Source organism: Candoia aspera, chromosome 7, assembly GCF_035149785.1.
Source record: "Candoia aspera isolate rCanAsp1 chromosome 7, rCanAsp1.hap2, whole genome shotgun sequence".
NCBI classification, from domain to species: domain Eukaryota; kingdom Metazoa; phylum Chordata; class Lepidosauria; order Squamata; family Boidae; genus Candoia; species Candoia aspera.
The window spans coordinates 5,876,959-5,948,444 of NC_086159.1; the positions used below are offsets into that span (position 1 = coordinate 5,876,959).

The 71,486-nt window shown below is 43.0% G+C and overlaps 3 protein-coding genes across 3 annotated transcripts; 1 reads left to right on the forward strand and 2 right to left on the reverse strand.

The window, feature by feature from the left end:
• Positions 1-10,852: 10,852 nt before the first annotated feature.
• On the forward strand, positions 10,853-23,093 carry LOC134500728 (TRPM8 channel-associated factor homolog). Its single transcript, XM_063308095.1, has 9 exons — positions 10,853-10,915; positions 11,613-11,665; positions 12,859-13,496; positions 14,414-15,429; positions 15,885-15,979; positions 18,284-18,497; positions 19,505-19,744; positions 21,449-21,786; positions 22,186-23,093. Exons 3-9 carry the CDS (start codon positions 12,880-12,882, stop codon positions 22,435-22,437), a joined length of 2,772 nt encoding a protein of 923 aa, XP_063164165.1. The 5' UTR covers positions 10,853-10,915; positions 11,613-11,665; positions 12,859-12,879; the 3' UTR covers positions 22,438-23,093.
• A 9,847-nt stretch (positions 23,094-32,940) lies between these two features.
• Positions 32,941-52,578, reverse strand: LOC134501190 (uncharacterized). Its single transcript, XM_063308798.1, has 5 exons — positions 52,494-52,578; positions 40,671-40,859; positions 36,040-36,111; positions 34,683-34,750; positions 32,941-33,276 (listed from the first exon to the last, which is right to left on the reverse strand). The coding sequence occupies exons 1-5, from the start codon at positions 52,576-52,578 to the stop codon at positions 32,941-32,943; spliced, it is 750 nt and encodes a 249-aa protein (XP_063164868.1).
• A 4,918-nt stretch (positions 52,579-57,496) lies between these two features.
• Positions 57,497-58,686, reverse strand: LOC134501191 (endonuclease domain-containing 1 protein-like). Its single transcript, XM_063308799.1, has 2 exons — positions 58,356-58,686; positions 57,497-58,084 (listed from the first exon to the last, which is right to left on the reverse strand). The coding sequence occupies exons 1-2, from the start codon at positions 58,635-58,637 to the stop codon at positions 57,497-57,499; spliced, it is 870 nt and encodes a 289-aa protein (XP_063164869.1). The 5' UTR covers positions 58,638-58,686.
• Between the last annotated feature and the right edge of the window lie 12,800 nt (positions 58,687-71,486).

The window sequence follows — 71,486 nt, forward strand, 5'->3', positions numbered from 1 at the left end:
TGCCAACTGAAGATAAAAACAAACTCTTTACACAACTTTTGAATGAATTGTCATCTTTTCCATATCAAAGCTGGTGTCTAATGGGGGACTGGAAAGGAGTTATTTCCCCATTGATTGACAGAACATCTGAGAAACAAATTTAAATTAAACAAGGGAAATTACCAAAATCCTTTTTCGATCTGATGGACAATTTGGCATTGGTGGACTCTTGGAGATCCAAAAATGGACTGTCAAAGGATTATAATTTTTATTTTGAGAGACATAAATCTTTTTCAAGAATTGATATGATATGGATTTCAAGGAACTAGGCAGATAAAGTATCTAAAGTGGATATTTTACCAAAGACTTTCTCTGATCATAATCCTGTAAGTATGACAATTGAAAAAAAAACATTTAGGGTATATAGATGGAGACTGAACAAATTAATTTTACAAAAAGAAAAGGTTGTGGAGGATCGTAAGAGAAAATTAAATGATTTTTAAAATATTAACTTGGATATTGAAATAGATCTAAAAACTGTTTGGGATACTAGTAAAGCAGTTATGAGGGGGCATTTTATCTATCATAACCGCAGTTTTAAGAAGAAATCTCAACAAAAGTTACAAACGGTTTTGTATCAGATGAAGCTGAAAGAAACTGAGCTACAGAAAAAAAGAGAGGTAACCATATTGTGTCCCAACTTTAGTTACTACATCAGCAGTTGTCAATGTTGACTGTGAAAGAAATAGAAAGAAAGTTGAAATATGCTAAACAAAGACATTTTGAATTCGCTAATAAACCAGGAAGATGGCTAGTATATAAACTGAGGAAAGAAAGAGAGAAGAAAATGATATTAAAGATTCAAGAAGGAAATGTGGAATTATTGGACCATGAGAAGATTAAAAAAGCATTTTATATTTTTTCTCTAACTTGTATAAAAAAACAAGAAGTCTCTGTTGGCAGATTGCTAGGAAAGCCTTTGGCCCAGGAGAGATCAGAAAAGTCACACACCAGGCATTTCTATAAAAATAATTTTATTTACAGAAAGCAAAACATATTTAAAAGCTTCTCCATTCTTGCAGGCTCTCAGTGAGAGCTGCTAAAAACTCTCTACATGCCTACACAGAAGGGAAACAGAAACTAAAAACAAGTCCAGGCAAGTTTTTTCCCCCAGGTGCAAAAATTAACATTCGAAAAGGGGACAGTTGAATTCAACCTCTTCACCCGGCCAAAATGATTAGTTACCATAATAACTTTAATCTGTAGTAGAAAACATTAACAGTCTCCTTGGAGAAGATAGACAAATAGTTGCAGAAACAATAAACTTTCACAGTCACAGAAAGCAATATTGAATAATCCTATAGCTACTTTTGAAATAGTTGAAGCCATAAAAAGAACTAAATCGGGAAAAGCACCAGGTCCCGATGGTTTACCTGCATTATATCAGAGAGCCAGTTTGGTCCAGTGGTGAAGGTGCTGGGCTAGAAACCAGGAGTCTGTGAGTTCTAGTCCCGCCTGAGGCACGAAAGCCGGCTGGGTGACCTTGGGCCAGTCCCTCCCTCTCAGCCCAACTCGGTGCAATGTAGACCAGCCTCCTCGTGGTGCACCCCGGGCAACGTGGCTTGTCAGGGCTAAATAGTCTACACATCTGGCTGCTGGACCTCACAAGGATTTCCCAGCAAGAAAAAGCAGCATGAACACCGAACTGCTTTGCCATACGACAAACAAACAAACAAACAAACCTGCGTTATATTATAGATGTTTTGAAGAACAGGCAACTATTGCAACTTGAAGGATATGAATTGAGATTTGGGTGGCACTCCTATTTGTGGTATGATAAAACTAAAGTTAATAAAGATTTTAAAAACCATTTTGTTAGGAGCGCCATACTGAGGGTTTGGAACAAATATAAAGCAAGACTGTCTCCTAATGTACCTTTGTGGTTGTCACCTCATGAAGCATTTGTTACAAGAGAAAATGTGGGGGGAGTAAGTTGGTTAAATTATAAAGATTTGTTAAACTTTGAAGAGGGTGAACCGAAGTTTAAAACAAGGGAACTGTTAGAGTTGGAAGGTTTTACGTGTCTTTGGATTACATATCTACAACTGTCAGAATGTTTTAAAGTGGATAAAAAGAATTTCAGATTTGTTAATGAAACAACTCAATTTGAAATGGAACTCTGTATAAATGATGAACATGTTATTCCAAAGATGAATTTAGAAGATGAACAAGTTAAAGAATGTATGATTAAATGGGCTAAGAATTTTGGATACAAGATTATGTTGGAGCAATGGGAGAACATGTGGAACAAAGGGTTGAAATTTACTTTGAATTATAACTTATCACTATAATTATAAAGAGAATTTTTATAAAATGATGTATCATTGGTGTTTAACTCCTGATAAGTTGTCAAAAACGTATAATGGAGTAATGAATGTTTGTTGGGAATGTTCTCCTGGTGAAGGAACTTTTTATCATGTTTGGTGGACTTGTGAAAAGGCCAGAAAATTTTGGGACCAAATATGTGCTAATACTCAAAAGATCCTTGAAGTGGACTTACAAAAAAAACCCAGAACTGTTTCTCTTGGGCCTGATGGAGAAGCAGCTTGAGAACAACATGGGAATTTGCTTTTATATAGCAGCAAGACTTTTAGATGCACAGAGATGGAAAGATCCACAAATACCTACAGTGGAGGACTGGATTATCAAACTGATGGAGCTGGCCAAATGGCTGATAAGAGAAAATACTGTGTCTGGATTTGTTTCTACTTGGCAACCACTTCTAGGCTACTTGCTTGTGTCAGAAAAAAATGAAGTTCTGATTTTGGGTTTTAATGATTAAATGGTTTGATTTGATAGAAATAATGTTACTAAGGTTTAACTAATAGTAAGAGATTATATTTGTAAATGTATTCATATCTGCACTGGAGAAGGTCGGAAGTCACTTTCTGTTTCTGTTCTCTGTTCCGCACTTTTATTGTTTTTCTTTTTTCTTTAGTTCTGTAGTCTATCTGTTCTATATTCTATATTTAGTATTTTACTTATACTCTGCCCCAATCGTGACACACTCTGGATGGCTTCAAATGAACATAAACATAGAATATAGAAAACCAATAACGCAATGGTAGCTAACAAGGGTCCACGGACTGGTGAAAACTGCAGGGCCAGAAGCAAACCCAAACCAAAAATCAGAGAGACTTCAAAGTATATTTCATCATAGTATTAGGTGTAACATAAGCAGGGGCAATCGTGTTGGGTGGGAGGTCAAAAAAATCAAGATGGTGGCTGTGCCTGCAGCACACAAAACGCAGTACTTTGAATTCACAGCCATGGCTGTAATCCTGATTGCAGATGCCCCTGATTGTAAGTTACAGAAGAACCGAGGGACCATCAATGTTTGTGTGGTTTAGAGTCCTCCAAGGTCCAGTTTTGAACCTGCAGCGATAAACCACTATGCCTAAGGTTCCTGCGCCACAGGGTTGTCTGTGGGCCTCAGCTGCATAAGGCATAGATGCTCAGGGCTCCCTTGATGGACTTCACTTATTATCTTGCCATCAGCAGTAGCAACATGTGCTGATGGCAGTCATCTCTGTGGACCACAGAATCAGATTGCTTGTGAGACTCCTTATCAAAATGACTGATCATCACAAAGGAGAAGCAGTTGTTCAGTTTGAAAATTACCTACCCTTTCTGGGTTTTGGGGGGTGGGGGGAATGGGAAGAAAGATGAGATGGGAGAATAAAATAAAACTTTCCTTTCAGAGTTTGAGGGATTAAAGGGCTTCCTTGGAGGTATGGCAGACCATGTGAGGATGATTCCTGACTCCTTGGCCATTTTTGTTATTTTAAAAATATTATTACTGTTTTTATCCTCTTTTCTCAAGGAATTCAAGCCTATGGAAGACTCCTTTCCTTTTATACCCTCATGATGATTCTGTGAGATAATTTGGGCTGAGAATGATAAATCGGCTTCTTGGTCGTTGAAGTGAACCAATGGTTGAGTTCCTGCTTGGGCTAAACTATAACCAAGTTTGATTAATTTTGCTTAGTCTGTTGTGTGAACTCCTCCACTGTGGCTGGTAAACCTCAATCTGTTGGGCAGATCCTACCAACTGGACCTGTGCAACAAAGTGAGGTTAAGCGGTCCTTGGCTTTCCACAAACTGTGGTTCACACATGAAGGTTAGTGCAGTGGGAGAACCACTCAGGTCATCATTCCATGGGGCGAAAAACTTCAGGTCCAACTGAGGATCATACACAAAATATGTCTTGCTGTGGATACAGTGCCTGAAATGTACAGAACAAATCCTAGGACTGATGGGTGGAAGTCGTTCTTGCCAAATATGTACAAATTGAAGCTGCAGAACTACACACAGCATCCTCTTCCTCTTCCTCCTCTTCCTCTTTTAGTGTTGGTGACCATTATCCCTATACTGACTTGAGAAATTATTTATTTATCTATTTATCTAATTTATCCCCGCCCATCTCCTCCCTTCGGAGGCCTCTGGGCGATTTACAACAAGTGGTTAAAACCATCAGAATAATACAAAAAATAAAATACAGTAAAAATACTATAAATAGAAATAAAAAATAAAGAATAAAAAATCCAAGCGATGCAACATCTAAAACAGTCCAAGTGTGGGGGGAGTCCTGAATATTGCTGATTGCACAGGAAGTCTTGGCATCAAACATTCCTTTCTCTACACATGATTACAGCAGCAAGACTTTTATATGCACAGAGATGGAAAGATCCACAAATACCCACAGTGGAGGACTGGATTATCAAACTGATGGAGCTGGCCAAATGGCTGATAAGAGAAAATACTGTGTCTGGATTTGTTTCTACTTGGCAACCACTTCTAGGCTACTTGCTTGTGTCAGAAAAAAATGAAGTTCTGATTTTGAGTTTTAATGATTAAATGGTTTGATTTGATAGAAATAATGTTACTAATAATGTTCTGTTCTCTGTTCCGCACTTTTATTGTTTTTCTTTTTTCTTTAGTTCTGTAGTCTATCTGTTCTATATTCTATATTTTGTATTTTACTTATACTCTGAAAACTAATAAAATTCTTTAAAAAAAAAAGAGGAAGACCTTGTTCCAGGAATAGTTGCTTTTGCTGGTATTTGCTCAATTCACTGATGGATGCCAGAAAGTGATACAAAACAGGAAGTTAACAAGGACACAACAGGCCATGAACTCACAGCAGCTATGACTGTTTTATTGTTGGCCTTACGGGGTAAAGCAGACAAGAAACATGACCAGATGAGCTAATTCTACTTTATTGTAAAGCTACATTGACAGAATCTTGCAAGTCTGAAAGTACAATCCTCCTGCCAGCCCGAGAAACAGGAGGGTCCCTTCTGAGCCTCTTGCCCTGCCCATCTGCAGGCTATGCTGTCTCTTATCTGACTGTTCCCTTGGCAGCGTCTCTCGGCCCAGTCTCCCAAGGTCTTTCCCACACTCCAATCCACTTATCTAGGGTTCCTGCCTGTTAGAGATGATGACTCTTATTTAACCAGAAGAGGGTTCAAGGCGGGGAAAGTGTGTGCAAACATGAAGTAGTCTATTGTTTGGTTTCCAGCTAATGTCCTGAGTTGCCCTCTTATCTCATTAATGAAAGGCTGATCACATGTTGTACCCAGGTTGCTTTTACCATCATCACAAAGTCCTTGCTCCCTTATTTACTGTTCCTCCATCTTCTTTCTTCTGCTGCTGAGGATCATTCATAGTGCCTTCTGATTATTATCCACCAGGAGAACGATCTCCACCCTATGCCAGCACACAGGGTCCCACAGGCTCTTAGACACTTGGGATTTGAGCCACCCACCTGCATCCTTGAGGGCAGCTTCAGACAACCTGAGAAATAGCCACAATAGCATGTATCTGCCTGGACTGCTTTGGGGAAGGGCAGGCTTTCTCCCTGCATCTTTCTCCCTCAAAGGATGCTTACTTCCATGGAGCCTTGAGGTGGGTTGGGCCCTCTCTTCCTCCGTGTCCTGTTTCTGACCTTACTGCATACCCATTGATGTAGCTCAAAAGAAGCTCTGACAAAATTCCAGACTTGGAATACTATATCCAGTTCAGGTCACCACAATACAAAAAAGATGCTGAGGCCCTAGAAAGAGTGCAGAGAAGAGCCACAAAGCTGATAAGGGGCCTGGAGGCCAAATCCTATGAAGAACGGCTAAAGGAACTGGGTATGTTTAGCTTAACGAAGAGAAGACGGAGGGGAGACATGATAGCAGTCTTCCAATACTTGAAGGGTTGCCATGGGGAAGAGAGCGTCAATCTATTTTCCATGGGACAAGAAGCAGTGGGTGGAAGCTCATCAGAGGGAGATCCAACCTGGAAACCAGGAGGAATTTCCTGACAGTGAGAACTAGTAAGCAGTGGAATGGCTTGCCTCCTGGAGTTGTGGGTGCTCCATCACTGGAGGTTTTCAGGAAAAAGATTGGACAACCATTTGTCTGAGATGGTATGAGGACTCCTGCCCTGGGCAGGGGTTGGACTAGAAGACCTCCAAGGTCCCTTCCAACCCTAGGATTCTAGGAAACTCCATAAGAGGGCAAGGCTGTTGGCTCCTTTTTTCTAGCAACTCCAGAGGATGGAATTTGAATGAAAGGCAGGGAGTGAGAAACATAGTGGAAATACTTCAGGGGCACTAAGTGTCAAGTCTCCTTTGGGTTGAGCTTGATCCCTTCAGGGAGACGTCCATGTCATTTCCTCGGTCTTGGCATGGTGGTTATTCTGGGATGTTTTTCGACTTTCAGTCTAGCCTAGGGTCTGGGGATTTTCTGATGGCCTTCCATGCTAGTACTGTGCAGTAATAACCCGCTCCAGCCTTGCTTAGCTTTTTTGGATCACCCAAAGTGCTGCTACCTGCTGTATCAGCAGGTCAGGGGTAGGGCAGGTAAAAATTCTGGCTCAAAGCTCCAAGAGGTTGAAAACCACAGCCAGCAGTAACTTCTAGCGAGAGGTCAAAGAGGAGACTGTGACCACTCTCTAGTAATTCCTCAGGGAGTATAGTGACTGGTCTATAACTGCAGATTCAGCAACAGAGGTATCTGAGCAATTTCATCTACCAAATCTGCTGCACTGAAAGAAATACTGAGGAGATTAAGGATAAAGGCTGCTTGAACACACGGGTTACCTGAGCATCGTCTTGCATTATTCTGTCTCTGAGATGGACGCTCAGATGTCAAATACTGGAAGGCAACATCCGTGAGGAATTTCTTGGAGGCCTTCATGAAATTACGTCATTATGGCAGCAGTTTCTGGAAGGTCACTGTCAAATGTGGACTACACGCTTTGCACACACATACAAGGGGCAGAGGTAGCTTTGGGCAAATGCACTCTCACGCTTACCTGCAAAGGAACCTCATTTTGGGATAAATTTGAATCTCAGTTAGGAATGCCAACCAATTGGAAAAAATTAAATCTCTGTAATAACAGAATAACAGAAGAGCTTATTTTTTCCTGTTAGTTTTCAGGGAATCAGAAAAATTATATGGTATAGTATATATGTTTTGTAGCTCTATTCATGCAATTGTGGAATTTGTTCCGTATTCTTCATGTTTACTTTGGCTGTTCCTTCATTTCCTGCTTTTGATAGAGTCTGGCTGCCTGTTAAAGGCTCTGTGTTTTCTTCTGATCCTCCAAACATAACATTGGTGACAAGCAGCACCGCAACTGGGGGGGGGGCGGGTCAAGCGGGGCATGTAACCAGGGCGCCGCACTGCGGAGAGCGCCAAAATGAGGGGGGGGGGCACCAAAATGGGTGTGGAATCCATGTTTGCCCTGGGTGACACAGACCCTAGTTGCGGCCCTGGTGACAAGGATGGGCTTGAAGAGAGACTGGTAAACCTTAAAGGGTACTAACAAGAGAAACGAGACTCGGCAACCCTGTGAATGATATCTGGAGTTATAGGTGAGTATGCTGGAAAAGTGGAAGCTCTTAGTGGTGCTGTGGAAATGTCCTTCATATGCACAGAAAAGCTGAGTTGCTTATAGCAGAAAAATCCTATTTCAGAAGAGAAATGAATTGTTTCTTGCTTGGTGGCTGAATTAAAAATGTCAGCAGAACACTAGGACTTTAAGACCCAGACCAGTTTGTGAATTACACTGAGACAGCAAACAAACAAGACAGATAACTTAGAACAACATTACTTAAGAAGCAGTAAAATCAGATTGCTGGGAGGGATTGTTCTATTGCAGCACCAGCACTACCCATTCCTTCTTAAGGGATGTCCACTTTGCCTCTTAGCTGGGCTATGAATCTTCTCCCTTGGTGTGAAAACTTGTCCTGTTCAAGGCTGGCCTTAGTGAATCTTGTCTGCCTGCCTGACCTTTGGAGGATTGGACCACTAATACTTCGTCTAAATAAGGGCTACCAGTGGATTGTTGAGGGTAACTGCTTTATTGTGTCATGTATAAGATAGTTTATCTACGTAAGATAATTGTTTTCAACTTTCCAAAAAGAAAACTAAGCTATGAATATATTATGGGGCTACCTTTGAAGAGTATGCGGAAGCTTCAGTTGGTCCAAACTGCGGCCGCGCGAACAGTGATGAGTGCTCCAAGATCAGCACGTGTAACACTGTTGCTGCGCGAGCTGCATTGGGTTCCAGTTTGCTTCCGGGTCTAATTCAAGGTGTTGGTTATCACCTTTAAAGCCCTACATGGCATGGTGCCAGGTTACCTGAGGGACTGTCTCATCCCCATAACATCGACCCACCCCACCCGATCATGCAGAGAGGGCATGCTATGGACCTGTCGGCAAGGGAATTCCACCTGGCGGGGTCCAGGAGGCGGGCCTTCTCTGCAGTGGCGCCCGCCCTCTGGAACACTCTGCCCCTGGAGGTGAGGCAGGCCCCTTCGCTCCCGACATTCCGGAAGGGTTTGAAGACCTGGTTCTGCCGCCTCGCCTGGAATGGGAAGGGCAACAGCTCTTCCTGGGGGTGGCTGGTGACGTAGAGTTCTCCCTACTGAATGGAAATTTCCCGCTTGGATTCCATATTTATATTTATTATTTTAGTATTGTAGGTGTTGATTTGGTGATTTTATGATGTTGAGTTTTAAGGAGAATTTTATTGTAAACCGCCCAGAGTCCCCCTTTTGGGGGGAGATGGGTGGTAATAGAAATGTGAATAATAAATAAATTAAATAAATAAATTAAATAAATTCCACACAAATTTATACTAGATATTCCATCCAAGATATCTGAATCCCATAGGCTTTTGGTGGCCATCCACCACCCTAGGAGTGATTTGATAAATAGGGGAAGGTGGAGAGAAATGGTGGGTGAAATAGAGCTATCTCAAATTTAATTTCTTTTCCTGCTTTGCTGCACCCTTCGTGTATCTTGTATGCCGCCCAGAGTCGCCTCTGGTGAGATGGGCAGTTATATAAACGGGATTAATAAATAAATAAATCTAAGCACTTTGTCTAAATAATAAAAAGCCACACATTTTATACTCCAGTTCTTCGGAAATTTGCATTCTTCTTTCTGTGTTGGGATTGCAAAACTGTTCTGTGGAAGTCTGAATTGTTGGCTCTTCCTTTGCACTTTGACTCACTCTTGTGGATTTGTGCCATTTAACAAGAGGAGCAATGCGTCACCCACCCACAATTTTCATTCCAATGGTATACAGCTATATAAAGAGTTTTCCCAAGAGTGCTTAGCCTCATTTTATAGGCAGACACTTTGAGGACCCTCATCTAATAAGAGCAAATTAAAAGGTAATTAAATTAAATTAAAAGGTAAGCCAAGTCAGTCATGTTTAACTGGAAATTTACTGTCTTAGACCAGATAGATTAAATCCTTTGGTAGAAGAAAATGATTATTATATAGAAAAAGTGAGAACTTTACTAAGCATTGTCAATCCTAACCGGGCACAGCTCTCCAGTATTTCGGAGGGGCTTTCAAAGCCCCAATTTAGAAATACCAGGGATTGAATGCAAAGCCTCAATTTAGGAATACTAGGGATTGAATGCATGAGAATATATAATTCAGCCTAGGTAAAGGTAAAGGTTTCCCTTGACATTAAGTCCAGTCATGTCCGACTCTAGGGGGCGGTGCTCATCTCTGTTTCAAAAGCCGAAGAGCCGGCGTTTGTCCGTAGACAGTTCCGTGGTCATATGGCCGGCATGACTACACGGAACGCCGTTACCTGCCCGCCGAAGCGGTACCTATTAATCTACTCACATTGGCATGTTTTCAAACTGCTAGTTTGGCAGGAGCTAGGACTAGCAACGGGAGCTCACCCGTCACACGGATTCAAACTGCCGACCTTCCGATCGGCAAGCTCAGCAGCTCAGCGGTTTAACCCGCAGTGCCACCACGTCCCTATAGTTCAGCCCTACTTGGGCCAATTATTATTAGTAGGTCGGATAGTTGCAATGGTTTTACTTTATGCTTCATTGAACATACTGAAGATTAAATTATGTTTTGGGTTTTGTCTGGACTACTATAGTAGATAGACAACTCTGGCTCCAAATATGGCAGCTCCATCATCTGGAGACGTTCCTCACGAACTTTAAATCTTAGGCCGACTTGCTTTTTCAGAAATGCAAGCTAGCTAGAAACAACCTGGAAAACAACCAGATTCCAATCTTTTTAGGAAGTAATTTTAAGAGTTAATACAGTTGTCTCTCAATGTTATAAGGAGTCACGTTTTGAGATGTGACTTGAAAATATCATGCAGGGGAAATGTCAGTCAAACAACTGAAATTTCTTATGAATGCAGTAATATGGTATCCAGCATACTCTTATTTGGAACTCCTTGGAAATATTTATGCAGTTCAATCTGTAGCTTGGTTTTAATGCACAGTTCGTTAAGTGTGGAGGGGGTTCAAGGAAAAAGAGATTGTTCTTCTGTTTTTTTACTCACCTTTCAATGAAGATTGGAATGCCCTTCAGCCTTACTCCAAGACAAAGGTGACAATTTTCTGCAGACTAATGGATGAGGAAGCAGCCCCCATTATCCAGAGTAATGGATGGAGACAGGAGGGAAATTACCTGAAAGAAAAGTAAAAGAAGCAAAGTTATGGGAAATAATTTCTGAGTGGGTTATGCTATCATGCGCAATGTTGAAATTTGCAGCAGCAGCAGAGAAGTGGGAAGCCAGCAGAGAGGCTAGCTTGGCAGCAAGGAAAAACAGGAATTCCCTTTTTTGAAAATGGAAATTTTCAAAGGGTAATATTGCTCTACCACAAGTAAAGGATGCAAATCCGTCAAGAGCTCAAGGGGAGGCTGAGCATTAAATGTCTGCATCCTGGAAAGAATTATGTCTGTTCTATCCTACACTGATTTCCTTTGGTCATATGCTGTGCTCATCCCCACAGCTGAGTTAATGACATCCACTCACCTTTGAGCTGGCAAAAAATATATACATGAGGAAAAGATTTACTGTCCCCTGTGCTCATCTCTCTTCTATCACAACCACACCGTTATCAAGTTCTACCATCCTTATTTACCTTTGCTGATGCAGCCTAAGATTGCATTTGCCTTTTTTGAAGCTGCATGAAAATGTTGGCTCACATTGTGATCTACCATGACATCCAGATCCTTTTCTTATGTGTTTTTTCCCCATTTTATACTCATACTTTGTAAGACTTTTCATTGGTCCCTGCAGAAATTAATCTGGCTGTTTTCTGTCCATTATTCCAGTTTGTCAAGATATTCTAGGTACTTGGTACTTTCTTCCAAGTGTTTCATATTTCTCCAAGATTGTGTCATCTGCAAATTTAATAATCGTATTTTCTAATCCGAATCATTTTTGAATACACTGAACACCACAGAGCCTAGCATATACTGTATGTAATTCAGGGTTGGAATCCTTGGTGCTCTCTAAGCTTGGTTGGTTGTTTGCAGACGTTCCATGACCCAACCAGGTAGTATCACCAGTGCGAGGGAGGGTGGGGCTTGCTGTTTGCTTATATACAGTAGCTGCCCCTGCCAGTGTTGCTGGGGTGTGGTTTCCTCCTTGGTAGTGCCTTGACTGGGGCATTGTTTTCTGCCTGATGGTTTGTCTGGTCTTCACCCCTGTTTATCTCAGGGCTGGTTGCTGGAGGGGGTGTGTTCTCGTCTTCCTTGTTTCCCTATTTTTTTTTAATTGTCTCTTTTGAATGGAATGTAAATGTGGTTTATCTCTGTATGCCTATTGATGGCTGAATTGTCTGAATGCCAAGCTTCCAGGAATTCCCTGGCATTTTTGGATTTGGCTTGATCTAAAATGCTAGCTGGGTAATGACACATCTGCAAACAAACAACCAAATTCACAGAGCACCAAGAACTCCATAAAAGACTTCATTTAGTACTTAAGTGAGGACAAAGTACCGAGTACCTCCGCTCCTGCGGTCGCTAAGAATGGTCGCTCCGTCAAAAAATGGTCATGTTGGCTTGGCCTGGCTTGTGTTTGGATAAACCATACTAACTCCTGCAGAGCACTGCATTCTTTTCTAAATGCTCACAAACCATCTCTTAATAATCTGTTCCAGAGTTTTTCCTGGTATCAATGACAATCAGACTAATCTATAATTACCTGGGTCTTCACCCTTCTGTTTTTTTCAAGATAGAAACAACATTTGCCTCCTCCAAACACTGATCCTCCCTGATTTCTCAAAAACCATTCTAAGGGGCTCCAAGGTAACATCCATCCATTTGAACAAAATTCTCTGTTGGAAACTGAACCCAGCCAATATTATAGAAAATGATAAAGCGATACAATAACGTCCAGCAATATAATGAGAAGAAATCATACCCCATCACCTGACACCAGATAGATATCTGACTGGTTTTATGCATGTTTCCATCTACTATATGTCTTGCAGGATTATATGCAACATAAAATACAGAGAAATTTACACTTTTTTTTGCAGATCCATCAGCACAACATTCTAATGGATTCCCAAGATTCTTATGATTCCTTGGTAAGAGGCATTCAGTCCATCAATGTCACAGGAAGTTTCAATCCTTGTGAGCTTTTGCTCACAGGAGACCAAGCCTTCCCAGTGCTTGTGAGTTCGAATGGGCAAGTTCTCATTGCCTCAGCCCAGTATGGGAAAGGCCGGATGGTGGTTGCTGCGCATGAAGCAATGCTACAGCTTCCCCAGTTCTTGCCATTCATTAAAAATGCTCTGGAGTGGCTCAAGCCTTCCCCAACGGCACCCATCGGGGTCCACAGAAGCCTGGGTGCTCTCTCCAAATTGCTCCTTGATGGTGGTGTTAAAGTTTCTCCAGATGCAACGGTTGGGGACTCCCCAGGGGTCTTCTGCAGAGATGCCTATGACGACGTGCAGGCTGATGAGCTTGTGCAGTTTGTAAAGAGAGGCGGCGGGCTGCTCATTGGTGGCCAGGCCTGGTACTGGTCATCTCAACATAAGAAGGAGGTAGTCCTGGTTCAATTTCCTGGAAACCTGGTGACCAGTGTGGCTGGAGTATATTTCACTGCCAGTGTGGGAGAAAATGGGGTCTTCTCTGTCCATGAAAAAGTTCCCAGGATTCCCCTCATCACTCAGTAAGTATTACTCCACCCTTTTTTCTATGGTTATTAATCCTATATGTAACAGTTGGCTTTTTGTGACCCTTGCCCCAAAGTTTTATGGTAGTGCAAAATGGGTAGCCCCAGGTTAAACAAATGCCTCATTCCAAAGATCATTTTTGTGCATGTTGGATTGTACGCCACGTGCTTGTGCAAACGTGGTGGCTGCTAACTTGTACACGCGCAACCTCCACTTTTGTGGATGCAGAATGGCGGCTGCCATTATTGTACTTCTTTCTGCAATCTTGGATGTGGTAAATCAGGGCTCACATAATCAGGGAAAGCTTGTAGAACGAAGCTGAGCCCATGGAAGAGGCTGTGTAACTGCAGTAATTAATGGCCATAATCCTCCAGCTAAGACTGGGAGAGTAGGAAGGAACTGTTGTATATATAATTTAATAACAATTAACAAGGGGATTAAGGATGACATTTTAATTCTTGTATTTTCTCCTTGTCCTTTAGAAGCAAGGATAGTGGACTTTACGATAAAATCAGTATCTCTCAAATCATAAAGACTCTGTCAGTATCACATATGAGGACTGCATTTATTCTGGAATCATTTGTACAGATTCTTTAAATTCTACCTGAATAAAACATATTCAAAGTTAAAGCAAAATTTATATTTCTTCCCTGTCAGAAATGACAAACTCACTCTACAAATGAGATAGAAATTGCGTTAATAAAACAACAGCAGGTAGCTTGTTAAGAGGGCAGATTATTCTGGTTTTATGGAAGATCCATAAGTCTTCCACCCAATTCCGCCGAGGAAATTCTGTTGGTCCAATATAGGGATCCCAGTCCATCATCTGAAGACTAGCTTACCCATTATAAATTATAAATTCATAAATAATTATAAATATTATAAATGAACTCTGTTGTGTTTTTTTTAAAAGACATGGATTAGACATTGAAAGGGATATACTGACTCTTCTGAAAGGAGTGGAGAAATTCAATATAAAGGGTGATCACCCCCAGGAGACAATGGTTCCATCTCCATTGCTAATCCATGGAACATTGGCATTTCCAGTCGGCATAAGCGGTACCTATGACTCCTTCTTGGCAGCTGCATACTACGGTAGAGGACGCATTATGGTTGCCTCTCATGAAGGCTTCTTTAATGTGCCGTCAATGAAAAGTTTCCTCCTCAATGCCATCAGTTGGCTTTCTGCTGGAAAGGAAAGAAAGGTGGGTATCGGAGACAACTTACAGGAACTTTACTCCACGTTAAATCAAGCAATGATCCCCTGTGAGCTAACCGACTTAAAGGAAGACCTAGGCGTATACTGTTGTACGGCCTACAATGCCAAAGAGATGGCAAGCATCCATGAGTTTGTCTCCGAAGGAGGAGGACTCCTGATTGGGGGTCAAGCTTGGTATTGGAGTTATGAGAATCCTAACTCCAGTGCTATTGCAGAATATCCAGGAAATAAGATCCTGAAGAAGTTTGGAATTGGGATTGCTGGAAAGTCTATTGAAATCCCTGAGAACAGCTGTCCTGTGGGAGAGGCCAGCGAAGTGGCTTCCACTTATCACTTCCGGAAAGCACTCTTTCAGTTCATGGAACACGTTCGGAACAAGCAGATTCTACAACCACCATATTCCTTGTGGCTCCGAAAGCTGCTACAAGATGCTACAATATTCCTTGAGATCCCAGCTATGAACTCCCGTCCTTTCTCTTCAGTTCGTGATGACATTCTAGAGTTGATTCAAATTAAAGGGATTCCTGAGGTCAGTGCACACAACCCAATCCAAGCCAATTCAGACCAAGCCATCTTACTTCAAATAGCTTCTGTGCTCTACAATGTTCTACCAGAGTTTCAAGCCGTAGTACCCAGCCTGAGCCCACATAATTCAAACCCTTATCCTACAGCACCTCCTCAAACCATTCAAGTAAATGGAAGCAACCCAGGTAAGAAATGTTGTTCTTCATTCTGAATCGAGTGGTCGTTATTTCAGAGTAATGACCTATGTGTGCAGGACTTTCCTTGTCATTAAGCAGAGTTGCTTAAGATGGGTGGCCATATAAATCTTTTAAATAAATAAATGTACAGTTTCAAATCTTCCAACACTAGGCTATGTTCATGTGGACTACAAGCATCTAAGTTAACTGAGAAAAGTCGTTCACTTGAAGGATAAAACGTAGGCTAAATCTACAAGAAGATCCAAACGACCAACTTAGAGATGCCATTTTGCAGGTATAGTTGATTGAGGAGATGAAGGCATTCTTTAATCCTGATGACAGAAAGAGTGTTGAGTGTGTCCTTGACACAACTGCTAGCATCAAATCCCAAGAATCCAGACATTTTCAATAATCTTATGTATATGAACATGACCCTCTGAAAGATTTAATACTTTTGTTTTTAGGAGATGAAGCTTGGAGAAGCACTGGCATGTATGCTCCCCCCGCAAAAACGGTCACTTTATTATTCCCACCCTCCACCCTCAGTGCAAAATTGCAGGTAATGTTAGTACATCTTACATTACACTCCATGATCTGCCTGCTGCCCTGGGCAAAAGGAGCCTCCCCAGGAGCACCAGCTCAGTCCGTGCCATGGCAGCACCAGGTGATCCTCTCTGCTGTAGTTAAGCCAAGGCCTACTGAGTTGGCAAGCTTGTGTAGGACTCCTTGCAAGCCTGGAGTCTGGTGACATCTAAATGTGTTATTACTATTTTGGGAGAAGTCAATTTTATGTACACTCGACTTTTTACCACGTGCGCAGTTTTGGTGAGTAATGTGAGTACCCACACAGGCACACCACAGAGAGAACAGTTTGCAAGTTATAGTGTAAGCTTAACATACAGGTAGTCCTCACTTAACAACCGTTTGTTCAGTGATGGTTTCGACTTATGACAGTGCTGAAAAACTGACTTACGACTGGTCCTCACACTTATGACCATTGCAGCAGCCCCATGGTCACGTGATCACAATTTGGGTGCTTGGCAACTGGTTCACATTTATGACCGTTGCAGCATCCCATGGTCACACGATCACCATTTTCAACCTTCCCGGCCAGCTTCTGGCAAACAAAATCAATGGGGAACTGTGTGATTTGTTTAATGACTCCATTGTTTGCTTAATGCCTGTGGTGATTCACTTAACAACTGCCACAAGAAAGGTTGTAAAATTGGGTTGGATTCACTTAATGACTGCTTCTCTTAGCAGCTGAAATTCTGGTCCCAAGTGTGGTCGTTAAGCGAGGACTACCTGTATATGTATACCACTCTCTTGCTAAATCCTCTACCTGTTTTGTACTTAGAGATAACTAGGGGGCTAAAAGTGCAAGCTGGCACTGACTCTCTCTGCGACTGCTAGAACCTGGCCTTCCTGTGTCTTTTCAGCCTTCCCCAGGGGCCTTCTGTGAAGGGTAGAAAAGGTCCTCTTTGTGGTCTTCAGATCACACTTGAACCTGCAGCTCCTCTCTGGAGATGCCATGGACCACACTCAAGTTAGTAGATCTTCAGCAACGCAGCACTTCCCAGTTCATCTCAGGTTCGCCTGACAGCGTTGATCTTTACTAAAACCAACAACAAATTTTCAACGACCAATGCTGTCTAATTTTCTATGTTATTAAAAATCAATTTCCAATGCTGATTTTCTATTTTAACTATTTTCTACAGGCTCTTTATCGCCACTACATCTTTAAAGTCCAATTTCACTATGTTTTCATGTATTTCTCTTCGTTATCTCCAATATATTTGTTTATTGCTGACTTCTCTGTTTCTGTTGTCTTAATCCCTCGAGTGTCACTCTCTGTAGAGCTATGCTCCCTTTTGGACAGAGTTCGATCTGTCCAAAAAGATTTCATCATTTTTTAGTTTCTGCTTCCTACTTTGTTCAAATTTTGGCTTTTGCTTCACCGTTGCTTGGCGGGGCTTCGGATTCTTTGCCTCCTCCCAATCTTGGCTCCACCTGAGGGAAATTCTTCCCTCACGCAGCTCTGAGGGAAGGAAAAATGCCTCTCTCTCCCCAGTGTCCTCAGCTGCTGCTGCCTCCCTTCCCACTGCCTCCTCTCATCAGGGCTGCCTGTCTTAGTTTGCCTCTTTATTTGACTCCCGGGCTGTGGCTCGGTTTATTCAGCCTCTTCCTCACGAGGCCTGTGGCAGCAGAGCTCCAGGCAGCCATCTTGTTTTGCCTCTGCCTCCTGCCAATGCTGCTGTTTGATTGGCCACTGCTGTTTGATTGGCAGCTGGGTCGTCCTGACGACGGGGGCGGGCCAAGGAGGAGCACAGGTGCTTCTCACCTGCTCAGGCAGGTGGTCCTTCCACAGGCCTTAAATAATAAGCTCCATCCTAAAAGCATTTAAACTCTTTCCTAACGTTTTTCGTTTCAGAGATGTAGCTGGAGGTCCCCAAATACTGATGTGCACACAAAATGCAAGAAAAAAAGGAGACTATTATTTATTCATTAGATTTATACCATGCAAACACACCTTATACATAATTTATAATTTATATTATATATAGTTTTAGTATTAATGTAATATAGTATAGTAGTACAGTATTGGTATTGATATAGTGTATATAATATAGTAATGTAGTATTTAGAATTACTATAATAGTATTGAATTATGACCATTATTTATAGAGCATAACTATATAATTTATATATAGTTTATAATTTATATACTACTTCTAAACAGAGTCAGAGTGAGATTTCCATGCGTGTCAGAAGCTTGAAACACACTCCACATCATTTAATGTTACCATTAAGCCATTTCTCTTTATTGTAATTTGTTGGTTTTAACAGAGGTTGTGTTTCACAGGTACAGATGGGCTGCCACACAGATAATTTAATGGCTCTTGGAAAATGGGAACGTCCTCCAGTAGCAACAAGGCGGTTTCAGGTGCAGAGTGAGAAGATGGAGATCTCCAGTTTGTGGGGTGGCCTCCTGTATGTCATTGTGCCAAAAAAGTCCTCACTGGGCTACATCTCAGTCACCATAGAAGGGGCCACCAGGGCGCCTTATTTCAAGCACGGTAACACAACCTTCCTCAATTTATGAAGTTTGAAACTTTTCTTCTTTGCTGGTTTTCTCTGAATGTATTTGACTCCAGAAGCACTGGAGCTAGCAAACTGTCAGGAGTCCACCTCTATTTAGAAACCTAGCAGAAAAAATAGGATACTCTTCAGTATTTCAGAGGAATATTATGAACTAAGTATTTACAAGAAATAAGCTGCAGCACTGCAGGTCTTCTGTGTAAATATCATCCTGAAATGATGGTGGCGTCAAGAAAGGCTCATACTTAAATCAGGAGACTACAGAATATATTATGCAAGGCCTTAGAGCAGGGTTTTTCAACCTTTTCACCCTGGAGGAACCCGTGAAATCGTTTTCAGGCCTCAGGGAACCCCTGCACATTCAGGCTCAAATATAGGTCAGAAGTCACAAAATTTTTATATTTGTTTTATGAGTAGGCCTGTATATATACATGAACAGTATTCTTAAACTAAAAATAAAGAGTGAAACATAACTCTTTAATGTGAAGTTGCCCAACTCTGAAATAATTTTTTTAATAAATCATGATCTCCCAGGGAACCTCTAGTGACCTCTCGTGGGTCCCATGGAACCCTGGTTGGGAAACCCTGCCTTAGAGGCTTAATTATTATTATTTTATTTCCTTATGCACTCTGTGTTTTAAGAAAATTCAGTGCTGTGAAATGAAGGATTTGGAATAGTGAAATAAATTCATCTGGATGTCTTGGAAAGCTTATTTATGTGGTTCCTCACAATCCTAAACTATTGCTTTCTCCATGCCAAAAATAAAGAGCTTTTCCCAGAAGGATAAATATAGCAGAGATTTGCTAAATAAAGCCAATGCAGAGTGAGGGTTAAGTTTCTGTACCTCTTTGCCTTTTCTTAGAATGTACCATTGGGCCCACCACTTAACATGTGTTGAATAGGAAAGCATTTTAATTCCTCCCACCAATCTTTGGTTTAAGAAAATACTATACCCAGGTGTTCTCTTTTTAAATGTTTCTTTAGGTGAAACCAGCAAGCAGGATTGGCGTGAGACCGTCAGCCTCTATCCTGCTCCCTGGGCGGAACTTGAAACTGAGAATATCATCCTTACCCTGCCCTCAGATGCTGTGCGGAAAAATGACAAGATTGAGTTCCTGCTCAAGACCTGGGACCAGATGATGAGGGCCATTGCCAAGTTAGCATCCATCCCTTTCCCTTTCCCCAGACCAGAGAGAATTGTGACAGATGTTCAGATATCAGCAGGCAAGTATAAACTAGTTCACATCATACTCTGTAGAGGAAATCAATAAAATATTATTGGTTTGCAAGCTAAAATGTGTTTTAACAATTGTACTAATGCTGCAATTTACACATTTCCCCAGGGCACCGCAGCCAACTCACAGGGGCACGATGGGATATTTTACTACTTAATAAATGGCACCATTAGGACCATTTATTAAAATTTAGTAAAATACCTTGCAGTCCCCCTGTGGGTTGCCACAGCACACGATTTGGGAACCACTGAGGACACCGTGAAAAAATTACTGAGATACTAAGGACATTGGGAACCTCTGTACTAAGGCATATGTTTGGATTGCATACTTACATTACCTTTGGACTGTTTCCCCATCATGTTCTTGTCAAAGAGTCCAGGAGGGAATTGTGGTTTCATGAATGTTTCCAGCTCCAGATCTCTACAGTCTATGACTCACACAGGTTCCTGCCATGGAAGAGTGCCCCAAATATTAATGCCATTTAACCAGGACTGATTTGAGGAAGAATTTCACTCCAGGGCTGAAACAATATTGTCTAGTCCAGTTCCATGGGCTCTTGTTCACCTTTCAAACCTAATACAGTTCAGGACACGGCAAACAAAGGATTTCATTTTCTCCCCAAGATACATTCACCCATCATTAAGATCATTTATTTATTCTTGGATTTATTTAGAAGAATTTTGTAGCTGCCCAACTTGGGTCATCTTGACTCTGGGCAGTGTACATCAAATCAAAACTAAACAAATGAAAAAAAAAAGATTATAGGAAGAAAACCCATACAATATCAAAAGAAATTAAACCTCTAGCCAACGTATCAATGTATGGATGGGGTCAGGCAGACACGTGCTACATCTTGTGTTCTTGGCAACAGTACCAAAGTGGTTTGCTGTGGCTTTCTTCCAAAATATTTACCTAACTTTTCAGGCTAACCTACGACCCAGGATTTCCCATTAGCCTCTCATCGAAGTAGCTACTGAGCCTGACCTAGCATTGCTGTGGTGTGACCATTTTTCCTGTTTAGAAAGGGCTGGCTTTAGTAAAATCTTGCCAGGCTTACTCCCTTTTGCAGGAGTTTGGTGTTAATACCTTGTATAAATACAGTCTATCTGTTGAGTGTTGGGAGTGTTTATTTTATTATGCGGTATATGTGTGATTTTGCATGCGTGAGACTTGTCTTGGGTTTTTCTGAAGGCAAGGTGAACTACGAATAGATTAAATAAATTACAGAAAAATCTAGATTATATGTTCCAAGTAAGTTGCTTTGGCAGCCTCTTTTTGCCAAGGGACATATTCCCCAGAAGTAATTTATCGGCAGGGGTGGAGTAGGGGGATATTTGGTAAGATAGCAGCAAGCCAAAAGTTCTATCACTTTTTCTTTCTTCCTCTCTTTCTTCTCTTTCTGAGATTGTCTTAAAGAGAAACTGTGTATGTACAGAAAGAGGAGCTTATGGCATGATGGCACAACGCTCATCATTTTGTTGAAGGACTCAGATTATGTGGATGTCTATGACGGCCGGGAACGGATAGATAACCACTTTCAGAACTTTGAAGTGATTTCTGGCAGAGGATTTTTGAAATTAGACCGAAGGCCATATCAATTAGTTCTGGGGCTAGAGTTTGCCCATCCAATCTCTAAGTTTTCATCTATGATGAGGGATCTACCTAACTGTATCCATCCCAACTCTTTCCTTAGGTTGGATGCACTCTGGGTACCCAGTCATGAGTAATGTGGGGGCATTGCCTGAGATTATAGATGTGCAGGCTTTCTATGCCAAAGGAACCTGGGGCCCAATCCACGAATTGGGTCACAACCAGCAGAAAAGTGGGTGGAATTTCCCACCCCATACCACGGACGCCACCTGCAACCTCTGGTCTGTTTATGTCAATGAGACCGTGCTGAGCATCTCTAGAGAAATAGCCCATCCAGAGCTTCTGCCGAATGCAAGAAAGGGAAAGATTGAGAAGTACATTAAAAATGGAGCTAAGCTGAAGGACTTCGAAATGTTCACTGCATTGGAACCATATTTGCAGGTAAGAGAGTAAGATGTTAATGGGAGGTCACTGTTACTACACCATACTACACCATACTACACTGTCACTACACTGTTACTACACTGTCACCACACTATACTACACTGTTACTATACTATACTATACTATACTATACTATACTATACTATACTATACTATACTACACTGTTACTAGAGCAGGGGTAGGGGAGGGGAATCTTCTTCAAAAAGGGGGAAAAATCCTATGAGTTGAGGTCAATTCCTGCAGTTGGTTGAAGTTGTAAAAAGGATGTGCTTGTGATGTTTCTGGTTTTGTACTTGTGGCCTGTGATCTAGACATTATAAGGTTACATAATGTAAAATAATGTAATACCTGAGATATATATCATATACCTGTACACTTACTGTTTTTTCCTTCAGCTGCAGGAAGCCTTTGGGTGGGAGCCTTACATCCGCATTTTAGCCAAATATCAAACCATGAGCAACATCCCAAGTGTCAACAAATCCAAGATGAACCTGTGGGCAGAAACTTTCTCTCAGGAAGTCAAGAGAAATCTGGGCCCTTTCTTCAAAACCTGGGGGTGGCCCATTGAGGACAAGGTCTCCGAGAAGCTGGCCAGATCCTTCCCTGCATGGGCTGAGGATCCAATGGTGCAGCATCGGTCTCCCTGAAGGACCAGAAGCCAAGATCAGCCCCACCAGAGAACACTGGAATCGGGGAGACGTGTTGCTCAAAACTGAGACTGGTAAAATGAACTGCAGCATAAAATCCTGTTTAGTTGCTGCCCATGGAGGATTTGAGCTCCACTATTTGGAAAATACCTCTTTCCGTGTTGCCAAATAACTGAGGACCTTAATCTGGGAATCCTTATTCTTGCAATCTTTAGAGCTGAATATTTTAAGCCTAGATGAAAAAAACTAAACAACCTCATCTTAAACACTGATCCAATACGGGGGAAATGGGACCTGTCAATGGTCTGCTAGCAATATAAGGCCACAGGTAAAGAGGAAATAATCTTTCCATTACACCCTCTAATGTTCTATTATCTTTAGCTCCCAAATTGGCATATATTTTTCATAAAGAACTCTTTTTGATGATGCCACACATTTGAAATGATGGTTGTTAAGCTCTTTGCAGTTTTGAATCATAGCATTTTATCTTAAAAATATATCTGCTTGATGTTTCTCAGTGGCTTGTGCCCTCTGATGTATTTGATCTTTCCTGAATTGAGTGTATTCTGTATTCTATCAGGTTACAGTACATCTTTTTTCCAGTTTCTGCTGTCACTTTATGACTGTATAACGAATAAAATTTCAAATGCTTTCTTCTTTCTGTGTGTCTTTAGGAAACTTTGACACACTATTTTATAAAAGGTATAATTCCAAAATGCCTCAGTGAGTGGCGGCCTTGAATGAACTTGTCTGGGGTCAGAAACTAAGCAAAGGTCAGGCCCAATTAGTACATGGATGGGAGGCCACCAGCCAACCCCAGGTCTGTGTAAATCTAGCCTATCAAATGGCCAACTGGAGCATCTTCTTACAATACCTAACTATCGAATTTTCCCTTGTCTATTTCATTTTCTCTCACATTAGAATGATAAATCCAGTTATTATTCTTTATTTATTAAATGTATGCATACTCTCCAACTGATTGGACCCTAGATCATTTGATTGATTGATTGATTGATTGATTGATTGATTATGTGCCATCAAGTCAGTGTTGACTTTTAGCAACATAGAGAGTCCTTCTTTAGGATGATCTGTCCCCAACGTGGTCCTTCATGTCTTCCAACAGTTCAGACAGTTTACCCATTGTTGCTATAACTGAGTCCATCCACCTTTCTGCTGGTCATCCTCTTTTTCTCTTTCCTGTAGGCCATTAACATCATATATAATAGTGCATCAGTAATAGTACAATAGTACAGTAATATAGGTAAAAATACAGGAGAAGTCACAAAAGCTGCTGCTCAAACTCTCATTCTGTGCAAGAGCAAAGATCTCAGGGATGACAAGGAGACTTAATGCAGATGTACAATATGAATCTTATCTGGGGTTGGGAGCTAAGCAGAATTGTTGGGGCCTGTAAAGTCCTTCCTTCAATGGGAGACCTTGGTAAGGCCAGGCTGCTTTAGTCCAGGCCAGGAAGGGGGAATTAGGAGAGAGATTGCAGCAAGACTCGAGGGTCAACCAGCAGATGGTTGGGTCCATGAAGTCACCAGCAGTGGGGCTCAACTCAAGGAGGTCTTTGATTTTTAGACACAAACACACAATTGGAGAACAAGAGGGACAACGCTTCTTGCTTAGATCAGTTAGAAAGAAGAAATGACACTTGAATGATCATTGGTTTCAACAGCTTCTAGTCAGAGATCAGGACATTCCAAGATCTTTGATCTGATAGGCTCGCCCGTGCGTAGGATCAATACCATGGGAGCAAAGTGCATCACTGTATTGAATTTTAAATCTTACTTTTATTGCAAACCACCCAGAGTCCCTCCTTGGGGGAGGGATGGGCGGTGGTAAAATTTGACAAATAACTAAATGACATCATTGATGTATAAATGGAGAAGAAGCCTTCAAGTTAGAGAACTTCCAATCTCAAAGACGTTTGCAAGCATTCCTGACAATATGTGGATCTGCTTCCTTCACCTTCACCACCAGCTCCATGGGGAAGAGAATGGCAAACCATCATCCAATGCCAGCCACAGCCCAAACTGGCTGCAATACGTAAAGCATTTCGTTCTCTCTTCAGAGGTGCAGATTAGAGACACGAGGTTCCTTGGCACAAGGCAGCTTGAAAGCATTCCTGTTTATTCACAATTCATCCCTCAAAAGATTGACGGAAAACGCTTACGTCCAGGTTGATGACCATCGACCCACTGAGATTTCTAGCACTGTCCTGCTCTGGGCAGGGGGTTGGTCTGGATGATCTCCGAGGTGCCTTCCCACCATTGTATTTATGATTTTAAGGTGTAAATGCCTACAACAATATTACCAGCTTCATCCTCGTCAAAACAGCTGCAACATCTGGAGGATCAGGAAATAGGAACACTCTCTGTAAGGGTGCTCTGACACTCTCTGCAGACACCAAAGGTTTTTATTGTCTGCAAAAAGGAACCGCTTGGGGCTCCCTGCCCTATGCTAGCCATTTAGCTTTCATTTATATAATGTTTACATGTTAACTAACAAATGAACGTTGGGTTACCGTAATATGTCAGTCAAGACCCTGAGATACTACTGGTGTTCTGCCATCTCTTTTTACTTAGAAAAGCCCTAACAAATGAGGGCATAACCTAGAAAGAGAAAGAAGTTCGTATTTTTGTTGACCAGATACCATGAGCCTTTTTCCTTCACTTTCAAAGTTGCTGAATAGGCTATAAATAAGTTTTTTTTTCTCCCCATTAAAAGCCATCTCTCTCTCTCTCTCTCTCTCCAAGCCACTCCACGCTTTCATTTTCTCTTTGCTCCAGCTTCATGTGATTTTTGGTAAATGAATAAAGCATAAGTCCAATTCCAGCTTTCCAGCTGCATAAAACCAGAGCTGTGCACTTAGTACCAAATGTAAAGACAGGGACTCTGAGGAATCACCATCACTTTGCAAGAACTTCTGAATGCAGTAAGCCAATTTATTCATAGTAAATGAAGTTATTCCCTGGGGCCTTTCACTGTCTCAGATGTTTTCTTCCCCTGGCTTCCTTGTAATTCCAGGGGACTGGGCAGGAAAATATACCGTCAAAAGAACGACTTTGATTTCTTGTTTGCCAGTAAAAACTCTTTCCTTCCTTTTGCTCTATTTTCATAAAAACTCTTATCAGTTTGATGCGAGGTCAGGAGTGAGTGAACTCTGAATGGCTCCTCTTCCAATCCCTGGGGTCTGGGTAACAGCTGGAAAGGCTTCAGGGAATTGGCATAAATAGCTCCAGATGTTTCAATTGTATGTAATTGCTAGCAGATCTGAGTGCAAAGGAGACCGGTGTCGGTATGTTTTGTTTTTGCATTTTGCTGACAAAGATTACAACACCTTTCAGTTTTCCCAAGAGACAAAGAAGCAAAAACTGCAAATAATAATAGACAATTTTGCTGTATATTCTGTCCACCATAACATTACTTTTGAGAAACATCTTCTTTTTTTACCAGAACACCAAGAGTAAAGAAGGGTGTTGTGGTGTTAAAAAGACACTCTCTATCGTGTGAATTTGAAGGATTTTCAGAGTCACTTATAACAGACAGGATTGTGTGCAGTGCACTTTCGGCAGCCTGGAACAAAGCTAGTTCCCATCACCAAAGGAAAGAAAGATGCTGGGGGCAGGGGCATCACATTCAGAACATCTGGCCCCTACAGTAAACAGCAGCTATCCTTTGCATCCTTCTGCAGCTGTGTCTGGAGCACCAGCACTATTTAAGTTAGATACAAGAGCTGAGATTCATTTTCCACAGCAAAATGACTACCAGGGTGGGTTCACCTCTTGGTGAACCTGGTAGTGTTTGGGAGGTCACCCTGTCGTTTTTGTGGCTGTGTGTGTTGGCTATCTTCCTGTGAATGAAGGGACCACAAGTGATGCTTGTGAGTCAAAGCAATGGGATGCCAAAGGGGAGGAAATAATTGAAAAAAATAGAAAGAGGGAAGTCTCATGAAATACTACTTCTTCTTTTTTTTTTTTGTCGTGGCATAGGGAGAGCAGCTGATGTTAGGGAGGCTTACGCAGTAATTGAATTGGCTTTCTTTGGAAGAGAGAGAGAGAAAGAAAGGAAACACGCAATTTTCAGTTATGAAGAAGTAAAGCATTTTAAGCCAGAAAATGACGTTCTGTTGTATACTGGAAGCCTGTGCATTACATTCTAGCTGATTGAAAATGGGGTTGGCCAGCAAATTACCTAGAAGGCATGAGTAAAATTCTCATTCATCTTGATAACTTGGAAAAATGAGCTAGAAATAAAAGAATGAAAGTGTAGTGAGACAAATACAGCAGTTTTCTCTTAAGAAATTCAGTACTCAGGTATAGGATATGAGCCAGCAGGATTAGAAAGTGTAGACGAAGTATAAAAAAGATCTTGGAATTGTGGCTGATCCCATGTTGAGTCTCAGCCAGCAGAGTGATATGGCTGCAAATAAGACAAATTCTATTCAGTAGAAATAAAGTTTCCAAAACTGGGAGCTAACAATTCTACTTTATTTTGGATTAACAAATCCTCCCTCAAATACTGCATCTTGTTCTGGGATCCACAATTTAAGAACAATTTAGACCTAGCAGTCTGGATTCAGAGAGGGGCAGCATGGATGCTCAAGGAATGGAAGCTAAGTGCTACAGAAAAAAATTGATGGAATTGGGTGTGCTCAGTTTTGAGGAAAGTATGTTGAAGGAGCATTTGATTATACTCTCTTCACGCCTGTTTAACTGAGTCTCTAACCCAGTCATAGCTCCTCACTTAAGATCCCATTTGCAGGGTCTGGAGCCTACCTCATCGTCACCAGTGAGATTACACGGAACCATGTATACCTTGTACAGTCTGCTCCAGGGTAATGGGCAGATGCTGCAATGCTACGCAATGCTTGGGGAATTGATAGGCGTGTTCTGCAGAGATACCTACGACGACTCACCGGTTGTGGAGATGCTGCATTTTGTCAAGAGAGGCGGAGGACTGCTCTTTGGACGCCAGGCCTGGTACTGGTCCTACTCCAATGGAAAACATAATGTGCTGCATGCATTCCCCAGAAACAGGATCACAGGAATAGCCGGAATATACTTCACTGGTGAAGTTGCAGGTAATGGAGTCTTCCGTGTATGAATGCCGAGGGTTCCCATCTTCACCCAATAAGCAGTAATTGAATCCATCGCAGGGAAGGAAGTAGAAGCTAAGTCACATTTCATCTTCTTTATAAGCACAGATTACACTGCCAAAGACATCTCAATTTTTTTTCTGGGGCAACAAATGCCACACAAAAAAACCTATATTCCCGCCTCTGTTCTTAGCCTGTGCATTTTGGCATTTTTAGTTGGCGTCAGTTATTCTTTCCATTGTTTTGTGAGAGCAGCATATTCCGCTGTCTTAATATGTGGGAATTCTGGGAGTTGAAGTCCACATATCTTAAAGTTGCCAAAGTTGGGAAGCACTGCGCTAATGCATTTAGAAGAAAAGAAGACATCGGAACCTAGCCTACAATTCTGCAGAGCTTTCTAGCGTTCCCAAATGCCACAATCATGGATACGTTTTGATGAATATAGTCCCTAACCCTAACCCTGTTTGGTTTTATGCAAGTGGAAATTAGAAAGAGAAATTAAAATATAGTAACCATGCATAGAAAAGTCGGACAGCTGACCTGGTGGTGCTCTGGGTTCGTATAAATTTGCGTGTTATCATCTACTTCATTGCCAGTAAGAACCTCTCATATAGATGTGGCTGAACCCCAAGTCTCTCTCTCTTTCCATGGAAAATGTAGAAACCTGTGCAAGACATTGGTGGCACCAAGCCCAAATGCCTTATTCCTGTTAGCAGCTTCCATGTCTATGTCCTGCAATTAGAAATCCTGATTTGATCTTAGAGGATACAGTACAGATGAAAATGGCTACTCAGCAGCTTCCAGGACCTCTGTTGGTATTAAATTGTAGGCAGAAGGTGGCAGCATCTTACCAATTAATAAAACTCACAAGCACCCTTTAAGGGTTTCCTGACAGAAGAAGAGAAGGAACAGCAGCATAAGAATGTAAGAGGGAAGGAAACAGGGAAGGAGAATGAGAGGGAAAAAATGCCTTGCGAAAAATGGACAAGATGATCTTCCTTCCCCAAATTACATTTGCAGACTGTGGAGACTCCCTCCCTCCCCACCCAAGGTAGAATCGATGGAGTGGCTATAATTTAGCCTCTGTAGAGTGTGTGTGTGTTGCCCAGTAAATATGTGAAAGGATCTGGTGGGAATAATACATTCCAACATGTCACAGAATTGAGGGTCATCACAAAATAGATGTAAAGGTGGCTTGTCCATCCTCCCCTTTAGCTGCAAACCTGTTGTAGGAAAGATGCCTCAGTTCTAGCTGGAACACTGAGAGAGCTCCTTTCCATCTTTCCTTGGCCAAACATTTCGGAATAAGCTGATCAGGAAACGCAGGAGATCCTTCAGTAGCCACCAACAGCAGAAGACTGGGGAAAGGTGGTGGTGGTGGGGGACCCAGTCGCACAATTTTTCTTCTGGGGCAATGTGGGGCCTCCTGTCCTTCAGTCAACCATAAATATTTCCAACTGTCTGAGCCTAAGTTAATCTAAATGGGCTTTCATGTAGGGACACTCAATAACAGAGAGAGCATAGATTTTGTCTACAGAATGTGACCTAGATAGACGGTCTCAATTGGATACAGAGACAATAAATTCATTTCACTTGTTTTTCTGTTTAATGAGTTAGCAGTCTGCAAAACTCCATCCATCCATTCATATATTTATAACCCACCTTTCCATCAAAGTTTGCAAAGCAGTTAGTAAAGCATATTCAAAAACTATACACACATTATTTTAATGTAGTAAAAATTGTTTGGAAAAGCTGATTCAGGATTCCAGAGGGATGCAGTTAATATCCTTATAATCAATGATATTATTTGCCAGGCCATAGGGTGCTGTGGTGTCAAAGATATATATCCAGAAATTGTCTTGAGTTTGCAGCAGAGTGGCATTTCTATAATCATATTGACAAATTGGGGAGTTTTTAGGATGCCAGACTTGGGCTGGAAATATTCAGGTGGCCAGTAGATGGCAGCATGGAAGTACAGGAAAATCAAAGTCTTTGCTGCCATCAAGTGATTATCTCCATTTTTGCAGCTGTAGTTTGGATTAACTGCAAAACAAACATGCCCTGGCAATTTTGTTCTTCTGATTCATCCTCACAATGTTAATCTTTATTTCATCCACAGCCAATAAGTAAGTGAGATTTAAATCTTATGTGGCAACCAGAAGACAGCCAAGGATGAGAACCCATGGTTGGGGCCTAGTAGACATACCTTCTGTTAAGAGGACTGTTCTAGAAAGCAGAGAAGGGATGCTTGAGTCCTCAGACTCTGAAAGAAGCATTTTGCAACCTGTTGTTCTACTATGTTTGTCAGTTAGGAAAAGAACCATTTATACAGATGTTCAGAACCATGACTATACCATTTTGATGCAGAGGTTAATGTTTGACATCAATGGTCACCCTTTCCGATATTCCACCCTGATAGTTCCATAGCTTCAGTGCTGGCTACGCTTCCATTTAGTCACACCACAGAGAAGGCAGAAACCTAACCTTTGCTTTAAACAACCAGTCAGTCTATGAATGATGTTGGTTAGTCATATGAATAAACAAAAACTACGTAACATCATAACAAAACCCTGCCTTTAAAAAAAGGATAAAGAGAGTCACAGAAAAAGAGAAGGAAAAATAACAAAAGAGGTGGATGAAGAATCTGGGCAGTCAGAAACTCCTAGGGAGAAGTCCTCCTGGTGTCCAGAGCCTGTGAGGAAGAAAGCAAGTGATCCTCTTCAGGAAAGGAGATGGTCAGGGGCCATTCCTGAAAAGGCTCTGCAATACCTGGTTTACTTCCAGTGGTGGTAGCAAATGCGGTTTTCGAGAAAGATTTGGAAACCCACTGGCAGGGTTTCTGTAACACATTTAGCCAGCTCAGTTAAAACTCCAGTGGCTTCATTCTTAGAACATGCTAAGCCTAATCAGCTTTAAACTTGGTTAGTTTTTTGTGGTTTGTTATACAAACCCAGCCTGTTTAGTTAATCTGAGGTTTAACATAATGTGTAAATTGAGAAAGTGGGTTAACCAAGTAACAGTTAAGCATGGGGTGTGACCTCAATCATCTCAGATCATATGTATATGTAACACCGGAGTGTGGGTGATCCATTTCTGTTCCTGTTTTCCTACTGGATGAGCATCTTCCCAGGGAACTTTCTTGAGCCTGTAGAAACATAATAAAATACAGGATTTAAAATTCCCTGTCTTCAAGGTGATAGTTTTACAATGCCATAGTCTTTCTATTGATTTGCTTCAGTCACCGGCCAATCACCCAATTAGCTCCTTGCTTCCCAACCCATCGTGGGTTTCGACTCTCCTATTTCCCAGCCAAATTGACCCCAAACCCAGCAGATCTGCTGGTCCAATTTTTTTAAGCCAGGGAAGGTTGGCCCTGACTACTACTCCCTAAAATCATAGGCTGGGTGCTGTGGTGTACACAGCCCCAGGAAGTGGTACATGTTGGTTGTGATCTGTTTGTGCGGTGCTTTGAATTCCATGCCAATGGAATTCTGTGGAGTGCAGGGACCCCCGTGGAGCCCCTGTCTGCGAGTCTTTAAAGCAGCTGCATCTTTTCCCAGGATCACAAGAGGTTGCTGGGGAATTCTGGAAATTAAAGTCCACCCATCTTCAAGCTGACAAGCTTGAGAAACACTGCCTTAATAGCAAGTTTGATTTAAGGAAGTGCCAACAGGTGCTACATATATTTCAAACCCTTCTCCTCTTCGAATCCAGAATTTTAACAGTTCTAGTACCTTGTGCTGATTTAACCAATTCTGAGTTATTCCATAAACCCAAGTTAGGGAAACAACGCCTTAACATGATATATGAGCCAGATCATCGAGAGCTGAGTTATACTCTGAAAGGATCAGGGTGCTTTCAGTTCTGGATTTAGACTTGGTGAGGCCCTAAACAATACAGAGCTTGCAGGCCCCTTGTTAAAAAGTTACACGAGAAGGTCTCACTAAGGTGCGTACCAAAACAGGACCTTGGGTTGCCACAAAAAAATTGAAAACATATACATGCCTTTTAATTGTTTAATAGCAAGGTACTTAAAGTGAAAAATACAAATTATTTTCAGATGAATGCATTGACTGATTGCATATTTATCATTTGGCTGGCTTGATCTCTCTCATAGATTATACAGGGAGTTCTGGGTCAACGATGGCAATTGGGACAGGAATTTCCATCGCTAAGCAATGCGGTCATAAAGTGTGACATCACATGACCATGGGGACATTGCAACAGTCTTAACTGTGAGGACCAGCCACAAGCCATTTTTTCAGCACTGTCATAAGTCTGAATAGTCACTAAACAAACGGTCACTAAGTGAGGACCACCTGTAATCAGGATCACTTTTATTGATATGAGTAATAATGAACTTGTTTGCAAAATCAGAAAACTGATATTCTGAAATGTTGGGAGGCCCTGCAGATTGGGAGGCCCTAAACTCCAGCTTGTTTAGCTGTTGCCAAAATCCAGTGTTGGTTTTGATGGGCTTCCAATGACCTTCTGAAGACATGTCCAGGTATTTATTCAGCATTGTTCCTCTTAGGACTGTGCGGGGCTTCGGGTGTGATCTGCCAAAGGGGCTTCCGTATGCCTGGGTGTGCAGACGCCATGCTGGCCTCCAACACACAAAACCAGGATTCTACATGCCCCAAAGCTCCTTTTTGGAGGCTGAATCTGAAGCTCTGCACCATGTTAATGTTTGTGTTCAACCTGTATATTTATACACAACAGAACACTAATAATACAAAATGCTTCTAAGCATTCAATGAGTTCACTCCAAATTAAAACAATCTCCCATAAACCTCTCACTGTTAGGAGTGTTAGGGAAGGCATGTGAGAAGATACAGATTGTTTGGCCTCACATGCCGTTGAAAGTTACCTGGATTCCTTCTGCTGGCAAGGAACCTTTATAAAACGAAGACCGTAGTCACTACAGCCATAATGAATAAAGTTGCTAGGAGGGGAAAAAGAAAAGCAAGCCATAAACTTTATGGTAGCTAAATGAAGTGGTTGCTTCCCACTCATTCAACATCACCACATGAGAGCAAATCTAGAGGAATTCCAGTGATATCTTCCTTCCCAATTTCACTACACCCTTTCATCAGGGTTAATGCCATTTCCAAATACAGTTTCAGCCAAGCAGACTTGGGGGTCTGGTGGCACCTTCAATGCTAACCCACTTTATTAGGGCACAAGCCTCCATGAGAAGCTGCTCGCAAAAGCTGATGCCCTACGAAATTGGTGCTACCAGAGTCGGTGCCAACTGTGCCATAAATGTTGTTGCTCCCTGCCCCCCATCACTAGCAAAATTTCTTTTCCAAACTTCAAGGACCAAAGGATGGAGCAAAAATCTTGCACAGGCATGAATTTTGAGGCACAGTAGAAGCCTGGATTTCTTGGTTTTAGCCCTAAGGGAACTCCATCCAAATAGCTCTCTTACCTGCACTGAGGTATGGCTTCCATGAAGTCAAGATGCTGTCATTGGTGCATCGCGGATTTAAGCTGGACCAGACCCCATTTCCACTAGAGTTCTCACATGTAATAATTTCAGTGATGGGAGTCCGTGCTTGAGATCCATCCAAGCATTTAATCTTTAGCTTTTGTCCCACTTTATACTTTGCTACCTTGACAGTGGTCTGCTTGTATGGGATGGGGACTCCACAAAATCCTGTGGAGTGCAAGGAGAAAATGAGAGGACCCCCCCCAAAATCAACAACCCTGAATTCATCTGAACAGCCTAGTGGCTAAACATGACGATCACTGCAGGATAAGCCTATTTACTGATTCACAATCCTTAGAGAGGTTGGTGATCTAATGATATTACTCAACTGGATAATTAACAGGGTAATATACAAGTAACAAGATTCAATTAGGGACAATGAAAGAGTAGGCATAGGCTGGTTGAATTCATAGAGATTGGGCAGAAGCCATCCAATTTGTTGTGGGCTTCCCATAACATGCTAAACCCTAACTCCCACTTAGGAAAATGTTCTTGGTGCATTCACCTAGCCAGACAAATCTCTTACAGAGTGCTGGAACGCATGTGGCCCAGAGATCAGAAAAATCACACACCAGGCATTTCTATAAAAATACATTTATTTACAGAAAGCACAAAAACATATTTACAGGCTTGTGCATTCACACACGCTCTCAGAGAGAGCTGGGAGCTGCTTACTCGGCTGCAAGGCTAAAAACTAAACAAAAGTCCTGCAAGCTGCCTTCCCCTCAGGCAATGCAACTATTAACACCTAAACTGAGGACAATTAATTTCGACCTCTTCACCTGGCCGATGCTTAAGGAAGTACTTACTTACCATGGTAGCCAAGAGCAGGAAAAAAAATGCCAACAAAATCAACTGCATTGCAGCTCAATGTGATGGCCTAGTTCACGCACCATGCTAAGGTCATTGCTGGGTTTCCAACAACACATTGAACCACAAACTAGCGAATTCTACTTTAAGCTAGTTTAGCATGTTGTTTTTAAGCTGGTTTAGCATGTTGTTGCAGCATGCACACATTTGATGTGCAGCCCTGCAACCTGGATCACCCAGACCCAAGGTAGGGCCTGGGGCCTTCAATAGAGCAAACAAGAACAAATTGTGTGTGAAATAATTTGGCTGTACTTCAGAATTAGCTTGGCACTCAGGAGTCTCCTCAAGACAGGTTGTTTTCTCCAAAGATTTTCCCATCCCCTGCCCTAAAGACTTAGGGTGGGAGATAGAAAATGCAGTGTAATGGTGAAGGTGCTGGACTGGCCCCAGGGAGGCTCAGAGTTTAATCCCCCTTTAGCCCCACATGCTCCCAGGAGGGCTTTGGCCAATCACTCCAATCTTGCTCACAGGGTTGTTGTTGGGAAAAACAGGAGGAATAAATGCTACGCAAGCCACCTCGAGCTCCGGAATGGAAGGCTGAATCCTAACAAACAAATTCAGTCATTGGCAGGAGGCAAACTAGCTCCGTGCGCACAGCGCACAAACCCTAGCAGATGCAGTCACTCAACAGGCAAAGCTTGAACAGTGATAAGCATGGCTCATTTTGCGAGGGTATCATGTGAACCTCACCCATGAATAGTTCAGTGCATTGCACAAACCCAGAAAATGGGTTAATTCAGGAACTGAAGGAGAAAACGGCATTAGCTAGGCTAAATGGACCATTATGGCAATATAGCCAAAAAACTGCACAGAAGGCAAAGGGATGTTGATGACCAGGAAAAAGGATCCTTGAAGGCGAGGAAAGCTGTGGGAGGTACAGACAAGGGAGATAACTGGAATAGAAATATCAAACAGTAACCATCATTCTAACACACAGTCTCTGTATTGTTAATATAATCCTTGTCTTTGTAATCCTACCTTTGTTCATGGATTACATATATACAGGTAGTTCTTGACTTACAACCACAATAGGGACCAGAAAATTCATCATTGTGGTGCAGTCATTAAGTGAGGCATCACATAACCATACCTGATTTTACGACCTTTTTTACCACAGTTGTTAAGTGAATCCAGCTTCCCCCATTGATTTTGCTTGTCAGAAGCTGGCTGGGAAGGTCACAAATGGTGATGCTGCAACCATCGTAAATACATGCTAGTTGCCAAGCTCCTGAATTTTGGTCACACGACTGTGGGGATGGTACGATGGTCGTAAGTGTGAGGACAAGCCATAAGTCACTTGTTTCAGCGCCCTCATAACTTCAAATGGTCGCTAAATGAATGGTCACAACTCAAGGACTACCTGTACTTTGATTTTCATACACTTATATAAGGGGATTGCATTCCCTTTGTTTTTTGGTTTGGTATTGCAGCCTCCAGGACTGAAATAAACACAATTTGTGCTTCTATTGACAAGTGTTCTGAGTCTCCATTATTAAACAAATGCAGAATTTCTCCTACATATGAACCCATTTAGGTACCTGGGTAAGTGTAGTGTGAAAACAGCCAGTGGGATTATTACACACTTTACTTACTTACTTACTTACTTACTTACTTACTTACTTACTTATTTAAAAGATTTGTATGGCTGCCCATCTTGAAACAACTCTAGGCGGCTCACAACAACACAACCACGATCTAAGCCAGCGCACAAGGGATAAAGCGGGGAGAAGATTCCTCCTTCTGCCCTCTCCTCCCACCAATCCTGCAGTGTAGTATATGTTGCAATGACCTGGTAAGCATCAGTTTCTCAGGAACTGGTGTCATTCTGTTCTGGATTTTTCCAGCTCTACGTTTGCTCCGTCCTATTTTGGAAACCCTTGGCATTTTCCTTCAAAGTCAGCAGAAACATTTGCAGGCATTTTGTATGTATATCCCTTTGTAATAACTGCCTTTTTTTTTAGACACCCTCTTTTAGGGATTTCCCCCCCCCCCCAAAAAAAACCCCTTGTTTGCCATCCTCAGTCCTTGTTGCATGGATGGGGTTCATTGGTGTCCATTTGGTCTCAGGTGGGTCCACCCAGATAATTAATTTGCTATTATTGCAAGCAATAGTTCAAAAATAAATGCTTGGTGTTACCTTCCATGAGTGCTGGGGTGCTGACCGGGGGGCCAATGGAACTATTCTCCCATTCTGCTGTAGGAGATGGCCCTGAAGGAAGACAAACCAACTTGGGGTCAACATTGCAGAAGTTCTAGTAAGAAAAACAGAAATGCTAGAGAGGTACAACCAGATTCCACAGATTTTAGTTTCTGAGTCTGGATGAAGTAGGAAGCAGACAGGGAAAGGGGAAAGGGGAAAGGGGAAAGGGGAAAGGGGAAAGGGAAGAGACCGTGGACACACAGCATCAGATGATGTGTGTCCATCCTCTTCTTAAGATCTGCCCCACACCTAGGAGAGCATCTCTGGCACCTTCCAGGTAAATTGGGATTACAATCCCAGCCATTGCGCTGGGTGAAAATCCTCACAGTTGCAACCTCAACAGATCTGGAAGTCCCCAAGATAGGAAGGGCTGCCAGTAGCATATACTGTAGGTCACCCAGCCTCAGTGTCTGTAGCTCTCGGGCCTTATTGGGTTCTCCCCTCTCCCCTGCTTAAATGTCCTTAGCTTTTCATTTTTAAATGGAATTTCTCTTGCGGTTTTGATAACAGCGAACCATTTGTGGTGTCTTCTAGAGTCCCCCAACTGTGGTTAGGTCAGAATAACAGGAATGAAGATGGGTTCTATGTCCCTTCAACAATGGTTGGGTGATGCAGTGAAGATGCCGTAAGTCACAAATGGGGAAATAGCCCAGCAGCAGCTGCTCCTCCATATGCCATCTACAGGTAGTCCTCACTTAATGACCACAATTTGGACTGGAATTTTGGTCGCTAAGCAAAGCGGTCATTAAGTGAATCAGATCCATTTTTTATTTTTTTATTTTATTTTATTTTCTATCCTGCCTTTAAGTGAACCACATGGTTAAGCGAATCACACGGTTCCCCATTGATTTTGCTTGTCAGAAGCTGGCTGGGAAGGTCGAAAATGGCGATCACATGACCATGGGATGCTGCAATGGTCATAAGTGCGAACTGGTTGCCAAGCACCCAAATCGTGATCAAGTGACCATGGGGAAGCTGCGATAGTTGTAAGTGCGAGTACCGGCTGTAAGTTGGTTTTTTCAGCACCGTTGTAAGTCTGAACCATCACTAAAGGAATGGTTGTTAAGTGAGGACTACCTGTAAGTTGATCATCTAACCATCTTCACAACCTGCTGCCCTCCGTATGCCCTGGCCTACATCTTCATCATTCCCAGTTAGCGGGTAGCATAACAAGTTTGGAAGACATCTCAGATTGGGAGAAGCTTGGGAGGATCCTGAGCATACAAGAACCTGTGTACCCCATTTCATGAAAATCAGAAGAGAAAGGCCATTTAAAAATGAACATACTGAGAAAATTTATATTCTTCTTATAAAGAGATGGGAGGGATGTCTGCAGGGAGGGAGGGAGGGTGTCAGAAAAGACCAGATGGCAGTTATGACTGCACGATCAAAGCCCCACCACCTTTTTTACATGCATTGCGAAACAGGGGTGGTGCTCTGATCATGTGGTTGTGACTGCCATCTTGACTTTTTCGACTCCTTGAGGATGTCCCTGACTCTAGGGCAGTATTTAGCACCCTTCTGGCGGCCAGAATCTGCATGCCCAATTGTTCCATCTTCCTGGGCCACAAGGTGTCCTGCCAACATTTTTAGCCCATGTGGGGCGGGGGGGAGGTTCAGGATCAAACTGGATGCCCCTAGCCTGTAAAGGCTTCAACGATTCTGAGTTTTCCTCCAATATCTCTTTGTGTTTCAGACCATAATGAAAGGCATGGAAACAGGGGTAGCAAAGAAAGTGTGTCACTAAGACACAGGGGATCGAGCCGTCAACAGACAGTGGCTGCGGTGTGAAGCTGCGCAGTTAAGTCTGCCATGGCTCTCTGCGAGAGCAGACATGTGCTTCCTGGAAACACTGGGGCTTAACCACAGCTCTCTTCCTATAGCAGTTATATCAGCGTCATGTACAATTAGGGTCACACCGAAGCACTTGCAGAGGCCTATCAACAGGCAGAAAAACATCGCACCTCTATTTGACAAACTCCCCCAAACTTTTGAGAATTCATAAGGAGGGGAACGGGATAAAACCTGCGGTTTTGCAGATCTTCTTAGCAAAATAGGTATTCTTTTGCACAGACCGTTCTCAGATCCACGGCTTCGGGCATGCGAGTGGCAAAATAATGCCAGATGGGTGCTACTTGACGAATTAGAGCCCAGTAAAGCCGTGATGAATTCCATCATTTTGCCGGAAAAGGATTTGGTGTGGGATTTTTCTGGCATCCTTCATTCCACCAGGTCCTTGTTTCATTAATAGAGAGCTCCCCCACCTGCATTTTAATAAAGACCGCAGACGGCACCCATCCTACAGTCCCTGCTTGCTTGTCTGATGGGAATCCCAATGCTCACCAACACCAATTTGTCTTTCTTTGACTGCTTTGAAAGGTGCAAGGCGGGGATGGGGGAGATTCCTTAGGCAGGAGAGAGTGGGGAGCTGTGCCACAGCTCTGTAACTATTCCTGGGTTTATTAAAAACAACGAAGAAGCCAAAGTGCTAAAAGACAGGACACTCCAATAATATCTGAGACGAAGCAACCCATCTTTGTACCCCTCCCTCCCAGATAAACCCATATGCTGGCATTTGGGAGCCAGACTATTGGGTATTTTGGCAGGGATGTGAACCTAAGGAGCAAATTACTGAAGAAATATACATGGGGCTTTAATCAGCAGCCTACCATGTGGCTATGAGGCCTTCTGGTTTCTCAATTTCATCGTTTTCTTTGCTATTATTCCAGGAAGAAGGTGACTCCGATGGACAGCCCAATTTGCTCCGGGCAAGTCTCAGCATGCACCAGTTCTTAAAGACTCATGGTCAATAGCAGACAACTCTGAGGGGCCATCTGCAACACCCTAGTCTGTGCCAGGAGCCCCAACCCCATTAGCAAGGTGGAAATAGCAGGAGCTAGAAAACTTGGACAGTTATCTATTATCATCCTCCATCATTACTACTTTGATCATCATCACTTCTAGCAAGGTCACTACTCTCTTCTTATCATCACTATTTGCCCTGGCCATACTGGTTATGTATCGGGGGAGGAAAACTGGCCTCTCTTATTGTCTCCATTGCAAGTAAAATGGTAGAATCTAATTCACTTTTGGTGACTATATGGGCACACTTATACAGGTAGTCCTCGCTTAATGACCACAATTTGGACTGGCATTTTGGTTGCTAAGTAAAGCAGACATTAAGTGAATCTGACCTGATTTTACGACCTTTTTTGTGGTGGCTGTTAAGTGAATCACTGTGGGTGTTAAGCGAACCACCCCATTGATTTTGCTTGCCAGAAGCTGTCCAGGAAGGTCAAAAATGGTAATCATGTGACCATAAGATGCTGCAGTGGACATAAATGCAAACCAGTTGCCAAGCGCCAAAATCGTAATCATGTGACTGCAGGGATGCTGCAACAGTTGTGTGAGGATCGGTCGTAAGTCAGTTTTTCCAGCACCATTTAAAGTCCGAACTGTCACTAAACAAATGGTTGTTAAGCGAGGACTAGCTGTATGGACACACCTATGGAATTTTCTTGGCAGCAGTGTGGAACTTGTTTGCTGCTGCCTTCTTCTTCATCTGGGATTTTTTTTTTTAAAAAAGAAGAATTTTAACTTTAAAAACTTTTCAATTTTTTAAAAAAAAATTTAAACCTTTTTAAAAAATAACTCTTCGAGCCCTTCGATTTCCTGGTGGTCTCCAGTCTCTGCTTAGTGTTTTTCAAGATCAGAGAAGGTTGGCTGGGTGTCACCCACCACTATAGCTTCTGATTCCTGTGTTGGTGATGTGTCCCCCTCCCAGACCCTAAGCCTGTCTGAAGCTGTCCTTGAAGGGAGGTAGAAAACAAGCTTTTGTTTGGCTTAATCTGCTTGCTGAACTGCAGTTGCGTAACATGCTCACACAACATTCCAAGCAAGCCAAGGTGAAAGGAACTGCTGAGATGAGCACATGGTGCACATGCAGCCGTTATCTGTTAATAGGCCTGGATCTGCATGTTGTAGGAACAGAGCAATTGTAACCAAGAGGGCTTTCAGGTTTTTGTCTCAAACATACCGTGGTGCTTCGCTGCCAAAAGTCAGTAGCAAACAGCAGACTTTACTTGTTGTGATTTGTGAAGGGCATTTTGTGCTCCGCATAAAAATCCCTGGCAGTTCTAGCTGTTTACACAGCCCTTGTTTATGGCTACCAGGTCTGGGCTGCCAAATTTCAGATGACCAACAAGGAGTTAGCTCATTATATATGAGCTAATGGCCATCTGGATATTTGCAGCTCAGCTGTAGCAGCCCTAGACTTGCTCTGGGGCAGTGTTTCTCAACGCTGGCAACTTTAAGACGGGTGGCCTTCCACTCCCAGAATTCCCCAGGCAGCGTGCTTTAAGACGGGTGGCCTTCCACTCCCAGAATTCCCCAGCCAGCATGCTTTAAGATGTGGAGGCTGAGAAACAGTACTCTAGGGCGTTCATAAACCACTCATTATTGATAGCCTTACACCTAACATTCCCCAAGAGTAAACATTTTCCCCTGTATGCAACAGGCCTCAAAAAGGTTTCTGAAACATTCTATTTCTTGGAAATCCAGCTTCTTACCTATGCAAGCTGGCGGGCGACTGTACGTCCATCTAGCAATTCCGGATTGCTCCTTGCAAGTAATAAAGTTACTTGTCCCTGCTTTTCTCTTGTAGCCTTCGTCACAAAGATAACGAGCCCGGGTACCCACCACGTACCGATCAGTGGAATACTCTGCAAACTTAACTGGATCAGGAGGAGGACATTCCCCTGCAAAGGAAAAGAAAATGCAAACATGGCACTGTTTGAGCATCAGTCTCAAGCCCCCCGCGTTGGATGAGATTGTTGGAGGTCCTGGCAAATCCGGCATGCCTCATCAGCCTACAAATTGAGTCCCAGGATGCAACTCTTTGTGCTTCTGAGGAAGCTGTTCGTTGCCACTCCCACTTCCTCTTTCTCTTTCTTCCTCCTTCACCATCTGGGAAGAAGCATGTTTTGCTTCTCTCTCCATCTTGGGCCACGTGGTGGGCCTAAGAATGCAAAAGGAAGATTTTTGTCAATTTCTTCCATGCAGCTCTTGGCAGCCATAGGGCTGAGAGTTCACTAAGTATAGGGAACACAAAAGAAGAACAGATTTCATCCTTTCTGAACAGAAATGTAACTGGACCAAGAATAAAATGAGTAAGATACTCTTTTACTTTACTTTGAACCTACTCTGTCTAAGCGTGTGATTCTTTATCTTGGGAGGGCTGAATGTGTAAGATCAATAACCTGTGTTTCTCTGACATGCTCATTGAAGCTACCGAAGATAATATTCTTTTTCTGTGCACAGCTTCTCTGCTGTGTTCAGCTCTGCTCCATTCTGTGGTCCTAGCAGGCCACTAAATGGCTTCAGAGATCCGTTGCGTTCTTGCGCCCTTCTTTCCAGTATGAAAAGATGCCTAAGGAAGGCGAAGCTCCTTCATGTCTTAGGATATAATGGCATTGTGGAAGGCAGGAAGGTTGCAGATTGATACAGCGAGGACTGTACTATAAAAGATGGGTCATTCCCATATCCAACAGGAGCATGTTGAAATTAAAAAAGGGCAAGAACACCACCCACCCTTCCCTTCCCTCCCAGAATTGTTCCAGGATTCTCTTCCGCATTGCAAGTTTTCTTTCATCAAGTCAAATGGGTATTGGCCAAAACAAGAAGAATTATTTTGCTGCCTGGCATGACATGGGACTTGCAAGCTTCCAGTATCTGTAGGCTTTCTGTCTAGCAGCATCGTGTCTGCAGTCCTGGGTGTTCTCTGAGCCTGCCTGTTGGCTCAGACGTTTCATGACCCAACTAGGGAACATCATCAGCGCCACTGATCATCAGCACTGATGACGTGTCAGTCTTCCCAAGGAGACCAGATAAGAAACAAGACCAGATGAGCTAATTCTTCTTTATTGTAAGGCTACGTTAACAGAACCTTGCAAGTCTGAAAATACAAATCTCCTACTCTCTCTTTTACAGCCTGATTAGTTAAGGAAGTTCCTTTCTGAGTTTCTTTCTCTGCCCATTATGCAGCTGCGGGCTCCACCACCCCCTTATCTGATCATTTCCTAGGCAGCATCTCTCCCCCCCCACCCCACCCCTGGGCTCCCAAGGTCATTCCCACATACCTTTACATGGTGTTGCCTAGTTGGGTCATGAAATGTCTACAAGCCAACAACCAAGCTCAGAGAGCACCAAGGACTCCACAGTTCAACCCTGAGCTACAGAGATTCCCTTCTACTGGAGCATAGTTTATTCTGAAGTAAGACCCTCCATGTTCAGATAGGATTATTCCCCTTGAGCAAGTAGCATCATGACTGGAAATAGTCGCTCATGCCTTCCAGCTGTAGCCCAGCCAACAACTCCCTGCCTCTGAAAATACCATTTGGCCTACTAGATTGGGTAACAGATCACCAGCTTGCCACAGGATAGAACAAAGAAATAGCTTTTGACAGCCCAGATCTGGGAGCCAGACAGAGCAGAGCAAGGGAAACAGAACAGCAAAAACTTTTTTGAAGGCCAGCTTGAAGCTGAAGAAGAACGGCAGAGAGGTAGGTGTTTCCTGACTTTCCTCATGCTGGTTCTTTTGCCGCACTGCCCCAGGTTCACCAGGAGGGAGAAGGTAAAGAAACATGAACATGTTGGCATCACGCCAACCTTCCTCTCTTGATGGCGTGATGCCAACATGTTCATGTTTCTTTACCTTCTCCCTCCTGGTGAACTTGGGGCAGAAACATCTGCAAGCCAACAACCATCTCCGTGACTTGTGTTTTATCAAAGAAAAACCATCTGGGGGGAATCAGCTCAGTCTGAGAGGCATGTCATTTTCCATAAGGTAAAATTCTTGCCTTCTGAGGTGAAGCTGGACCTGTGAATGTTCTCTGTCGTCAACTTTCCCCACTTGCACCTAACCAGGGCACACCCGTCCTTTCCTGCTGGGTCCCCAGCCCTTGAGGGAGACAGGCTTAAGTCATCTTCAGCTGCACTGGGGCTCAAGGTTAATTCCAGCACCATCAAAGGACAGCTTCGGGGTGTGTCAACATGATCAGGCTTGGCCGCCCATTTTCTTGAAGAGAAATCCAGGGACTGCCGAGATGGAACAGTGGCAAAACACACAGCCTACAGATCAGCAACGGGGGCAGCCAATGTCATCCTGGTCTGGTTTTCTGCCAACTCAAGGCTGGGTGGAGAGCAGTTCACCTCACAGTGGAGAAAAAGTCATAGGGTAAGTTTAGCTGTTGCACACCTTGGCCATCAGATGGAGAAATAGTGCTACAAAAGAAGTTGAAGTTCTCTGGTTCAAGTCATGTTATCAGGGGTCAAGAGAAGGTGGATTCTGTCCCTAACCTCATAAAGAAGTCAGGAAACCTGCAAAGCTTGTGATAGGGGTCTCTCACAAGTCATGTCTTTCCATTTCCGTTCACAGTGATAACCTTGGGTGAAAGGGAAGGGGCTGAAAGTAAGATCTGGGTTACACAATTGCAAGTTACATGACCAGATAAAATGAAGTTCCCTCGAGCAACTGCTTCAAAGAACTGTCTGAAATCTTGAGAGAAATGTGGCTGGCTTTGATGGAAAGTGAGAGTTGGCTACGCACACGACTGAGTTTCACTTGAAGATCCTTTTTCATTTTACCCTCTTCGACTGTGGTTAGGTATTTTCAATAGAACCATCCAGCAGAAATCATTTCCTGCTAACAAGCTATAAATGGGGGAGGAACCCATTACATTTGCATGAAAACACACTCACACCCACACACACCTACTGCCTTCCAGAAAGTGGAAGGGCTTTCAGCTGTTTGAATTCCTGGCCAGAAGCACTTCAGCTTGTGAAAGGCCACCTGAATCCTTCAGGATAGTCTACTGCCGTTCGACCAATGTTTATAAGAGGCCATTCCTGTAAATGCTGCTGTGGGGCAGTGATGGTTGAAGCTGAACATTAGTGACTGGAAACCCTTTATGGACTTTTTGTTGAAAAAAGAAAAAAAATGTACTTGTGATTTATGGGTTTGATGATTAGAAAGGGTAGACTATGAAAAGAAGGAAATTATAGACGCACACACACATACTGGTACTGGCCAATCAACCAGGCATCGTGGTAACAGACAAGGACCAGAAGACAGCGGTGGTGATAGACGTAGCGGTGCCAAGTGACAGCAACATCAGGAACAAGGAGGCTGGGAAGCTGGAGAAGTACCAGGGCCTGAAGGAGGAACTGGAGAGGATGTGGAAAGGGAAGGCCAAAGGGGTCCCAGTGGTGGTAGGGGCACTTGGGGCTGCGACCCCCAGGCTGGGAGAGGGGCTCCAGCAGATCCCAGGAGCAACATCGGAGCTCTCTGTCCAGAAGAGCGCAGTGCTAGGAACAGCCGAGATCCTGCGCAGAACCCTCAAACTCCCAGGCCTCTGGCGGGGGAGCCGAGGTTGAGGGAGACACATACCACCCACAGGGGTGAGAAAGGATTTAAATATATATAAATATAAATATAAAGGAAGCTGAAATCCAGTTACATCTGGACAGCCAAAAATTTCCCTGTGCCTGTCCATGACATTCAAGTAATGTGGTGCAACTATACAATGCAGGCACCCCATTCTGCATCTGAGAAACTTGTGGTAACAGCTTCATCTCTGGGGTTGTCCAGATGTTTACAGGAGTTAAAGTGAGTGGAAAAGAGAAGACAGTCACACAAAAGAAATGAATGATATTGTACCTAGAATTACTCGACCCTTTTAATGCAGTTTGAAAGGGAAAGATTAACCGTGATGGACTTCTCAGAGTCTCAGAAAGTGGATGGTGATTGGCAAAATATTACAAGCCCAGGAAGACAGGTTGCCACCTCCCTGGAGCATCAACAGACAGTTAGCAAGGGGATCAAAGAATCCGTGAGCTGAGAGATAAACGGGATGCTAAAGTAAATGTATCCAATTTCCAGAACTTTGTAATCTCATTCTCTTTTCCTTTTCAATGTTTCTGGTTTCTGAAACTCTTGAAATCTAGTTTTCTTGTTTGTAAGTGGCTGCTAGGGACTTGACATTCATCAGGTGTGGTTTTTCTCCTTCTGGAACTGCAGGGATGAACATCTTTGCTTGGGTTCACCATTTCTCCCTGTCCCCCCAAAACACGTGAAAACTTGGATGAAAGACCACAAGGAACTCCCAAGGCTGTAGTTTGACAGGATATTAAAAAAAATAAAAATATCCAAGAATAAGAAAATTGCAGTGTGTTCCATAATACTGATGAGAAAAGGTTTCTGGATACAGTCACCAAAGCTGGGTTTACTTTGAGGCTATCTTTACAGGTATCTTTGACTTACGACCTTCGTTTACTGACTGTTTGAAGTTACAACAGTACTGGAAAAAGTGACTTGCAACTGTTTCTCGCACTTACGACCATCACAGCATCCCCACAGTCATATAATCAAAATTCAGGCACTTGATGACCGGTATGTATTTATGACAGTTGCAGTGTCCTGCGGTCATGTGATCGCCTTTTGCCACCTTCCCAGCCGGCTTCCAACAAGCAAAGTCCTGGATTCACGTAATGACCATGTGATTCACTTAATGACTGTGGCAAAAAGATTGTAAAACTGGGAATGACTCACTTAACGACTGCCTCATTTAGCAACAGAGGTTCCAGTCCCAATTGTGGTCATAAGTCAAGGGCTACCTGTACCATATGTCTCTCTCTCTCATTTTCAGGCATCAGTGAAGCCTGGTCCACCAGTTAATTGTGAACTACAGCTCCCAGCATCCCTCACCATGAGACATACTGGTTGATGCTGCTGGAAGGGGTAGTTCAGCAGTAATTGGAGAGACACAGATTCTCCACCCCAGAATGGGATGAGTTTATTAATCATCTTTCTATCAATTAAAAATGTCCTCAGCAGCAATTTGACCAAAAAACATGATTCTAGTATTATTGTTTTGTAGAAAGAACTTCCCGCACTTCTAATGCTAAGGTGCATCTGGTTTGCCTTCCGATGAGACAAGCAACCACCCCTCATGTCCTGCCAACTATGACGTTCCCCACTGTCATCTGCAAAAAAATCTCCTTAGACTCTTTGCTTCAGAATCTTGCTTTCATTCATGGGCAAATTCAGAGTCCAATCCATCCATGGGAAATTGAATCACTAGAACACTTTGCCTTCCCTTATATATTTCCAGATGAGAATTGCAGTGCAATTGCGAGTCAGCTTACCTTTTCTAGTCCCCTCAGTATATTGGAAAATGCTGCATATCAGAAGGAGCCCAAATTCAAGATATAAACCACTCATGTCTTCTTGAGTTGCACCTCAGACCCATCTGCAAGGGAGCGTCATCTGACCAACTCTGCGTCTGAACATCTCTCTTCTTCTGGAGGTCCAGAGCAGAAGGCAGTATTTGATTGTATCTTCCCAACTCTACACCCTCTTCACCCGCCCACCCTGTGAGTAGCTGAAATTGCACACAGGCACGAGTCCTACTCATCTAGGAAGTTGCATTTTCAAACCAGGGTGATTCAGCTGAGCTATGGTTGGAGGAAGTGGTTGGCCCAGGTGGTTGAAACACCTGACCAACAGAGTGGACAATTTAACCACCTGCCAGCGCCTTCTAAACTCAAGAGGCATCTAAGCTGAAGTTGCAGATCAATCACTCGGTCCATTGCTCTGTGTGTTGTGCCAATGACAAAGATTTCCAAACTCTGTGCCAGGGAAAACTGGTATGCCCACACCAAGGACTGAAGTGTGCAAATAGTGATATCCCTTCTTTATCTTTTGCACTTCATTTCCACCTCATCCTGCTGTTTACAGTTCTCTTCCCGCCAACCCTGGCCATAACTATTCTTGCAGATTAGGATAACATGTTCCATCTAATGAGTGGGGCTGCAGACCATGAAACCTAGTTCCATAGCATCCATTTTGGTCTTCAAGAGGCCACAGGACTCAGTTCTTTTTGCAGTAGCAGAGTAATAAATCTCTGCTGGGAAACCAAATTCTACACAACTGGTATCACATGGTATGCTCAACATGGCCTCAGAATTGACCCATTTGGGGCGTTCATCCAAAACATTGAAACTTTTCAGGATGGCAAAACCTTGTGAAGCCAGATGTTCCTTCTCTAAGTGCATATGATCTTCCTGCATATGAGAAGGAGAGGAAGGATCCAGGTCCTTGGCTGTAGCCACTGCTACAAGGACATGTATATCAAAGATATTGAGCAGGATCATCCTTGGATTAAAGGAACGGTGCCTTATCCAGGGGTGGCCGAGTGAGACCAACGTTGGAAGTAAGATTAACAGGTATTTTGCCACATTACAAGCCACTACAACACACCTCTCCATTCCTTGTTTCTTAGTGCTATATTCTTGGACAGAAATATAATACAGTAGTCTTGGATATTTTCTGGCTATACCATCTTTTCCTTCATCTTGACAGCTCTAGATATCTAGTTAGGAAAAGAACCCCCATGTTCTAGAATGGGAAGAGGTTGTAATCTGAACTAGATCATAGTCATTCAAACTCGGGATTATCTATGTTACTACTAGGGTTTCAGGCCAAAATCTTTTTCAGCCAACCAGGTTTAGGCAGTGGGCTTTCTGCAGTCAAAGCAGGGATTCAACCAACTCTTTACAGCCTTTATCATTAAATGTTTCCTCCAGCAAGAGAGCCAAAAATGGATAAACCTGGAGATATTTTTTTAACTTTCCCATTATTGATCAGCTGCTTTGTCACTCACTAATATCCAGCATTTGCCCTACTTGAATTTGGAACTATACAATTGTTCTTGTATTTGAAGATTTGGGGATCAGGTTTCACTTGAATAAAAACTATTAATTCTATCATTTTATCTATCATCCCAAGTCTTAGTAACACATCCAGGTCAGATCAAATCAGATAATAAAGGGAGACTATCTCATTATTAGCTGGACCGGCATTTTAAAGTAGCACCACAAGGTCAACCTGAAGGCAGGTTGTCCTAGCAGTCTCCAACTTGAGAGACGGAGGAAGGACTAAAACATGGAGCAGTTTTCAAGCACCGGCCCAACTTTTCCTTGTCAACTAGCACAGAATGCGTTCCCTGACAGGAACTCTATCCATGTTAGACAGATAGCAACTCAGGGCTGGACTGGCAGAATACTCTGGTCTCAACCAAAAAAGTACTGAAGATCATATGAAGGGTTGTAAAGAAGAGTCTAACATTCCTAGTACTACCTCTTCTCTATCCAGAGACATAGAAACCAATGCAAAATTAGTTTTTATGGTTTCTGAACTAAAAGTTTCACTCCCTACATGATGCGCACATCCATATCTACCAGCTCAAACTCTTGCCAACCAGGCTAGCTTTGAGTTCCAGAAGAATGAAAGAGGGTAGCCACCAGGTCAACAGCCTTATTCTGTGTGATTACTCTGAAGTTCCACAGTTCCCATCCTATTTAATAAAGGCTTGGCCAGTCCTGGCTTGGTATTCTTCTCACAGCCCCTCCTTGTATTTGTCCACTTGAGTGCCAATGCACATGGGAATCATCTCTTGCGGAATCTTCATAGAAGTCTTCACTCTGGTATTCCTCCAGATGCTGCATAAAGAAAAAAAAAATTCCAGAACAAACTCTTTGCCTCTATATCTTGTTTTTTGTGTACTCCAACATTCATTCACACCTATATACAACTCTATGGCACAAGGTATACTATTTACATAGGAACCAAACAGCTACAAAACAGTATATAGCAATGTGGTAACAACGATAGTTTGTGGTTCACCATTCGCAGAGACCCAGCAAAGGTGTCAGGATATGACATATAAATAACACCATCATTTAAAGTCATCTTCTGCTTTATTTGTTTGGATCTAATGTGCTATGTGAACATAGCAACTGCCTTTTGTTAATCCAGGTTTAAGGTAAGACATGTCGACTCTTACAGAATAGGATGAAGAGTCCTATTTTAGAACAATCATAATCCAGATACAAAAACTCTAGTGTAAAATGGGATTAACACTGCCAAGAGAACAAGAGAGGCCATCCTCAAAAAGCTGAACACCACTCTCCGTATGTCTGGTAGGAAGCCCAACTGGTTTTAGGCTTAATCTGCAGGCCACTTCATCTATTTGTTGCTCATCTCTGGATGAAATATTCCCCCACCCCACCCACCATTTTTTTTTCAGATGAGAGGGAATTTGCAAGAAAATGAAAGCGATGATTCACTACAGATTGTGGTGTGTACCTTCATTCCTTTGTTCTTTCTCACCTCTGTTCAGTTGTACTTTTTCTGGCCCTGTGAAAACTTGTAGCATCTGCTTAGCCAAACTGAGAAACAGGAGATGAATGGGGTAACTATAGTCAAAGACATCTTTGCTTATTCTTAAGATGTTTTCTCCAATACATTTTTTATTATGTTATACTGAACTTTAACAAAAGTACACAAGATACAACAATGGTAATACAATAAAAATATATAGATAGTGAATAAAATAAACTAAAACTTTTTTAAAAGAAAAAAAGGAAAGTTCTTGATAGTATTAATATAGTATTGATATACAACTAACTCAGCCCTTTCATATAATATTAAATCTAGACTTTCTAGAAACATATTGCTTCATCTTCTCATTTTTACAATATAAAAAGGTATCTTTTGAATCCATTCTTTCATATATGGAGTGTCTTTTCCACATACATAGAATAATTCTCTTACCCGAATCCCTGCCTTGATAGCTTTCCTACTTTTAAGCGGCTTGGTTTTCACAATGCACTAAATCATAGTTTGTTGCATTATGGCTACTGAACCAAGCATAGTAAGTTATATTCATGCAATATACTAAGCCAGAAACCATGGTTTACAAACCACTCTGCTTGGGTTCAGGCAAGAAGCTGAGCAAAATGAAAAAAGCTTTGTATACATTAGAGTTTTAGCAAAGTTTGAGAACTTAAGGGTCTGAAAAGTACATGGGGTAAATCCTAATTTTCAGTTTCTTCTCACTGCATCGTAATGTGTGTCCCCATAATTTTTTTTCCTTCCCTGTTTTTGATCCACTGAAGACGTCCATGGCTGAAAAGGGGCATGTAGGGAAAACCAAATTGCTGAAAACATAATTAGGATTACATTTTAATGCATTAGATTTAATGCCTTGAATGAGAAGCCTTGATCCCACTAAGACTGCAAATAAGGAAACATATTTTGACCCACTTCCCCCCAGTGTGTGAGGCTTGGGACAATTATCCCATATCCTTCACTCTAAAAACACCATAGCCAGGATCCAGCCTTGTTTTCCTTCTCAACTTTCACCTGATTCATTTGGGAAAAGTCCCCGCTGGACCACTTTTAAAGCATCTGCTTCAGTTTGAGCATCATGGAGCTTAGAAAGGGATGGGCAGTTTACTGGTTTGCAAAATGGAGGGAGAAATATCATTTAGGGGAATTTGAGCTTGGATCCTTACTCATTTAGTAATCTACACCAGTGTTGCTCAGCCTTGGCAGCTTGAAGATGTGTGGACTTCAACTCTTAGAATTCCCCAGCCAGCATGCTGGGGAAAAAGGATATAAAGATCCGATACTATGCCTCAAATATCTTGATAGAAGGAAGACAAATGACAAAATTAAAGTGAGAAAGGAATGCTTTTTTTTCCAGAAAAACTTTATTATTTTTCAAAGTGTAGTTAAAATATAGAATATAGAAAAGCTAGAGTACAGAACTAGAGAAAAAAGAAAAACTGTAAAAGTGCAGAACAGAGAACAGAAACAGAAAGTGACTTCCGACCTTCTCCAATACAGATATGAATACATTTACAAATATAATTCTTGCAATTAGTTAAACCTTAGTAACATTATTTCTATCAAATCAAACCATTTAATCATTAACACCCAAAATCAGAACTTCATTTTTTTCTGACACAAGCAAGTAGCCTAGAAGTGGTTGCCAAGTAGAAAGAAATCCAGACACAGTATTTTCCGTTATCAATGCTGTTAACTTGGCCATTTGAGCCAGGTCCATCAATTTAATAATCCATTCTTCCCCTGTTGGTGGATCTTTCCATCTCTGTGCATATAAAAGTCTTGCTGCTGTAATCATGTGTAGAGAAAGGAATGTTTGATGCCAAGACTTCCTGTGCAATCAGCAATATTCAGGACTCCCCCCACACTTGGACTGTTTTAGATGTTGCATCGCTTGGATTTTTTATTCTTTATTTTTTATTTCTATTTATAGTATTTTTACTGTATTTTATTTTTTGTATTATTCTGATGGTTTTAACCACTTGTTGTAAATCGCCCAGAGGCCTCCGAAGGGAGGAGATGGGCGGGGATAAATTAGATAAATAGATAAATAAATAATTTCTCAAGTCAGTATAGGGATAATGGTCACCGACACTAAAAGAGGAAGAGGAGGAAGAGGAAGAGGATGCTGTGTGTAGTTCTGCAGCTTCAATTTGTACATATTTGGCAAGAACGAGTTCCACCCATCAGTCCTAGGATTTGTTCTGTACATTTCAGGCACTGTATCCACAGCAAGACATATTTTGTGTACGATCCTCAGTTGGACCTGAAGTTTTTCGCCCCATGGAATGATGACCTGAGTGGTTCTCCCACTGCACTAACCTTCATGTGTGAACCACAGTTTGTGGAAAGCCAAGGACCGCTTAACCTCACTTTGTTGCACAGGTCCAGTTGGTAGGATCTGCCCAACAGATTGAGGTTTACCAGCCACAGTGGAGGAGTTCACACAACAGACTAAGCAAAATTAATCAAACTTGGTTATAGTTTAGCCCAAGCAGGAACTCAACCATTGGTTCACTTCAACGACCAAGAAGCCGATTTATCATTCTCAGCCCAAATTATCTCACAGAATCATCATGAGGGCATAAAAGGAAAGGAGTCTTCCATAGGCTTGAATTCCTTGAGAAAAGAGGATAAAAAGCATAGTGATAATATTTTTAAAATAACAAAAATGGCCAAGGAGTCAGGAATCATCCTCACATGGTCTGCCATACCTCCAAGGAAGCCCTTTAATCCCTCAAACTCTGAAAGGTAAGTTTTATTTTATTCTCCCATCTCATCTTTCTTCCCACTCCCCCCACCCCCCAAAACCCAGAAAGGGTAGGTAATTTTCAAACTGAACAACTGCTTCTCCTTTGTGATGATCAGTCATTTTGATAAGGAGTCTCACAAGCAATCTGATTCTGTGGTCCACAGAGATGACTGCCATCAGCACATGTTGCTACTGCTGATGGCAAGATAATAAGTGAAGTCCATCAAGGGAGCCCTGAGCATCTACGCCTCATGCAGCTGAGGCCCACAGACGACCCTGTGGCGCAGGAACCTTAGGCATAGTGGTTTATCGCGGCAGGTTCGAAACTGGGCCTTGGAGGACTCTAAACCACACAAACATTGATGGCCCCTCGGTTCTTCTGTAACTTACAATCAGGGGCACCTGCAATCAAGATCACAGCCATGGCTGTGAATTCAACGTACTGCGTTTTGTGTGCTGCAGGCACAGCCACCATCTTGATTTTTTTGACCTCCCACCCAACACGATTGCCCCTGCTTATGTTACACCTAATACTATGATGAAATATACTTTGAAGTCTCTCTGATTTTTGGTTCGGGTTTGCTTCTGGCCCTGCAGTTTTCACCAGTCCGTGGACCCTTGTTAGCTACCATTGCATTATTGGTTTTCTATACTCTATGTTTCTGTTCATTTGAAGCCATCCAGAGCGTGTCACGATTGGGGCAGGATATAAATATTAGGAAGTAAATAAATGACTTTTTTCTCCCTGCAGGAGAGGCTTCTGTTTTTCTACTTTATTTTTGGAGTGCTTGAAAATGCCTTTCTAATCTCTCTTGGATATTCTTAAATATTCTTTGGGTCTGGAGGAGGTGAAGATGGGGTGGGGCGTCCTGTTGCTGGTGTTTTCTCAACATGTTTTCCCACCATTCCTGAATCCTCTTTGGCCATAGTCATGAGCATCCTTGACTGGCACTATTCATAAACTTATTAGATCCAACACTTTTCCTCTTGGTCTCAATCAGGATAAGAGAGAACTTTTTCACTTTTTCCAAGTGCTCTGAAGCCTGTGGCAACTTGGTTCATGTTGTTGTGATGAGTTTAGTTCCTGAATTGCGGACAGCGTTAAAGGAAATCCATGATGTTATATTTATGTACCCTAAATTTACCACCAACATATTTAAATGGAAAACCCCAAACGGTACTATTGTAAGAGTGATTTGCTTGCATTTTTCCTAATCTTATACAACTAATGCTTTTCCAGTTGGTGGGTCTTCATGAACTTGCTTTATTACAGGAGACCATTCCTGGAGACCATGGGAGGCTCTAATGCTGCAGCTGCTGTTTTTGTTTATGCATCTCTGCATCACTCTGAAGCCTCATAGATCATCCCTTCCTTCCAGTTTGAGAAAAGCCCCTCCTTTATTTTTTTTGTTTGGGATTTAATGACATTGCTGGAAGCCAGGGAGGCTGCAGGTCACTGGAGAAACAAGGGAGCAATAAAAACTTGGACATTCATGCACACCTCTTGGCCACCTGCAATTTAATAAGTGCAAGAACTCTGTATCCTATCCCAGACAACAGGGGTGTCTGCAGAGTATGGGTAAAAAAAAAACACAGTATGGCAATTGAAGCTCCACATGGTTTTCACGGGCTCTCTCATAATGCCTTTGAGTCAATGTTGAGTCCTGGCAACTGCCTGGACAAGTCCCTGCAGTTTTCTTGGCAAGATTTTTGAAAGTGGTTTGCCATTGCCTCCTTCCTAGGGCTGAGAGAGTTGGGTGGCCCAAGGTCACCCAGCTGGCTCAGTGCCTAAGGCGGGGCAAAAACTCACAGTGTCTTGGTTTCTAGCCCAGTGCCTTAACTACTAACCAAACTGGTATACCGTTGCATCCCCCATATTGACTTTTTTAACCCACACCCTGCAGACACCCCGCCAGATAACAGATTTGGGGATTTGGCAGGAAACATTTCTTTTGAGAAGCTTTTCAGATTTTGCTTACATGGAACCCAATTTTGCTCTACAGTACGCTAAATTCAGCCATGTTCTAATACTCCATGTTTGCTCCTGGCCTCTGCTACCATCTGCCAATCTAAAATTTCCGTAAAGTAGACTTTTGGCACACAGAAAGGTGTAATCGTGTTTGAGCTGTTTTGTAACCATTTAAGGTCTGGGTCCCCAACATAGCAGAAGGAAACCATTTTGAAATGATGGGTAGGCCCCCTGAAATCAATCTGGAGAACTTTCCTCTGCAGTGAATATGTTTGATGGGAATACATTTGTGACCTGCAGAGAGATCACCCATAAGACAAGTGTCACTGGCTACGCTGCAGGTGCGTCTCACTCTGGTTCCTCCACCGGAGGAGGGCAGCGTTGTTTGCATCCGTTTTATTATGACCCTCAATTCTGTGACATGTTGGAACGTCGTATTCCCACCAGAACCTTCCACGTATTTTGCTGGGCAGCTGCCTTTTCATGCAACACACACAAACTCCACAGAGGGTAAGTCAGAGCCACTCCATCAACTCTATCTTCTCTGGGGAGCGAGGGGGTCTCCACAGTCTGCAAGTGTAATTTTGGGAAGGGTATTCTTTACAAGACACTTCCTTCCCTCCTTCCTTCCTTCCTTCCCTTTTTCTCCTTCCTTCCTTTCTTCCTCCCTCCCTCCCTCCCTTCTTTTTTCCTTTCTCTCCTTCCTCCCTTTTTTCCTTTCTCTCCTTCCTCCCTTCCTCCCTCCCTCCCTCCCTCTCCTTCTTTCCTCCTCCCCTCCCCTCCCCTCCTCCTTTCCTGCCTTGCCCGCCCACTATCTCTCTCCTACATTTTCGTGCTGCAGCAGCTGCCCTCTTCTGTTAGGAAACAGCTGAGATGTCCTTGTGGGTTTCATTGGTTGGGAAGGTGCTGCCACCTTCTGCCTGCAACTTAACACCACCACTGGCCGGTGGAAAGTGTGGGGTGGCTGGTTTTGCCGGAGAAATGCTGTAAATACCTCCTGGTCTGTCTTCTTTCTTGTTGGATCTTGGGGTTTACTTAAGACGCCTTGGAGAGATTGTGTTGGTTTGTGGGCTACTGGGATTGCCCAGTGGTCAAGCTAACCTGCTAGTGGTTTCTGAGACCTTTTCAATGCACGGGAGAATTATTCTTTTCATGGGCTGAGGTGACTGTGTTCTAGCTGGCTGCATGGAAAGGCACTTTTTAATGCAGTTGCTACCAAGGCAGCCTCTTTCTTCTTCTTGGAGTTCTGGGATGCTGCAGGGAGGTTTTTTCTCTCTCATTTGAACAGCGTTCTTATACCATTCTTCTTGCAGGCCGTTGCTCTAGTGGTGCAGGATTTGGTCTGTATGCCTTATAACAATGCTTGTAAGAAGAGGACCAAGATCCCAACAGGTCAAGCCTGGGCTATACATTTCCTCCTCCATTTATGTATTTATTTATTTCGTTATCAGCTCCTTATCAGTAACCTGTCAGTAATCCACTAACTTCAGCAACTAGGGTGGTTCCTCTTGCCAGAGGACTGGGTTTCCGACAGCTGCCACGTTCCTTGCATAGCAGCTCTGGGTCTCCCGTTCCTCAGAGGGTCAGCCTCTAATGTGACAGAGTTACCAGGTGCTTGGCAAAAGGAGAACACTCCCTCCTTTGAGTCCTCCTCTCCTCCATCCCACAGGCACAGCCTTAAAATCAAATCTTCTCCAGCTTTTTGAGTATCTAACCCAGCAGCTTCCCTCCCAGGCTCAGCGCTTCTCTAATAAGTGCTAAGCACAAGCTAACAAACTCCGGGTGAAACTGACAAGAGGTGTGGCTTCCTTTTTGGTGGTTCCTGGATTAGGGCATTGTTCAATTGTTAAAGGAGATCCTTAGGTTCCAGATCGACTCCAGGTGATAATATGGACAAATCAAGGTCATTTCTTAGCAACAGAATGGAAGAGGCTTACTCTTGGCCTCTGCCAGGATGTTTTTCAAGACCAGCCAAGTGTGTCACCTGCTTTTACATTCCAGTTTAGATTGTGTCTTTTAGAGACAGGTTTGGAAGGTGGAATTTAACTTAGAATAAAAATGTATTAAGGCCCCAATCATATGCATTCATCTAGAATTAAGCCATGTTTATCTATCTATCTATCTATCTATCTATCTATCTATCTATCTATCTATCTATCTATCTATCTATCAAATTTGTCACTGCCCATCTCCTCTGACTGGAGGGACTCTGGGCAGTTTACAATACAGAACAATAAATATACAATAAAATTCTAATAAAATCCCTCTAAAACAATTTCTCAACTACCCCAGCTCCTAAAATCCAGATGCTGTGATCTCCTTCAGTCATTATGTAGGAGGGGCACTTCAAGGCACCAGCCAACCCCAAGTATGGCGATTCTCCTCCCTGTCCCAAGCCCGGCGGCAGAGCCAGGTCTTCAACTTCCTCCGGAAGGCCAGGAGCGATGGGGCTAATCTCACCTCCGGGGGCAAGATGTTCCAAAGGGCGGGCGCTACTGCAGAGAAGGCTCCCGGACCCCGCCAGACGGAATTCTCTTATTGATGGGGTCTGTAGTATGCCGTCTCTGCATGATCGGGTGGGACAGGCTGTTGATATGGGGAAGAGGCGGTCCCTCAGCAAGCTGCAGCCCAGATATGACTGGGTATATTGACTCTGCCATCAGCGATGAAATCGCCCCCAGGCACCACACCCACAATGACATATGTATCATGTTGGATCCAGAGGCTTCTAAGAACTCAAGAATTCAGGACTACTCAGCCTAGAAGACCATGCCAATCATCCATCTATCTATGTGGTTGCTAAGAATTGACACCAACTTGATGGCACTTAATCAATCAATGAACAAGGCCAAAATAGGGGGGGGGGGGAAAGCTGGAACTAATTAGCAATGTGCTTCTCCATGTCCCCCCCCCCTTACACACATACCCCTGATTGATTGTGCAAAATGGAATGGTCAAGCTTTTCTAGGCTGATACACTGGAAGTAACACAAGGACACAGATCTTTGATAAGCAACTTTATTGCAAGAGCTAGGAAAGCTATCCGGAAAGAATTCTAGCAGTTCTGTATCAGATATAAGCCTTATTTAGCATTAAATCAAATTTGATTCCTGTAGGTCCTTCTCCCACTCACACAGTACAATGGGCTGAAAATCAGTGCTCATTCCTTCTCACTGTTGTTTCTTTTTTAACAAGCTATGCATGTTTTGAAATGATAAAGCCCATATAACTCGTAAACTGAGATAAACGAGGCACTGTTCTATCTTAATCTGGTTACTGGATTAGCTTATTTTCTGGGTTTGCACAATAATTTGAAACATAAACTAATCAAACAGTCTGGATTTTGACAACATTGAGCAATACAATTTTACAGAACAAGCCAGGATTATAACTAACCACATTCAATATGTTGTACAAGTCAGCTACTAGGTTAGCACCCTGGTGGTGTTTTTTTCTCTGAACTCATTCTGCAGAGTATCCCCTGAATAACAAGCACCATTGAAAAGATCAATTTTCTTCTTCTGGTAGTATTTACCAAGTAGTACTTCCAGTTCTCTCAGGGTTCTTTGGTCTACCACATTCTGATCATTACTTGCACTGACAGCCCAGGATCTTCTGCGATTGCCTTCAGACACACAACAAGCTGCAGCCCAGATATGACTGGGGATATTGACTCTGCCAGTAGCAATGAAATTGCTCCCAGGCACCACACCCACAATGACATATGTATCATGGCATCCTGTAGTTTTTCGTTTCATGTTTCTTTCATACTCTGCCCATTTTCCTTGATTGAGTTGGCGAAACTGGGGAACGATATTGGTCAAGGTAAATGTTGCATTTTTGCTGTCGGGGTCCGGTTGATGGAGCATAGGCGTCAAGTGTCCTCTGTCATAGTAGATAGTGTCTTTGTAATCCTCTGAAACAGCCTGGCTCCTTGCAAGGAGCTTGTGGTCGATGTGAGCATACCTTTCCAAATCCATACTTTTCTTTTTATGCTGTTCAGGCAGTGCAAGCTAAGAATAAGAAAGGAAAAACAATGTGCCTGATTAGCATTCACACAGCACTGAATCAGATATCCTGAACCTAAGGAAAGATCCACCGTGAGTCAGCCATGGAATAAGATGTGGGATACTCTGCAACAGGGCTTTGCAAATTTGGTGGCCTTCAGATATATTGGATAGCACCTTCCAGACTTCCCAGCCAACAGGGCAGTTTCTGGGAACTCCGGAAATTGAGGCCTTCCATTTCATGAATGTCTAGCTTCAAAGTAGGAACCCCTCTTACCTGAGGTTCTATCATCCACTGGTAGTCTCTTCTGCCCCTACCAGGTTGATATTTATATGCTGAGAACAAGGGGATGTGCCGATCTCTGTCGTACATTGTGGCAAATCGATATTTCTCCTTACAGTACTGGCAGATTCTGGCTGGATTCATTGGCTTCAGTGATGGTTTGGGGGGTTTTTTATCCAAGAAGAACTGGCTGCAGCTTTTGAAATTCCTCACCACTTCACCATTTGCAGGCAGGAGAAAAGAGGCAGCTAGGGAGAGGATCCACAGCAGCAACATGGCTGTGTGCTTGGTTGGTTGGTCTTTCAGGTGGAACTTTTCTTCCTGGGAAAGAAAAGAGAGAGAGAGAGAGAGAGAGAGAGAGAGAGAGAGAGAGAGAGAGAGAGAGAAGGAATAATTATAAACCTTTGATTTAACAACTCTTCCTTTCCCATGAGGAACTTAAGAATGGCCTTGAGGTTGGGTTTGGCCAAGGGTACACGAAGTCCAGCATCCTGGTCAGATGGTGGCCAACCAGATTGCTTACAGATCTAGATGGGAGAGTGGGAATGTAGGAAGGGAAGGGACGTTTGTGAATGGATAAAGAAGGGTAAGGTAGGGTAAGGTAGGGAAAGGAAGAAAAGGGAGGGAGATGATAGGATAGGGTAGGATAGGATAGGAGAAGAAGGAAAGAGGAAGGAAAGAAGAAGGAAAGAAGGGGAGGGGAGGGGAGGGGAAGAGAGAGGACAGGGGGAGAGGAGAGGAGAGGAAAAAAATCCCAAAGACAGGTGCTATCTTAGGTAGTTTGGAGTGGGCTCAGCTAAGGAGAAGGAAGAGGCAGAAGTGAGAGGAGGAAGAGCTGAGAGGGTGGAGAGGCTGTTGCTGATTTCTGATTGTGGCTGACTGTTGCCAACTGACTGCTGCTAATTTCCAGTTGTGGTTGAGTGCTTGCTGGTTTGCTAGCTGAGACAGCTTCAGGAGACATCTAGGGAAGTCAACAACAGAGAGAGAGAGAGAGAGGGAAAGAGAGAGATAAGGCATTCTTTTTTTTTTTAATTGCCTGTTGTTCATCAGAGAAAGATGGAGAGAGCTTCTCTTATGAGATGCAGTAGAAGTGCCATGTCTTCCTGGAAGGGCCAACACTGTACCTGCCCTCCTGGAAGAGAAAGGGGCTAGAGGCAAAACTGCACACAAACACACACACACACACACACACACACACACAGACACCTATCAGGGAAGATGTGGTTCTTGCACAGGAAGCAAGAAGGAGAGCCAAGCTGAGGGGATGGAGAGATGGAGGAAGTCCAACGTGGCCAAGACCCCTGTAAGTTCTGGATCTTCAGAACGGATTCCACGGCTTCATTGCTGAGGCTGTCTCTGGATGAAGGGCAGAAGCTCAAGCCACAGGGAGTAAAGAGGAGGGTTTCACAGGCTCTGAAATGGAAGATTCCTGCCTCTGCCTTGAAGAGGGCAAAACTTGAGAGTCTGTCACATCCCAGAAATGTTCTTCTCAACAGTCTGTCCAGCCAACGGATGGCGGCTTCAGTCGCTTACAGGAGGCGGTCTCTGATCACCACTATACAAGGCTGTGATCCCACCGGGGAGCAGGGTTGACTCCCATAAGCTGCAGAAGATCCTTGGGTGATTTGGGGACAGTCATCCCCTCTGACCCAGCTTGCCTCACAGGGTTGTCATGTGGGAAAAAAACAGGAGGAGGGAGCATTATGGAAGCAACCCTGAGTTGTACAAAATAAAGGTGGGATATGCATCATTCAATCGAATAAATCAGCAACTACTCCCCTGCAGCATTCTCGTTGCTGTTGTCTATTGCAAGGACTTCCCTTTTTAAAATTATTCCAACAAGCCATTTTTTGTGTTTGGGAGTGTTGTTCTCTGATCCGTTTTTATTTTGTTCTTACTTTCCCCCTTTCTGTAAAATTTGGGAACTTTGCAGCACAGTCAGTGGCTGCAATATATCTGATGTTTATCTCGGGTGAACTAGAAGAGCCAGGCCAATTTTTTGAAATTAAACACTTCTAATTTTAACAGATGCTGTAGCAAGGGATTCCTTGCATCTGTAGAAGCCTGAACTTGTCCCACCTCCTGATGTGCTCCAGATGTGCTTGATCAGATGGCTGGGAATCCTGGGAACTGTAGTCCCAACACATCTGCAGGTATTAGACCATGGAAAGATGGAATAGTTGACAGTCATGAAGCTTCCATCTAACTGTCTAAAATCAATTTGCCCTCTTCTGCACCTTTCCCCACTATTTTATGAGTCTATGACTTTCATAAACTTCCACTGGTAGAGTTTGTTCAGCTGCCAAATACTGTAATACTCAACTAACAAGGGTCTCCTAGTGATCGGCCAGATTCAATTTCTTGCCATTGTTATCCATCAGTTCTAATATTATTCCATCCTACACAGGACAGCTCTTCATATATTAGTTGATCACAATTGTGCCTTAACTTACTTACTTCTTTCAAGCGTTCCTCCTTTCAAACTCCTCACTCTCCAGTGGTTGCTGTTCTCTGGATACGCTCTAGATTGCTGATGTCCTTCTTCAGTGTGCTGCCCACAACCTCTGATCTGATTGAACCTACAAAGAAAAGGGTGGGGCTCTTGTGTCTAATATCAGAACCCCATATTTCCGTGAATGTACCCTGAAGTCACATGAATTCTTTTTCAGCACTGACAAATCCACAGGCAGGAAACCCAGACACTGAGGATCATTTCCTGTCTCTGCATCAAGAAGATCCCTAGTTGCAAGATGATTGCATGTTTCAACCTCTTTACCCACATTAACCATAATTAGTTTTAACTGATTTCAAAGGAAGCAATGACATGAAAGCTGTCTTATATGGAATCAGGGGTTGAATATACCTGGGGTTTAAAGAGCATAGTTCACGGACTGGTGAAAACTTGCACAAAATGGCTCCCACAGTGGTAGTGGCCAATAACAATGCATCACACATTGGCTTACCAGCAGAAGACGCACAAATATAAATGGGCATGATTAATCTTTTGGTTGTAGACAAGAATGAAGCCATATACACAGGGCTGTAACTAGAGAGGGGCAACCGGGGCATGTGCCACGGGCGCCGCGCTGGTGGGGCACCAAAATGAGCACTGGGGGGGGCACCAAAGTGGGCACAGAATCCACGTTTGCCCCGGGTGACACAGACCCTAGTTGCAGCCCTGCATATACATGTAGAAGATACATTCAAAGTTGATATACTGTATAGGCCTATTGTCATGAGCACTGATGGCGAGCAGGAGGGGGCCTCTATCCAGGGGGGAAAACGCATGCGTAGTACTGAGGAATTAAGCAGCCATTCAAAGAGACACAGATCAGACCTGCCTTGACTTTTGGGGTTTATCTGTCTGGGTTTTTCCCACGCTTCTTCAGTTTGTTAGGATTTTCTGTCTAATGTAGCAGGAATAAACACTAGAGACCTATTCCTTGTCTCAGCGTGGTTCCTGGCTGTTAGGACCCCTATGCTCCAAGGTTTAAATTCTGGCTTTCTCCTCCCACCTTCCTGAGTCAATGGACACTTGGCTGTTCTTCTGATGGCCTTGGAAGACACTTGATCTATGCTGACTTAACTGTGGAACTGTCTCTGTTGATAAAGGGAGGAGGCTGACTACGTAGTTCATGCTAAGGCTTTGGAAGCAAACGATCCAACTCCAAAAAGCAGCCCACAGACTGTTTATTGTGCACCTGTTCCTTTAAATTCCAGGGACACTGCAAGGTATGGTTGACACCAGGCCAACTTGCAAAGGAAAGACAATCTTCAACAACATATTTTAGGAAAACATCAGCAGAAAAACGTGTGTTAGACATGCATCTTTGAGACATTGTACCAGTAACCAAGGGTCCTGCTCTGGAGATTTCTGGGTGTGAATCACTGTATTTGAAAGTGGGCTGCCAAGAAAAGACAGGAGTTCTATTGGTGTACCAGCTGCGGTGCTGCCCAGTGAAATCCCTTTCTGGTCTCTTAGATGTAGTCTCAAGGATGGAATTGGTGACCCTTTGCCTTTTGGTTTGGGGGTACTTTAACATCCATGCTCTGCGAGCTGGGAGGACTCAGGAGGACTCACGACTTCCATGGCAAACGTGGGCTTGTCTCAAGTAATCTTAGGCCTGACCAATAGACATGTTAGGTCTATTTTTTCAGAGCAGTTGAGAATTGAACTGGATTAGCAGGAGATGGTCTCCACTCTTTTGCCACAAACAGATTGTTACCTGTCCCAGGTGAGATGAATGACTACCTGATGCCCCTGTAGGGTGACTGGACTCCTTCAGATGGTCCACCTCAGGTGTCATATGGATCCAAATGGATTGTGGCAGGCACTGGGGAATTTCCCAGTGATCTGGCAGGCAGTTCCGTTGAGCGCCTGGTTGATTACTGGAGATAAGAGGCTGCCAGGACCCTGGAGGAGATTGTATCCAAGCAGCTTCTCTCTGCTGGCCAATTTGGTTTGTCTCCTTGATTCATCAAGGAACGCTGGAGAAAATGGGGCAAAAGAGACGTTTGGAGCATCAGTGAAGGAAAATGAAAGATGACTCTGACTAAGGGTACATGTCCATGCTCAGGTCATGTTCATGGTGCTAAGGGAGGCACAACATCTGCTCTTCTCCTCCATTACTGTCTTGGCAGGTTGTCACCCAACAGCTGTGCTTGCAGTGGCAAACTCCCTTTTTCATGTCACCAGCAAAGTTGCTCAGATTTGCTTTAGTCTTGACTCCTAATGGGCAGAGTCCAATGTGATGACAGGGGCAACCTCTGACTATATTAGCTGGGATTACTTTTGGCCTGTGGACTCCAAGGAAGTGCACAGAATGTTCCTTAGTATGACCTCCATCTCCCATGGTCTTAACATGTGCCCTTCTTGGCTCTGCTGAGGTCTGGGGTGTGTGTGAGTGGCTGACTGTGGGAGATTGCTAATGCTTCTCTTCAGGAGGGGTTTTTGCCAGCAGCCTTGAAAGAGGCTGTGGTGCACACCCTTCTGAAGAAACCCTCTCTGAATCCAGTCATTCTTAACCACTTCCGCCTGGTCTCTGATGTTTCCTTTTGGGGACAGTTTGTTAAGATGCTAGAAATGACTCAACTACAGACTTCCTAGATTATCCAGACCCTTTTTGGTCAGGTTTCAGACTGGACATGGGAGGGAGATGGCACTGATTGCTCTTGTGGATGACCTTTGTTGGGACCTGGAAGAGGGACCCTCTTGTCCTATTAGATGTCTCAGCAGCCTTTGGTTCCATTGAGCATAGTGTCCTTCTGGACTACCTGCAGGGGTGGAGACACCATCTTGCAGGGATTCTGTTCTTTCTGCTGTGGATGGTTCCAGTAGCTGCTTATGGGAGAAGAGAGGATGCCCTTGTGTGCCTTAAAAGACTACCCAGAAACTATAGTTGGTCCAGAATGCAGCAGCACCCACCATCACCAACTTATCACACCTATACTTCAGGCCCTACATTGGCTCCCAACTGATTTCTGGGTACATTTTCAAGTTCTGGCTTTGATCTACAAGGCCCTTTATGACTTGGCCCCTAAATATCCCCAGGATCACATTCTCCAGCCAGAATTGTCCCAACCAACAAGGTCATCTAGAAAGAAACTGCTACTGATACCCCACTTCTAAGAAGTTTGGGGGGGCTGTTGCCAGGGGCTGCTTTCTTTCTGTTTCAGCACCATCTCTCTGGACCAATCTTTCCATGGACATCAAGCTCGCCCCTTCTCTGACAACAGTCAGGAAATAAGTAAAGGCTGAGCTTTTCTCTAAAAGCCCTGTTTGCAAGATGATTCAATGCACGCACCTCTATGCCCACATTAACCATAATTAACAAGGTTCCCAGGGCTCACAAAAAAGGAAATGTAATGACATATCGAAAGCTGCCTTATATGGAATCAGCTGTATGTGGGATTTTAAGAGAATAGCATAAGTCCTTGCAAAACATGCTTGCTGTGATGGTTATGTCCAATAACCAAATATCCATATCCTGGGGTAAGCCTGGAGGTTTTCTCCCCATCATTCACATTTGCAATTCAGCTTGCTTTTATCTCTCTTTCTGGTCATGTTGGATCCACTTCCAAACAACATAATTACCATTTCATTTTCTGAGAAGGGTTGGGAGGACCTCCTATGAACCTCCCCACCCTAAAATAAAGATTATGCTTGAGATGGTCTGTTGTTGGGTTCCCTACAGGCACAGATATAAATCTTGGCTCTCCAGACACTTAACAAACTATTCAGGAATTGGTTTACTCAGCAGAAGGCTCACAAGACTGACAGACGTGACACAGCAAGAACACTCCCTTTGCAGAAAAGGAAGAAGCTATGCACACATGCTGTAGATTATTTTTCTCCAGCAATACACAGATATCTAAACTTCTGTAAAAGCCTATGCGTGTGGCTTTCAGTTTTAGGGATTTTACTTCTGCCTTTCCACATCAATGGATATATGCATGTGCAGGACTTATACAGACACTAAATGGGTGTGTGTATCTCTTCCTCTCCTTCCCCCTCTCTCTTTGCCAGTGATTAAGATGCTGGACTAGAAGCAGCTGAGGTAGGATAGTGGTGAAGATGCTGGACTAGGAATGGAAAGGCCCATGTTTTAGTCCCCTTTCAGCCCTGAAAGCTCCCTGGATGATTTGGGCAGTCCCTTCCTCTCAGCCCAAGAGCCAGGGTGAAGGTGCTGGGCTAGGAGCAAAGATATCTTTGGGCCAGCCACTCTCCCTCAGTGCTAGACTGAGAATTTTAAAAAATCCAGTTATCCGGTGGTGATTATCTAGTTGGATGGCAGAAAGCCTTCAATATAGTGCAGATTAAATAGATGGAATAAGTTCTGGCCAACTTCTGGCCAAAGGTAAAGGTTCCCCTTGACATTAAGTCCAGTCGTGTCCAACTCTAGGGGGCGGTGCTCATCTCCGTTTCAAAGCCGAAGAGCCGGTGTTTGTCCGTAGACACTTCCGTGGTCATGTGGCCGGCATGACTAAATGGAACGCTGTTACCTGCCTGCCGAAGCGGTACCTATTAATCTACTCACATTGGCATGTTTTCGAACTGCTAGGTTGGCAGGAGCTGGGACTAGCAACGGGAACTCACCCCCTCACGCGGATTCGAACCGCCGACCTTCCGATCGGCAAGCTCAGCAGCTCAGCGGTTTAACCCGCAGCGCCACCACATCCCTCGGCCAACTGGACTAAGTTTAATATACTCTCTATTGTTCTGAAAGTTTTTGTGTAAAAATGGGGTCCCAAATTTGTTTAGATTCCTTTAAATACGTTGGAATAATTATTCCTAGAAAGATATCTAAACTGATGGAGGTTAATACTGTATAAAAATTGTTTATTTCAGAGTAATATTAATATACATAGATGATTAAAATTCTCCATCAGTGTGGGGTAGAGTACATTTGGCCAAAATTAATGTCAGCCCAAAGTTGATTTAAGATCAGAGTTGATCTAATAATATGTTAGATGGATTCTATGCCAGTGGGGAATTCTGGGAGTTGAAAGCCACGCATCTTAAAGTTGCTGAAGTGGAGAAACACTGATTTAGGTAACTTGAAGTGACAAATTAGGCCAAAACGTCTACATATTCACCCATGCCCTTCTTAGCACTCCCAATAGTAAGGGGTTTCTGGCGTGTGGTGATATCCAAATCTATTTTCTCTGGTGCAACTTCAATGAATGTTTACCAGCATTTTGAACTCTGTCAGTTGTGTACAAATTGACAAGTTGGCAGTCAATACAGCCCTGCCTGCTGCAGCCACAGTCACTCATTCTTGTACGATACCATCAAAGCTTTGGGGAATCCTCTAGCACTTTGCTTTCAGAGAACAACATCTGTGATGTGGTTTACACATCCTGTCAAGCTTAACTTTGATTTATGGAATAATCTACATTTGGTTGCATTTCCCTAATGTGCTAAGCTGCTAGTTCTGGTTAACTAACCACCATGGATGAATTCATTTAAGGAGCTAAGCCAAAACTAAACCAACCACATGGCTTAGCTTAGCAGCACACATGAAGCCAAGATTCCCACTGCTCTCTGGGACTGTATAGCCCTGTAGAATTAAGATGGCTGGAAGGAGGAGCAGATCTGTAATTTATTTATTTATTTATTATTTTCTATCCGGCCTTTATTATTTTTTTTTTTCATGAATAACTCAAGGAGGTGAGCATACCTAATACTCCTTCCTCCTCCCATTTTCCCCACAACAACAACCCTGTGATGTGAGTTGAGCTGAGAGACTGTGACTGGCCCAAGGTCTCCCAGCCAGCTTTCGTGCCTAAGGCGGGACTAGAACTCTCCTACCACGCCCGATTGGCTCTTGGGCTGAGAGGGAGGGACTGGCCCAAGGTCTCCCAGCCGGCTTTCGTGCCTAAGGCGGGACTAGAACTCACAGATTCCTGGTTTCTAGCCCAGCACCTTCACCACTAGACCAAACTTGTAACTTCAGGAGGGGAGGATCAGTGTTTGGAGGAGGCAAATGTTGTTTCTATCTTGAAAAAAACAGAAGGGTGAAGACCCAGGTAACTATAGATTAGTCTGATTGTCATTGATACCAGGAAAAACTCTGGAACAGATTATTAAGAGATGGTTTGTGAGCATTTAGAAAAGAATGCAGTGTTCTGCAGGAGTTAGTATGGTTTATCCAAACACAAGCCATGCCAAGCCAACATGACCTTTTTTTGATGGAGCGACCATTCTTAGCGACCGCAGGAGCGGAGGTACTCGGTACTTTGTCCTCACTTAAGTACTAAATGAAGTCTTTTATGGAGTTCTTGGTGCTCTGTGAATTTGGTTGTTTGTTTGCAGATGTGTCATTACCCAGCTAGCATTTTAGATCAAGCCAAATCCAAAAATGCCAGGGAATTCCTGGAAGCTTGGCATTCAGACAATTCAGCCATCAATAGGCATACAGAGATAAACCACATTTACATTCCATTCAAAAGAGACAATTAAAAAAAAATAGGGAAACAAGGAAGACGAGAACACACCCCCTCCAGCAACCAGCCCTGAGATAAACAGGGGTGAAGACCAGACAAACCATCAGGCAGAAAACAATGCCCCAGTCAAGGCACTACCAAGGAGGAAACCACACCCCAGCAACACTGGCAGGGGCAGCTACTGTATATAAGCAAACAGCAAGCCCCACCCTCCCTCGCACTGGTGATGCTACCTGGTTGGGTCATGGAACGTCTGCAAACAACCAACCAAGCTTAGAGAGCACCAAGGATTCCAACCCTGAATTACATACAGTATATGCTAGGCTCTGTGGTGTTCAGTGTATTCAAAAATGATTCGGATTAGAAAATACGATTATTAAATTTGCAGATGACACAATCTTGGAGAAATATGAAACACTTGGAAGAAAGTACCAAGTACCTAGAATATCTTGACAAACTGGAATAATGGACAGAAAACAGCCAGATTAATTTCTGCAGGGACCAATGAAAAGTCTTACAAAGTATGAGTATAAAATGGGGAAAAAACACATAAGAAAAGGATCTGGATGTCATGGTAGATCACAATGTGAGCCAACATTTTCATGCAGCTTCAAAAAAGGCAAATGCAATCTTAGGCTGCATCAGCAAAGGTAAATAAGGATGGTAGAACTTGATAACGGTGTGGTTGTGATAGAAGAGAGATGAGCACAGGGGACAGTAAATCTTTTCCTCATGTATATATTTTTTGCCAGCTCAAAGGTGAGTGGATGTCATTAACTCAGCTGTGGGGATGAGCACAGCATATGACCAAAGGAAATCAGTGTAGGATAGAACAGACATAATTCTTTCCAGGATGCAGACATTTAATGCTCAGCCTCCCCTTGAGCTCTTGAAGGATTTGCATCCTTTACTTGTGGTAGAGCAATATTACCCTTTGAAAATTTCCATTTTCAAAAAAGGGAATTCCTGTTTTTCCTTGCTGCCAAGCTGGCCTCTCTGCTGGTTTCCCACTTCTCTGCTGCTGCAAATTTCAACATTGCGCATGATAGCGTAACCCACTCAGAAATTATTTCCCATAACTTTGCTTCTTTTACTTTTCTTTCAGGTAATTTCCCTCCTGTCTCCATCCATTACTCTGGATAATGGGGGCTGCTTCCTCATCCATTAGTCTGCAGAACATTGTCACCTTTGTCTTGGAGTAAGGCTGAAGGGCATTCCAGTCTTCATTGAAAGGTGAGTAAAAAAACAGAAGAACAATCTCTTTTTCCTTGAACCCCCTCCACACTTAACAAACTGTGCATTAAAACCAAGCTACAGATTGAACTGCATAAATATTTCCAAGGAGTTCCAAATAAGAGTATGCTGGATACCATATTACTGCATTCAGAAGAAATTTCAGTTGTTTGACTGACATTTCCCCTGCATGATATTTTCAAGTCACATCTCAAAACGTGACTCCTTATAACATTGAGAGACAACTGTATTAACTCTTAAAATTACTTCCTAAAAAGATTGGAATCTGGTTGTTTTCCAGGTTGTTTCTAGCTAGCTTGCATTTCTGAAAAAGCAAGTCGGCCTAAGATTTAAAGTTCGTGAGGAACGTCTCCAGATGATGGAGCTGCGATATTTGGAGCCAGAGTTGTCTATCTACTATAGTAGTCCAGACAAAACCCAAAACATAATTTAATCTTCAGTATGTTCAATGAAGCATAAAGTAAAACCATTGCAACTATCCAACCTACTAATAATAATTGGCCCAAGTAGGGCTGAACTATAGGGACGTGGTGGCACTGGAGAAGATGCTGATGTTGGGGAGAGCGGAGGGCAAAAGGAAGAGGGGCCAACCAAGGGCAAGATGGATGGATGATATTCTAGAGGTGATAGACTTGTCCCTGGGGGAGCTGGGGGTGTTGACGACCGATAGGAAGCTCTGGCGTGGGCTGGTCCATGAAGTCACGAGTCGGAAGCGACTAAACGAATAAACAACAAACAGTGATCAATAATAGCATTTATAATGAAAGATGACTCCAGTAATAGAAAGTAGTTGAAGGGGGTAGAAAGTTTCCAATTACGAAGTATCCAGTTACAAAGACACAAGATGAAATCAAAAGTCTTTCTTTATCAGTTTTTAAAGAAAGTAACCGATCCCAGCTTGAAAAAATGAGTGCAGCAAATACTTTCCCACAGCGACTAAAGAAAGATCTGTCCCAAATCCGACAAAATCTGTTACTCAAAAAAGTTTTGAAAATAGAAAATACTCACAACGTTTATTCCCTTAAAAAAGAATTTTAGTAAAGCAGTTCAACTTTCAGCTTCCTGGCTCAAACTTTACTCCTTTAAAGCAGCTAAAACATACAAAAAAAATGAAAGATCAACCAAGAGAATCAATATTTCTGTTCTGGAGAAAGCCTCTTTAAATTCAGTACTTGAAAAGCAAAAAGGTGACTTCCTGTGGAGGAAAACGGCAGAGCTATCGGTGCTACCAAATTCCGGGGAAAGGACCGACAACATGGTGTTTGTCTGGTGGCTCAGGAAGGACCTTAGAGCCCAAAAATATTCTCCGAGAAAGGAGAATTCAAGGAATGATTCCCGGTGCCCTCTGGACAGCTGCTCCTTGCCAGAGGATCTTGAAATGGTGTTCCAGTGACCAAACGGTGAGTGATCAACTGAGAAGCAGGATTGCCATCTCTTCCAAGCGACCTCGAAGCCAAAAAATGGACATTAACTCCGACCACCCCACTTCTAAAGTCACCTGTGTGCTTTTGAAGTATTGAATTTAAAGAGACTTTCTCTTTTTTTAAATATAATTTTTATTAAAGATTTTCGCATAAATAAAAGATAAACCTTCCTTCCTTCCTTCCTTTCTTTTCTATCCCACCTTTATTATTTTTATAAATAACTCAAGGCAGAGAACATACCTATTACTCCCTCCTCCTATTTTCCCCACAACAACAACCCTGTGAGGTGAGTTGGGCTGAGAGGAAGGGACTGGCCCAAGGTCACCCAGCCGGCTTTCATGCCAAAGGCGGGAATAGAACTCTTCTACTACTCCTGATTGGCTCTTGGGCTGAGAGAGAGTGATTGCCCAAAGTCACCCAGCTGGCTTTCATGCCTAAAGTGGGACTAGAACTCTCCTACTCTGCCTGATTGGCTCTTGGGCTGAGCGGGAGGGACTGGCCCAAGGTCACCCAGGTGGCTTTCATGCCTAAGGCAGGACTAGAACTCTCCTACTCTGCCTGATTGGCTCTTGGGCTGAGAGGGAGGGACTGGCCCAAGGTCACTCAGGTGGCTTTCATGCCTAAGGTGGGACTAGAACTCTCGGTCCCCTGGTTTCTAGCCCATTGCCTTAACCACTAGACCAAACTGGCTCATACATAATAATCATATGTTGTATATTGATCACAACTTAGTTTCACACACTGCAAGTCTCAGTACAGCTTAAAGTGCTACAAATTCTCACAATGCAGGACAGAAAAGAATTCTAGGATCAGAGCACAAGGGTTATGCCTACTCAAATTCTGCTTCCAATCTAGAGTTGGAAGGGGTCATTTTGGTGATCAAATCCACCTCCCTGCTCTTGTTATATGACTAGCCAGAATTTTTCAACAAGCCGACAAATAGGGCATTCAAGTAATAACATGCCCATAACATTATTCTCACCTCCTTGGAGCTGGTATTATCATACTGCCTGGGCTTGACTCTTCTGTGTTGCTGCTGGGCCAAGGAACAGTTCTTAACCACTCTTCAATAAATATTATCCTGTGCCTTCTAAACCAGGGATGTGCAATGCTTTGGATTTAATTCCAAACTCCTAATGTCTCACCCAACAGAGAAGATGAGAGAACCCTTGCTTCTAATGCTCATGACATTGCATTTCTATGAATGCAACCCAAAGTTGCATGAATTCTGTTTCAACAGTTCTATTACCTCTGTATCTGACAAATCCACAGGCAGGAAACTCCACGTGGAGGGCCATTTCCTGTCCTTGCTTCAGGAAGAAGTATTGAAAACTGTGGTAGCAAGATGATTAGATGCTTAAACCTCTTTGCCCACATTAACCAAACTTAGCTTTAACAATCCTCATGGTTCTCACAGAAGGTCAAGTTATAGTAACGAAAACCTGCCACATATGCAATCAAACTTAACTTAGTATATGTGTGGGATTTAAAGAGCATATTT

What these genes read in the sequence shown, in the direction of transcription:
- LOC134500728 (XM_063308095.1), top strand. Translation starts at nt 12,880, where the DNA reads ATGGATTCCCAAGATTCTTATGATTCCTTGGTAAGAGGCATTCAGTCC. An exon ending in CCCTCAGTGCAAAATTGCAG is followed by an intron (nt 15,980 to 18,283) that starts GTAATGTTAGTA and finishes TGTGTTTCACAG; the next exon opens with GTACAGATGGGCTGCCACAC. An exon ending in CATTGGAACCATATTTGCAG is followed by an intron (nt 21,787 to 22,185) that starts GTAAGAGAGTAA and finishes TTTTTCCTTCAG; the next exon opens with CTGCAGGAAGCCTTTGGGTG.
- LOC134501190 (XM_063308798.1), bottom strand. Translation starts at nt 52,578, where the DNA reads ATGGTGGCTGTGCCTGCAGCACACAAAACGCAGTACGTTGAATTCACA. An exon ending in GATTGCAGGTGCCCCTGATT is followed by an intron (nt 40,860 to 52,493) that starts GTAAGTTACAGA and finishes TTTCCTTTGCAG; the next exon opens with GGGAATGTCCTCCTCCTGAT. An exon ending in CACCCCAGCACTCATGGAAG is followed by an intron (nt 34,751 to 36,039) that starts GTAACACCAAGC and finishes CTCGCCTTCAAG; the next exon opens with GATCCTTTTTCCTGGTCATC.
- LOC134501191 (XM_063308799.1), bottom strand. Translation starts at nt 58,637, where the DNA reads ATGTTGCTGCTGTGGATCCTCTCCCTAGCTGCCTCTTTTCTCCTGCCT. An exon ending in AGTGGATGATAGAACCTCAG is followed by an intron (nt 58,085 to 58,355) that starts GTAAGAGGGGTT and finishes TCTTATTCTTAG; the next exon opens with CTTGCACTGCCTGAACAGCA.